The following is a 72,089-nucleotide window of genomic DNA, read 5'->3' as shown; positions in this document are numbered from 1 at the left end:
TGCTTCTGAACTCAAATTTGTAGATACAACGTTTGAATTATCAGAGTCAAAACAGCTTGGTAGATACTCTTTATATATTTCCTGAAATGGAAAATGCGAAGGATTACAGTACCACATTATCTGATACAAAATTCATATATAATGTTATCATCAAAACATAGAATATTGATCAGAACAAATCTTGTTCTAACAATCTCCCCCTTTTTCATGATGACAAAAACATATATATTTGATATGAATTTGCAATCAGAATATCAGATGACTAAAGACAATTACACAGATATAGCATAAGCATATAATCAGAGTGTGTGAATATGTCTCCCCCTAAGATTAACAATCTCCCCCCATGAATTTAATACTAGAAGAAATTTTTAAATAAAAGACTTCCATGAGTATTTTTCATTTCAGTCCAGACTTTCACTTAGCATAGAACTTCAGAATATTCAGAGCTTCTGCTTCTTGCTTCCATAGGACAACTTCAGAGCTTTGAATTTCTCTTTGTGATAAGATGTATAAGAGCATGTTGAATGTATCAGAACATCTTTGAAAGAATCAGAGCATTGTTGAAAGTAACAGAACTTTATTTGAAAAAAATCCTAGCTTTCTTCTTGCTTCTGATCTTGAAGCTTTACAGCACTAAGCTTGCTTCAAAACTTTCAGAACATGCTTCTTTATAGAATTTCTTTTCCTCATGTATTTACTTCTCATGTAGAGCTTTTTCAGAATATCTTCAATCCTGCAAAAACTATCAAAAACATAGAACTTGCAAATAATGTTAGAAATGTTGAGACTTAATCCCAGCAACTGATATAATAAACCAAATAAATTATCATGTTTCTCCCCCTTTTTGTCATAACATCAAAAAGCATAAAGATTCAGATGAAAAAAGACATAGAATGAAGAAGATAATATTTCATTGATTAACAAAATATCAGAAGTACAAAAGATGAAACAGATGCAAGACAAAACAGATGCAAGAACAAAGAAAATAACTAAGACCAAAAACAGACTACAACGGGCCAAGCCTATTAGCTAACATGGCCAGAAGGGTTTTAATCTCAGTAGTGTCCTGATTCTGAGTCTTCATGAAGGATCTGAATTCTTCATGCGTATCCTCATGCTTGTCTAGACGAGTAGCCAAGTCAGCTTGATTATGTTGAAGAGCCTTCTTAGTGTTCATCAACACGGATGTAGAGGTCCAGCAGAAGAAGCATCAAAGCTATTATCCATGACACGAGGAATCTCAGCACTTGCTTCAACCATGAGAACATCATCTTGATTTTCCTTAGAATGAGATTTCTCAGCAGGATGATTCTCAGCATCTTGATTCTCAACATCAGCTTCTGATTCAGAAGCAACTTCAGCATACACAGGAGCAGGGATTTCAGAATCTGGATTTTTAAGAGCCAGAAGGATGTCAGCCAAATTCGGTGGAGGTGTTGGAGCAACCGGTTCTGATGGGTATTCAACAATTGGATATACCATATTTGGTGCATTAACAGAGGGATTCTCCATAAGCCAGTTGAATATAGAGTGAAAGTATCCAGTTAGAACGTTGTACTGAGGCTTCCACACAACCATAGCAAGAGGATGCACTTCTTCAAGCTCATCAGAATATTCCTTCTCTTCAAGAGATATCCAGTTTCCGATGGGAAAGAAGTAGATGTCTTCAAAATCCCTTAGAATTCAACAAGGACCAGGAGCTTCAGCTTCACAAGCCTTTTGAAGCTTCAGAAGATCAGAATTAAGCTCTCTTCTAAAAGCTCTGAAGAGACTCCAAGTAGCAACATAATCCGTCCTGGCATTATGTGAAACCTTCAATGCTTCTAATCCTGTCTGTACCTTAAGCTTCAAAAATTCAAAACTTACACCAACAAAAAGTTCAGGGTTGGGGGTTTTGAATTTGGTGGTTGAGGAATCTGGGTTCAAAATGAAGTAGGGTTCAGGTTCTCTATCAAGAGAAAGAAATGATTATGCTTCATCCTCAGAATCCAAGACAACAAAAGCGGGGTCAGAACGAGGTTTAGGAGTAAAGTTGCAGGCACGAAAGAGTCCTTGTAAAGAATCAGAATTTGGAGATTCTGATGCGGTGGTATTGTTGGGAACAGGGGAGGCAACAGGGGAATAGTTTGAGTGAGGAGGAGGTTGAGAAGTGGATATAGTGGTGTGAGGAGGAAAGAGGGTTTGAAGGGGTAAGATTTCTAGGATAGGTTCAGAAACAAGATTAGGCATAGTGCCTTGAGTCTTGGGTGAAGGAGGAGGGTAAGAACTTTGGTGGTTGGAGGTGATTTGGCTGGGGCTTTTTGTGGTTGTATTTCTGGTTGAGAGAGTGGGGGAACTTCTGTTGGTACAAATTTTGAACTTAAAATAGGTACAAAACCAGGTTCAGAAATAAACACACCTGAAGATTTCTTCTTGTGAGGCCTCTCAGATTCAGCTCCAACAGACTTTCGCTTCTTCTCATACACCATCTTCTTCTTTCCTTTTAACTCTTACTTCTTCCTTTCTTCTCAACTCATCCAAAGATGGAAGAGTTCGTCCACAAATCCAAGCAGGATCAACAGTTGTTTGTGTTCTAACACATGATTTCAGAATGTATGGAAATACTTTTGGAGAAGTGGTTACCTTCTCAATCAACTGCATTCATTTTAGAGAATTATTATTCAATATACTTCCATGAGTAGCAGACAGATTGTGAGAAGATCCCGCTGCTCTCAGGGTCTCTAACAAACCACTTTCTGTCAGAATATTTGAAATCATTCTTCCAAAAGGAATATCATTCTTCTTAAACGGATACTTCTTGCGTTCTTCTTCCCTTGATTCTTCAACATTTGTCTTCAGATGCTGAAACAGAATGTGAGAAAGATCTACTCTCATGCCTTTTCCAATGCTGAACAAAACATACTTCTGATCTTGATTGACGTAGGTAGCAGAGCTTGAAGGTCTTCTGTGATAGAGAGATCCCATAATGATCTTAGCCCATACTTTGTAGGAAGGCTTCAAGTCAGTAGTGTATAGAGAGGAAACTCCAGAAGAAAACAATTCACGGTCAACCTTATCCCAATCAGTTCTTCCATGAAGAGCTCAAGTGATTCCTCCTATACCATCAAGACTGTATAGTTTCTTTAACAGTTTTTCAGTTACAACAACCTAATGCCCTAACACAAAGGAAACGATAGCAGTTGAAGTAATAGTGGCATGGGTCCAGAATTCCTTAATCAAGTTTGGATAAACTGGTCCAACCAAACGTTCAAAGTAGTTTGTCCATCCTTGTACTAACATTACAGTTTTGATTCTCAAATCATGAGCCATGAGATTTTCAAAATCCATCATAGTTCCACAGAGAACCTCCAGTTCATCGTACGGAATCAAACAAGACTTCAAAGGAGAGCTTGGATATTTCTTTTGTTGAACTTGTTTTGCAGACGAGATCTTGCGTTGAACATTTGATGAAGAAGCCATGGATTCTTACTGAGATTACTGGGTTTAGTAAATAGGTTTTATGAATGCAAGAGAGACAAGGAAGAAACAAATGTACGAGAGATAACAAAGGTGAGAGAAAAGAGATGAAATGTATATAAGACGCGTTTATATAGGCACGGATGTGAAATAATATGCAATATGACTCTGAATGAAGGAGATTACAGAGTTTGAATAAATTTGCATTAAATGTTGAGTGATGTTAGGGTAGATTGTGATATTTGAAATGATTTGCACAGTTACCTAGGGCGGCGTCTCATCAACTGCACGCATGCTTGTCCAAATAGAATGAACACATGTTCATCATCTGGAATAGCTGGTGACAGCTGTTTTGCTTTAAAAGAGATTATGAATCAACTTAGACATATGAAACGTTAGTAATAAAATAATCAGAATATCTAATTGATCAACATTTTCAGAACTTCTTATAAGAAAATAAATGATCATTTCAAATCTAATTCATATATCAGAACTTCTCATCTTTTCATTCTGGGCATAAATCCATACTGATATTCTTCAGAATGAACTTAAACCTATCTTCAGCAAGGGGTTTTGTGAAGATATCAGCCCATTGATGGTCTGTATCAACAAAGTTTAAAGATAGAACACCCTTCTGAACATAGTCCCTAATGAAATGATGTATAATCTCAATATGTTTAGCTTTGGAATGTAAGATTGGATTCTTAGATAAACAAATAGCAGAAGTATTATCACAGAAGATAGGAATCTTACTCTCATATATCTGATAATCTTCTAGCTGACTCTTCATCCAGAGCATCTGTGTACTACACCCAGCAGTAGCAACATATTCCGCTTCTGTTGTAGATAGAGCAATTGTAGCTTGCTTGTTGTACCAGGAGATCATATGACTTCCAAGAAACTGACAACTTCCATAAGTACTTTTTCTTTCAACTCTATCTCCAGCGTAATCAGCATCACAATATCCTACTAAGTTGTATTCTTCAAATCTTCTGTAGACTAAACAAACATTAGTAGTACCTTTCAGATACCTCAGAATTATCTTAACAGCAGTTAAGTGAGATTCTCTAGGATCTGATTGGAATCTTGCACACAGACAAACACTGAATAAAATATCAGGTCTAGAAGCAGTAAGATATAAAAGAGATCCAATCATACCTCTGTAGAGCTTCTGATCTACCTTCTTAGTTACCTCATCCTTACCTAATATACACGTTGGATGCATAGGAGTCTTTGCTTCTTTGCTTTTTGAAAGATTAAACTTCTTCAGAAGTTCTTTCACATACTTGGTCTAATGAACATAAGTTCCTTCAGAAGTTTGATAGATTTGAATCCCAAGGAAATACTTGAGTTCTCCCATGAGGCTCATTTCAAATTCTACCTGCATAGAGTTAGCAAACTCCTTTCCAAGTGTAGCATTAGATGTTCCAAAGATAATATCATCAACATATATTTGAAAAATTAAAATATCCTTTTTAAAGGTTTTACAGAAGATAGTTTTGTCCACTTTTCCTCTAGTGAAACCATTATCCAGAAGGAAAGAACTTAATCTTTCGTACCAAGCTCTAGGAGTTTGCTTCAATCCGTATAATGACTTCTTTAGTTTAAAAACATGTTCTAGAGACTTAGAGTCTTTAAAACCAGGAGGTTGATGGACATATACTTTTTCATCTATATAACTATTTAAAAAGGCACTCTTAACATCCATCTGATATAGAATGATGTTGTTCTGAGTGGAAAAAGAAATTAATAAGCGAATAGATTCTAACCTGGCCACTGGTACAAAGGTTTCAGTATAGTCAATACCTTTTTGCTGACTATAGCCCTGAGCAACCAGTCTGGCTTTGTTTCTTACAACATCTCCTTTTTCGATTAGCTTGTTTCTGAAGACCCACTTAGTTCTAATGATGTTAAATCCTTTTGGTTTTGGAACCAGATCCCAGACATCATTCTTTTTAAACAGATTTAGTTCTTCTTGCATGGCAATTATCCAGTCAACATCCTCCAGAGCTTGATCAATAGAAGTTGGCTCGATCAGAGATACTAGACCAAATTGACATTCTGCATTGCTATTCAGGAATGATCTTGTTCTGATGGGATCATCTTTCTTCCCAATGATAACATCTTCTGAGTGAGCAGAGTTGAGTCTAGAAGATCTTCTGATAGTTGGCTCTGAAGGATAGAAAAACACTTAGAAAGGGGGGGTTTGAATAAGTGTAGTCTAAAAACTTGAACGATAAAAACAATTTGCATAGTTATTTTTATCCTGGTTCGTTGTTAACTAAACTAAACTACCCTAATCGCAACAGATTACAATGGTTTTCCACTTAGCCCACGACTAAGTCTTCTAGAGTATCCTGATCATAACCTGATCACTCTAGGAACAAATGCTTAGACACAAGCTAAGACTTTCTTAGAGTATCCTGACCACCACGTGATCACTCTAATTACAACTGCTTAGACACAAGCTAAGACTTCCTAGAGTATCCTGATCAACACTTGATCACTCTAGTTACTTACAAATTAATGTAATCAATTCTAAGAGTATTACAAATGCTTCTGAAAAGCTATAATCACAACAGTGATATTTCTCTTAACGTTTAAGCTTAATCTCACTAATATATTACAACAGCAATGTAGTGAGCTTTGATGAAGATGAAGTTTCTGAGCTTTGAGTTGAACAGCGTTTCAGCAAGTTTTTCAGAATAAGTTCGTTCAGGATTTGTTAACCTTGCTTCTCATCAGAACTTCATATTTATAGGCACTTGAGAAGATGACTGTTGGGAGCATTTAATGCTTTGCGTATTCCGTACAACATTGCATTTAATGTTTCACGCTTTTGTCAACTACCTCAAGCCTTGTTCACGCTGTGTCTACTGACGTTGCCTTTAATAGCTTCCAACGTTCCTTTTGTCAGTCAGCGTAGCCTGCCACCTGTACTTTCTTCTGATCTGATGTTTGTGTATACAACTTTTGAATATCATCAGAGTCAAACAGCTTGGTGCATAGCATCTTCTTGTCTTCTGACCTTGAAGTGCTTCTGAGCGTGATACCATGAGAACTTCAGTGCTTCTGCTTCTGATCTCAAGTTCTTCTGATGCTTTCATAGACCCATGTTCTGATTCTGCCTTGACCATCTTCTGATGTCTTGCCAGACCATGTTCTGATGTTGCATGCTGAACCTTCTGAGACAAAGCTTCTGAGCGCTGATTTGTGCATACTCTTTATATATTTCCTGAAAGGGAAATTGCAATGTATTAGAGTACCACATTATCTCACACAAAATTCATATCCTTGTTATCATCAAAACTAAGAATATTGATCAGAACAAATCTTGTTCTAACAGGCTCTTCAGAAATTCTGAGATTCTCTAATGAAGCAGCAACTTGATCTTCTGAAACTTTGCTTATGGGTTCTTCATGATCTGAGTTAAAGATTTCTATATCTGCAAAATTCTCAAACTGCTTTGGCATTTCAAGACCAAGCTTATCATTAAATCTGATATTGATTGATTCTTCAAAAACCAATGTTTCAGTATTGTATACTCTATAGCCTTTTGAGCGTTCAGAATATAACATACGCATCCAAATAGATGGAAATATGAAATGTTGGGCTTTCTGTTCTTTCACAATTCATAAGAAGTCTTATTGAGAATAGGACTGATAGAGATTCTATTCTGAATATAACATACAATGTTAATTGCTTCTGCCCATAAATGCTTAGCCATATTTGTTTCATTGATCATGGTTCTGGCCATTTCTTGTAGAGTCCTATTCTTTCGTTCTACAACTCCATTTTGCTATGCAGTTCTAGGACAAGAGAAATCATGGGAAATACCATTTTCTTTGAAATAAATTTCAAAGAATCTGTTCTCAAATTCACCACCATGATCACTTTTGAGCTTTATGATTTTACACTCTTTCTCAGATTGGATCTGAGTGCAGAAATCAAAGAACACTGTATGATACTCATCCTTGTGTTTCAAGAACTTTACCCACGTCCATCGGCTATAGTCGTCTACAATGACTAATCCATATTTCTTCCCTCTGATTGATGCAGTTTTGACTGGTCCAAAAAGATCAATGTGCAGAAGTTCTAGCGGCCTAGAGGAAGAGACAACATTCTTAGACTTGAATGTAGGTTTTGAGAACTTCCCTTTCTGACATGCTTCACAAAGAGCTTCTAATTTATATTTCTGATTAGGGAGACCTCTGACCAAATTAAGTTTGTTAATCTGAGAAATCTTTCTCAAACTAGCATGACCTAATCTTCTGTGCCAAACCCACTGCTCTTCGCTAACATACATAAGGCAAGTAACCTTCTGATTCTTAAAATCTTGAAGACCAATCTTATAAATGTTATTCTTTCTCTTGCCTGTAAATAGGATTGATCCATCCTTCTAAGTAATAGATTTACAAGACTTTTGATTAAAGATTATGTCATAACCATTGTCACTTAATTGACTTATGGACAATAAGTTATGAGCTAATCTATCTACTAGCAGAACATTAGTTATAGAGGGAGAGTTACCGGTACTTATGGTTCCAGAGCCAATGATTTTGCCCTTTTGATTCCCTCCAAACTTAACTTCTCCAGCAGATTTAAGCACCAGGTTTTGGAACATAGACCTTTTTCCCGTCATGTGCCGCGAGCACCCAGAGTCCAGGTACCATGACATGTTTTCCTTTTTCTTCTTTGCTGCCAAGGATACATGCAACAGGAATTATCTTTTCCTTAGGTACCCACATTTTCTTGGGTCCTTTTGGGTTAGTTCTCCTCAAGTTCTGATTGAACTTGGGTTTAGCATTATAATTAATAGGAGGAACAACATGATATTCCCTATTCTGAGTCACATGATATTTTATATTATGTGTCACATGCTTCTTGGTGTGTGTTATGTGGAAACTCTTAGCATGTGATGTGAGCCTAATATCATGGGAGTGGACATACTTGAATTGATCATACAAAGGTTTGTATGTGATTTTCATCTCATCAACATATTCAAGTTTGTACGGGGTTTCACCCTCATATCCTATACCAACTCTTTTGTTTCCACTGACTGCATATATCATAGAGGCTAACTGACTTCTGCCAATACCTCTAGATAAAAACTTTCTAAAACTCAAGTCATATTCCTTGAGAATATTGTTCAAGCTTGGAATAGACTTTTCTGAACTAGAAGATGATTCAACATCTTTGGATATTTTAAAAACTTTTTCCTTAAGTTCAGAATTTTCTGCTTCAAGCTTGTTAGTTTCATATTCAAATAGCATCTTCAGCTTTTTGTATTTGATACTAAGTTGAGCCTTGAGTTCCAGAAGTTCAGTTAGACTAGAAACTAACTCTTCTCTAGATAGTTCAGAAAACACCTCTTCAGAATCTGAGTCTGATGTAGATTCTGATTCATCAACGGTGGCCATCAATGCAATGTTAGCCTGCTCATCTTCAGAGTCTGATTCTTGGTTAGAAGAATCTGATTCATCCCAAGTAGCCATCAAGCTTTTCTTCTTTTCGAACTTCTTCTTGGGCTTTTCCCTCTGAAGCTTTGGCACTCGTTCTTATAATGTCATGGCTCTTTACATTCAAAGCAGGTCACCTTCTTCTTGTCAGATCTTCTGTGTCCAGAAGATTCTCCTCTTTCAGGCCTTTTAGAACTTCTAAAGTTCTTGACCTTCCTTTGTTTACTCTTCCAGAGTTGATTTACTCTTCTAGAGATCATGGACAGTTCATCATCATCTTCTTCTTCTTCTTCTTCTTCTTCTTCTGATTCTGACTCTTCATAATCTTCTTCTCCAGCCTGAAAAGCATTAGTGCATTTTTTTTATTTGATTTTAAAGCAATTGACTTACCTTTCTTCTGAGGTTCATTAGCATCCAGATCTATTTCATGACTCCTCAGAGCACTGATCAACTCTTCAAGAGAGACTTCATTTAGATTCTTAGCAATCTTGAATGCAGTCACCATTGGGCCCCATCTTCTGGGCAAGCTTCCGATGATTTTCTTGACATGATCAGCTTTTGTATATCCCTTGTCAAGCACTCTTAATCCATCAGTCAGAGTCTGGAATCTTGAGAACATTGCTTCAATGTTTTCATCTTCCTCCATCTTGAAAGCTTCATACTTCTGGATTAAAGCAAGATCTTTTGTCTCCTTGACTTGGGCATTCCCTTCATGAGTCATCTTCAATGATTCATAGATTTCATGGGCAGTTTCCCTGTTTGACAGCTTCTCATATTAAGCATGAGAAATAGCATCCAGCAGATCAGTCCTTGACTTGTGATGATTTTTTAATTATTTCTTTTGATCATCACTCATTTTTTGCCTAGACATCTTTGCTCCACTAGCATTTACAGGATGTTTGTAACCATCCACAAGTAGATCTCATAAGTCACCATCTAGACCAAGAAAGTAACTTTCGAGTCTATCTTTTCAGTATTCAAAGTTTCAACTATCAAACACTGGTGGTCTAGTGTAGCCATTGTTTCCATTTCCATTGTATTGTTCAGTAGGAACAGGTGTAGCTGTTGATGGATCAACCATATTGACTTAGTGTTTTTCTCCCTGAATATTTTTCTAACATGGTTAAGTGCTTGCACCTAGAACATCCGCTCTGATGCCAATTGAAGGATAGAAAAACACTTAGAAAGGGGGGGTTTGAATAAGTGTGAATTGAAAAACTCTTAAGATAAAAACAATGAACACGATTATTTTTATCCTGGTTCGTTGTTAACGAAACTACTCCAGTCCACCCCCTTAGAGTGATTTACCTCAACTGAGGATTTAATCCACTAATCAATCTGATTACAATGGTTATCCACTTAGAACACCTTTAAGTCTTCTAGAGTATACTGATCACAAGTTGATCACTTTAGGAATACACCTCTTAAATAACCTCTAAGTCTTCTAGAGTCTACTGATCAACCGATCACTCTAGGAACTTTAACAAATGTAAAATAAATGTTTACAAGAGTATTAAAATGCTTCTTAACAAGCTATAATCACAATAGTGATATTTCTCTTAAGTTCTAAGCTAAACACTCACTAAATATTACAAGAGTTGTGAGGTTAAAGATGAAGTTCGTGAACTTTCAATTTGACAGCGTTTTGGTATTTTGCATAAGTGTTATTTTTTTTAGCTTCACATCAGAACTTCTATATATAGGCGTTTGAGAAGATGACTGTTTAGAGCATTTAATGCTTTGCGTGAATAGTACAACACTGCATTAAATGTTTCACACTTTTGTCAACTACCTCGAGTCATGCTTTTGCTGCTTTTATTGACTTTGCCTTTTGTAGCTTCTAACGTTCCTTTTGTCAGCCAGAGATTAGACTTAATAGCCTGTCATCTTGTACTTGCTTCTGAACTCAGATTTGTAGATACAATGTTTGAATTATCAGAGTCAAAACAGCTTGGTGCAGAGCATCTTCTTATCTTCTGACTTTGAAGAGCATGAGCGTGATACCATTTAGAACTTCAGTGCTTCTGCTTTTGACTTCATGTTCTTCTGATGCTTCATAGTCCATGTTCTGATTCTGCTTGACCATTTTATGATGTCTTGCCAGAGCATGTTCTGATGTAGTCATCCAGAATCTTTGAGTCATAGCTTCTGAGCGCTGATTTGTGCATACTCTTTATATATTTCCTGAAATGGAAAATGCAAAGGATTAGAGTACCACGTTGTCTTATACAAAATTCATATATAATGTTATCATCAAAACATAAAATATTGATCAGAACAAATCTTGTTCTAACAGAAAGTAGCATGGCTTATTGGTTCATAAAGTGTGTATGGACGGACATATAAAGTTTGGTTTGGGTCTCCCCCTAAGCATAAATTTCAATTATTACCCTGAGATAATTTTCAAAGATGGCCGGAAAACTCTATCGAAACGGTCGATAACGGTATCATAACTATGAATATTATGGATAACATTTGGTGGACTCCAAAACAACACCCAAAGTTTCAGTCAGGATAAAAAACATAGAATCTAGAATAGCTGTAACAATAACCAGAATGATCAAAACAATAAAGCGCCACAGAAAATAAGCAATAATGGATTTGAGACGAAAATGAACAACACGAATAACAAAAAATTGGAGTTGGTCAATATACTGGCAAATGTGAAGGAAACTTGCTTACATAAAAAAAGGAGATCAACCAAAACAAAGTATCAGTTAGGTTAGGCTACCAAACAATCAAAGCAACAATTGTAATAGAAATCAACCACAATAAAATATCGGTTAGATTAGGAAACAAAGCAATCAAATCAACAATTGTGATAGAGAGCAACCACAACAAAGTAACGATTAGAATTCAAAACAATGAAAGCAACGATTGCAACAGAGATCAGAGCTTGACAAATAACAACACAAACCCTAGAAATAGTGAGAATAAATTATCACTCTACCTGGTAATATGAAGAGGAGTAAGATGCTATGAAGAAAAATATAACCAGCAACACACACGTCAAAAGCAACCAAAAGAACCTGAATTTAAAAGAAAGTATCCAAGATGAACATCAATCAGAGCAATTAAAGATGCGAAGAATGATTAAAGATTAAAGATGCAAAGAAGGATTGGAGATTAAAATGCGAAGAATGATTCAGAATGATTTGAAATACCATGGTAGAAATTATTTACCTGAGAACGACGATGGCTATGGAATCGAAAAAACCAGATAGCATGAAACGTTGGGAAGCAAGAAACAATGGTGCTGAATATAAGAGTATAGCTATGGATTCTTTATTCTATGAAGTTTGTTACAAATGGATTGCAAGTTTTTGCAACGACTAAGTGAGGGACCCCGATTCCCTGTAATGCATTCACGCATTCACTCTTAGGTAGCCGTCTGATCAAGATCTGGCGGTTCTAATTTAAAACAGATACTAGTGTTTTTACCCGTGCGATGCACAAGATACAATTTTTTATACTAAAAAACATATTTTATAACTGTTTACAGTTTCCTAACAAAAATCATGTCAAATAAAATTCTACTTTTCATAAAACATATTTCTTTTACACTATATATTAAGTATTAAATATTTTTTCTTAACAATACTCTTACATATTGGTGATCTCCCAGTACAGTTTACAAATAAAAATCATGTTGAAGAAAATCTCACTTTTCATAAAATATATTTCTCTTACACTATGGTGTGTTAGAATATCAAGAAAGTATTAAATATTTTTTCCCATTACAATTTTTTTTGAAAAAGCCAAAAAGAAGACATTAAATTAAGAGCACAAAATATGCTAAAATAAGTACACATGAATCTAAATACACCAAAACACTACATACAGAACTAAAAAACTAATTCAATACACCCAAATCATCAAGAAAAGCTGCTGCAGAAAATTGCTCAACCAGAACAGAACAACACATTACACAGATTAGTAACAGGCATCCAAATATTACGACTAAGACACATCTGAGATGATTTCCCAGTACAATTGAATACAATAATATATAAAAAGGAGATATTAAATCAAAATGAGAATTACATGACACATGCATTGTTGTTAAATTTGTTTCTAAAATGAAATATGTCTCTTGTACATAAAAAGTGAACATATGCATTGTCTTATGTACAACTTGAATTTTTAGAAAAGTGAATGTATGAATTCAAATCTGTCAACAATAAATAGTGTTGTAAAAACATTCAAACTATGAAAAGTTGAGAACAAAAGCAAGAATTAACTTTTACTCTTAAGTTCTAACCTTTCACTGTGAACAAAAGCAACTATTTGATGATTTTCATTCACCATATTATTAGGGTGTTCACCACTTTTGCTTCCTATATAAACTAGGGGTGTGCAAAATATCCAGTTTTGATGTCCAAATCCATAACCAAACCCAGACCACTTTTAAATATCCGGATATAATTGAATGGTTATTAACCGGTTTAGTTATTAATGGTTTGTTTATTCATTCATATAATCCGAATATAATTAAATGGTTATTAACCGGTTAAATTATTTTGGATTCGGTTATAATCCGGTTATTATCCAAATCCAAATATTTTAATTCTCAAAATATTAATTTTTTTTGAAACAAAATATTTTCGGAAAAAATAATTTTCAAAACTGGATTTTTTAAAAAACCGGTTATATAATCATAACCAATTTTATAACCAGTTTTGATTAAAATATGGATATGGTTATAAATCCAAATCGTTTAAATGGTTTTAAAATGGTTATGGTTTAGTTTTTGAAAATAACCAACCATGCACACCCCTAATATAAACTACATAAACCTGAAATTCATTCAATATTCCAAAATGTGATTCACATACTCAACCAAGAAATAACCATAACATAATTAAAATAAATAAGTTAACCTTGACTCCACTTCAAAATGCAGTCATGACTTAAATTCATATTCCATAAGTCATTTCCAGTATGTGTGATTATGTATATTACATAGAAAAAACATATTGAAATGACACCACTTGTCAAATCTCTCATCTAGCGATGCGTGTGAAGTGAAGACAAATTGATATACTTGAAAAAACATTGGAAATAGCTTACTAATGATGCATGTGAAGTGAAGCCAAAATGACTAAAAACGCATAGCCACATACCTTGTAGTATGATGATAAAAGAGAGGTGGTGTAAGAGTTCCTGGATCTACCATTGGATTAACAAAATAATCCCTGAAATTTATATCAAAACATGCCTTATAGCGATATAATGCATCGGAACTTAAATAAAGCAATATAGCTTCACAATATGTTATTTAGTAGAAAATGATCAAAAGCAGCACTATAGTACTGTTGTTGAGTCGCAAAAATTAAACAAACCGCTATTACAACAATCAAGATTATATAATTAATCGAATATGGAAATAACATAATCGAAATCTAGAAGAGCATTAACAACCCTTTGGACAACCTCATTTGTCACCCTTGGGGAGGACTTCTTTAAAGCCAAAGCGAAAGCATTAGAAGAAAAGTAAGCCTGCAAAATAACATGCGTTAAGAAGCTGGAAAATATAAAGTATGAAATTACAAATTGACTCTGCCAAAGAAATTACAACGCCGCAGTTGGAGGAAAATGGACACAGACGAACAACTGAAGAAGAAACAGAACACCTTTACACAATTAAATATGGCCACCAGAAACAGACTAATAGTAGTTCCTCTCACAAGAAGAAACCATAAGCAAGAGAAGACTGAAAAATGAACCTCCTGAATATCAATGCCAAGTCCTGAAGAAGCATGTCAACCATATGAGTTGCTATTGTCCTTCATAAATGCCTATGAAAAACAATCTGAGCATTAAAAATACATTAATTTATTCATGTTTCAACAGTGAAAATAAATTTTCAAATTTCAATTAACTTGACTTAAAGAAGTTGATTGATCATCTTCAAACAATTCTTAGGATTTTTCACATAATTGCATGTTTAAGAAGGACTGCCAAAAATATATTCTGAGAGACTATTAAGATTATCCTCTTTCATTTTAAGTAATTATTTCCTAGAACCTTGCTTTGAATCTCATGTTTGGTTAAAATAAAAAATCACCACATATATATGGAAGATATAAATAAAAAATCCTTGAAAAGGAAAAAGATGACACATTTAAAAAAGAAACCATTATATAATACCTTATTCCATATATATAAGAAAAATATGGAAACTTCATATGTGGTATTTGGCACAAGATTTTTTTATAATCTTATCAAAGTTATCTGATCAAGATTCAAGAAATGCATAAATTGAGTTATACACATCAAACAAAGCCGGTATGAAAAAGTCCAAGAAATAGAAAAATACTTGAAGTTCCTGTCACAGAAAGGTTAACTTGAAAATTGAAAAAGATAAATATAAATACTAAAACAAACCCACATCAAATATTAGCAGCTCCACCAGACATATAAAATTTCTTATTTTAAACTTGAAATTAAAATAAATCAAAACCGATTTAACTTACCTTATACCATAGTTGTGGATCTGGATTTTTCACCGCTTGCAAAGCTTCCATTCTTGTCATACAATCTTTAAGTGACTCCGCTCTAAAGTGGGGTCTATTCATTCCCGTGAACACTAAAAACCGCTTATCATCTGATTTACTCTCACAAATCGTTGAATCCTAATGCATAAAAAATCACAAATTATAAAAATCAAATTCAAGATTTAGATAATTGTGAATACTAATTCAAACAAAATTGAATTCTCTGGAACACTAAATAAATAATTTGGAAACAATAAAGAATAAAGAAGGTGGAAAAGGGAGAAAAGGAAAGAATTTTACCGAAATGAAGATGGGTCTATGAAAAGAATTTAATCGGTTCTATTGTATTGAGAAATCGATATTGGAAGTGAAACGGCTAGAAACTTAGGTCTCGTTTCTGTAGTCTTCTTCAAATGTTCGCTTATGCATGTACTAATCTCAAAAATTGAATATGAATCGATATTGCATTTATTTGTTTCCAAGGCCCAAATGTATAATATACAAAATAACTTTATGTTCGGTTATTAGAAAAAAAATTTAAACTGAATAATCATTGCTTTGGTTGTTTCCAAGACCCAAAAGTTTAATAAACACAATTAAATGATAATAAATATAAACAATACAAAATAGTAGTTAGATATTAATGAAGTAATTAGTTAAATACTAAAAAAATACATTAAAATAATTATAGAAATATTTTTATTCTATTAATAGTCTTTTTTAAAAAACCTTCTAAATGATTGACAAATGGCAAATTTGTCAAAGAACTTCTTTTGCTTTATTATATTCTATGATCATTTTTGAAAAATATTTTTATGGACTTGTTTTACCCAATATTAGGAGATTGGTGAATTAAATAACGACTTAAACAATCTGAAAATAATAGTATAAATATTATTTTTAATATTTGTTAACTATAGAATAGTTAAATAAACACTTGAATGATTATTTCAAAATGACATTGAAAGTTGGAAAGTTTTTGTTTTCCCACGAAGTTTGAGAAGTTAAATAGACACTTGAATGATTATTCAGTTTTTTGAATTAATTTAAAACAAATAGATATAACAATTAAATAAAATAAATAGAATAATATTAATTAAAACTTTCTTTTTATAGCATAAATAAAAACAGCATCATACATGAGACGTTGATAAGTGGCAAATTTGCCAAAGTTCTCATTTTCTTTATTATTATGTATAATTTTTGAAAATATCCTATATATTTTTTATGAACCGTGTGATCAAGATCGAGTAGTTAAAAACACCCTGACAGCATGATTACGGAAAAATCATGACTACAGGGGATTGAATTTCCTGAGTGGCTGCACCCTTCCCTCCCTGTGTGAGTTTTTTAACAAAACTATACTTTCTCTCTCTTTTTCTTGTTTTTTCTATTATTTTCTTTCAGAGTAGTTTTAAAATTACTATATAGTTATACTTCTGCGAAAAAAATTAAAAATAAATTATCAGATTAATTTAATTTTATTATATTTTTAAAATGCTTTTTAACAAGTGATTTATCTATAAAAAAATTTAAAAATAAATTAAATAAACTCTAAATATTTTTTTATCAGTTTTAAATTTGAATAAGGGTGTTCCCATGTAAAAGATTTAGACTTTATAATTAGTTTTTACACTTATTATTTTTCATATTGCTTGTTGTTAAATTTTATAAGATAATAACCCATGCACTCTTTTAAAAATTCTCATCAGACTATAGTTGTTTATACTATTATTTTCAGTATAGTTAACATTGTGTAACATTATTTTTTTATAAATTAAAACACATTTTTATTAAAATTGATCAAAAACACATTTTTAGCTAATTGATACTAACTTTTACTTTTTACTATTTTAACACGTCGAGTCAAATCAATTCATGTGTGACCCAAAATAAATCGATTCAGCAGCCTTTTTATTATTCATAATTTGTAAAGTATTAAATCATTATAACTTTTTTTGCTTGATATTTTAGGGTGAAATAATTTAATTTTTTAGAAAAAAGTTCTTCAGAGACCCATTTGACCTGTCTAGTCCAGTCTCAAGTTTTTTAAACTTTTTGATTAATTAACTCGTTACGTGGTTTGGTTTTTTTTAATTCTTATTTCTATTTTATTTCTTTATGTTCTATAGTACCTTTTTAGGTTTTTTTTATTTTTTATTTTCTTTCATTTTGTTGAATTAAGTCTAGGTATCATTTTTTAATCTTATAATATGGTTTTGAAAATCTTTAGAAAAATGAAAAATTTGGATTTCAGAACAAAATTTTGTAAAAACTAAATCAAATTATAAATTCAATTTTTTAAAGCCAATTAATACGTTTATTAACCAAAAACATTATACAAACCAAGCGATCCAACAGTCTAAGACAAAAGAAATAAAAAATTATATTCAAACTAAGGTATCAACAATTTACCAACATGTTGTCTAAACTTGGGGTAATCCATGTCCTGTAAACTATGGTGTTCTGGACTAACCCTACAGTTAAGAACGGCTCAATCCACATTCGCTCCAGAACGGTCCAATGTTACTGGCTCAATCACCTAAGGGCCGAAAGAACATCACCTCTTCTGCCCGTCGTCAAGCTTTCTCCTCCTTCCATATTGAGGACGACTCACCACGGTCTCGAGCAAACCTGCCAGCCTCTATACCTGTGGTCGGATATCCCGCTCCCCGACCACTACCAGCTGGACGTTCCTATTGACTAGGAAAGCACTTCTGCTCGACTCGACTACCAGCCAGTTCCGAGCAACCTCCCAGGATTTTTAGGTTTACTCCTAGAATCCAGGAAGTCACGCGTTTTGGGCCTAGATCCACGATCCAGCCCAAAACGTGGACCAATGGCAAAGCGTTGGGGGCAATATAAAAACCCTCTTGTTTGCGACTTTAACGTCTATCTGATTCACTGACTGCAATTGCACATCCTATCGCGTAGTTTTCAAAGATAACAAATGCACAAGGACTAACAGTCAAACTAATGCTATCAGATTATTGCTATGTTTAGCTAAGGCGAATGCTTTTTACCAAAGCGGGAAAAATAAAGCTTTTTAAAGAAAGAATAGTTTTAGCAATTAAGATATTAAGAAGAGGCTGGAACATGGATTCCGTACATCTAAGGGACTCTGTAACTCGTTGACTCGTTTGGACTTAAGGGGTATTTCGTAGGAAACAACAGTTTAAAGACTAAATCTCGCACTCTCGTGGTCTTGAATAAAGCCATATATGTTCCCTAACCATGAGATTTTGCTCTCACTCGCCCATTCAGATTAAGGGTCATGTTTTGAAACTAATTAAGTCCTAATCGATACCTAAAGCGCTCTTGCTCTCTTTGGGTGGTCGATGCCTAGTTTTTACTATCTGGTTCAACACCCACGCTCTCGTAGTGCCGGTTCGAATCTTAATAGATTTCTCACTCTCGTGGCAAAATCGTGGTAAGTAAAATATCACTCTTGTGACAACGTTACCTAAATTTAAATTAGAAACTAAAGCCAAAACAGAACTTAATAACAATTAATGAGCCAACAAAATTACCGAGTCTCGTCGAAACAACAATCTTCACATACCGGACTCTAAACTAATTAGTCGGACATGGTTTTAGTTAAATTAATTTTAAACACGATTGAAGTTAAGAAAGAATACATGGGAATTGAGATGAAAAGCATACAATAATAATTAAAGAACATTCAATTAAAGAAACCTGAATTAAAACTGAATTGATGTAAAGGTTTGATCTCGATGTACAAATTTGCCTATGGAATTCGTCAGGGCTTCGCTTATACATTCCAATATAGGTTCTAACTAAAATCCTAGTCTTATATATAGTGTTACAGTGTAAAGCTAGTACAAAATCGTGTGCTATGCAATTGAGAAAAATCAGGAAAGTGGGAAAGAATGGGTCAACTTCTAAAATAGAAGAGTTTTCTTAAATTTATGCTCCTGAAGCTCGCCCATTCTATTTAAGGATTGCGTTTTGAAACTAATTAAGTCGTAATTGATACCTAAAGCGCTCTTGCTCTCTTTAAGAGATCGATGCCTAGTTTTTACTATCTGGTTCGACACCACGCTCTCGTAGTGCCGGTTCGAACCTTAATAGATTTCTCACTCTCGTGGAGAAATTGTGGTAAGTAAACTTTCACTCTAGTTACAAGGTTACCTAAATTAAAATTAGAAACTAAAGTCAAAACATAATTTAATAACAATTAATGAGCCAACAAAATTATCGAGTCCTATCGAAACGACAGTCTTCACATACCGGACTCTAAACTAATTAGTCGGACATTGTTTTAGTTAAATTAATTTTAAACATGATTGAAGTTAAGAAAGAATACATGGGAATTGAGATGAAAAGCATACAATAATAATTAAAGAATATGCAATTAAAGAAACCTGAATTAAAACTGAATTGATGTAAAGGTTTGATCTCGGTGTACAAATTTGCCTCTGGAATTCGTCAAGGCTTCGCTAATATGTTCTAAGATATGTTCTAACTAAAATCCCAGTATTATATATAATGTTACAGTGTAAAGCTAGTACAAAATCGTGTGCTATGCAGTTGATAAAAATCAGGAAAGTGAGGAAGAATGGGTCAAATTCTAAAAAAGAAGAGTTTTCTTCAATTTCTGCTCTGGAAGCAAATGGCAACCGGCATTCCCTAGACGGCGACCGCCGTCTCAGCAAGACTTCTGTTTTTCTGCATTTTCTGTATTATTTCTGCTCCTTTCCATTTTCGATGCACATTTCTTCTTGAACAAGCAAAGTATTTGAAACCCAATAGAAACATTAATAAAATATGATAAATATGAGAAATAAAACAGTGATAGCATGTGAATCGAGTCGTAAAATGTGATAAGTTTTAAAGTTATCAAACTCCCCATACTTAGACCATTGCTTGTCCTCAAGCAATCAACCAACTCATTAGCATTTAAAACTTGGATTTGAAACATACTCACTATAACACCCCTTTTCTAACCTCAAATAGTTCAATACAATAACAGAGTAATATAGCATGCATATAATGAAAGGGTGCCACATGTCGTTTCCATGACAATGAAAACCAACAACAAACATACCATCACATACATCTGATCACAATTATAACACATTTAAAACCTCATGTTTCATCAATATGCATATCACAACGGAATAATTGTTTTCTCAAAATAATTTCAATGATCATATCCCATACTATAATCATCTACCAACATGATGACAATATCATATCATAAGCATGACATATAGATCCAAATACCGGCACCAATGCCTCTTAACATATTATATCCAAAATATAATACAAAAAGGAGAAAACATAACAATACCTTGTAGCTATAAAACATGAGTTCAAATACCCCATTGTGTTACATGACCAGAGAATTGTCTCACTGCCTAAATAAAACAAAATAACCAAACAAGCTACTCGGCTAGTCCTCGTGCAAGCACAACTACTCTTTTGTACCTGTGCGATGTCGCGTAGAACATCATTCAAACAGAAGGGTGAAATTCACATCATTACAAATATGTATACTATGAAAAATTAATATAGCATATAATTATCCCACAATTCATCACACTTCATATTCATAAATGAATTCTACAAATATCATACATAGCACATTCACCATTGATATTCCGCCACATATACAATTGCCAACTCTCACATAAGAACACATCAAATTCAACCATCACATATCACATAATTTGAAGTCAATACTCACCATCCAATGTGTTTTAATGAAGACAAAGTGAAAGTCAAATAATCATGTCAAAAAGTATGGAAAAAGCTTTAAGAATAGTGTATCAATTCAAGTGTGAAAGTCTTATCATGATTAATTCAATTAACATCATTATATTCATTAATTTTCAAAATCACGTGTTTTCATACTTCAACTTTTATTGAGAATTTTTCAAAATCAAGTGTTTTGATACTTCAACTTTTATTGAGAATTTTTCTACATGTATTCTTCATATTATTTCAGAAAAATTTCTCTCATTCATAAACACTTGAAGCACTAATATATCTTTATACATTCCTTGTTTGGAAGGGAAGATCAATCTTAGTGATTTATACATATTCATCAATTTTATTACTCAAATAATTTCCAGATTTTGTTTGTAATTTCTTATTGTCCATGATTGTTGGAAACAAGAGAGTAAAAAGGAGAGGATTGTTTTCTTGTTCTACTTGTTTGGTTGTACCTTGTTGTCCATGATTGTTGGAAGAAAAAAATTCATTAAGCGAGGATTGTTCTCTTAGTGTATTTAGTGAAAAACCAAAAGGATTGTTCTTGGTGGTTTTGTTCTTAGAAGATTGTAGGATGAGTCTTGGTATAGGCTTGTACAAAGATCTAACAATAGTGAAATCTCTTTCATGTTGAAAGAGAACTGGAGTACTCTCGGACTGTGAGGGGAATTAGGATACTAAGATCTAACAATAGTGTAAAATTCATTCGGATATTGCGGATTGCGGACGCGTCGTAAGCTTTTGTCCACCCCTAAGATGTATGTTTTCCAGTCACATTACCACTAGCTGTCTGTGCTTGTTTAGCTTGCATTGTTAGTCTTTACCTCCTTTTCTTCATGCCTTGTGATGAGGTAAAATCTCACAAATAATATAACTTTTATTCAGGAATGCAATGGCATGGAGAGGACATATTTCAAAGAACATAAAAGAGCTTTGGTTTTTTATGTGTCAGACATCACCTGCAAGCTCTTCTACAATGTTTCAGATCAAAATATATCTTTTGTTTTCTTTTTGACTAAATCTCATACATATTTGAATAAAAGCTCTTATAATCTTTTTTTTCTTAGGGAATTTGTTGAAAAGAATTACAGCGAGCTAAAGACGTTGAACCCAAAATTGCCAATATTGATCCGTGAGTGCAGTGGAGTTGAACCCCAATTATGGGCAAGGTATGATATCACACTATCATCTCTCTTAATACCGCTTCAAAGACTTTATTTTCATTATCAAAGAAACCCTCAAATCTTTCAAATGACTCTCAATAGGTTGATGTTTTTAGAAGTCAAGTCCATGCTTTAAATGCATCGTTGCAAAGACAAGAACAATAGAAGCTGGTGATGAGACAACAATTGCATCGGCAAGAAAAAGAGATGGTCGAAATGAATAATTAAATTTCATTTTTAATGAATCATTTTAGGATTTGTTGGGTCTTCTTCTCATTCACCACAATCCACTAATGAAAGTGATCACACAAATAAAGATGACGTAGATGAATCAGATGAAAAAGACCTTAATAATGAATTTTGATTTGTATTTTTTTCTTTTTGACTTGGTTGTAATTTGAATTGTTTTATCTTTTTAACTTGATTGACGATTAGTAATAGCTTGGGTTTTTGAGTTATTTTTAGTAATGTGACTATGTAAGTACTTGTCATCAATTTTGTAGTAGATTTTATGGTAACTTGTTGTTCTATGAATTTGAATGTCTTATTTAAATTGAAAATATTTCAAATTATAATTTTATTTTGTAAATTGAAAATATTTTATTTTATATTATAGTTATTTTATATATAATTTATAATATTTCAAAAGTTTATTAAAATAAAAAGTTATTTAATTTGAGATAGAAAGTACTTGCGGATTTACCTGCGAAATTACCTGTGGAACTTCCTGCCAAAAATATTATCCACAAAAGTTTTAGCTGAAGACAAAAAACCGCAAAAAAAATCTGCAGGAAACGTGTTTCCTGCGGATATTTAGCTAAAATCTGTAGGAAAATAGTATATTTCTAACAGTGATACTGCAATTTTTTATGATCTTACGATGATGAAAGATCTACAAACTCGGAGATGGGATCGTAAATTTATCAATTTACATGTTTAAAAATTTAATAGAATTGAGAAAATATATAGATGGTGAAAAGTTAATGGTGGGCAAATAGTTATGGAGTTTTTAATACTATATATGTAACTGAAGGTTTTGCACAAATTAACAAAGGAAGTCGGAGAGAGAAATGCCTAATGGATAAAAAAAAAATTTGCTTCATCTTATGTAAATAAATTTATTAATTTTAACATAGACATTTAAGAGAAAAATAACGTGATTTTATTTTATGAGAGTATCTTAAAAAGAGTATTAAAAAAATAATAATAATTATATAGGTAAGAGTTCATAAATTTAATAGAGATGAAATGTTACGAGATGTGTTTTGAGAATTGACACAAGAATATTAATGATATGACAAAAATAAAATAGTTGAAGTCTTGTGGATGAAAGTTGAGAGGTGAGAGATACCACATCAACAAATTGGTGACATGGCAAACCCTATTTTATGTGGCAAACTTTTAATGATGTGGAAAAAATATAGTGGGGAGTCTGTTTTAATATATATATATATATATATATATATATATATATATATATATATATATATATATATATATATATATATATATATATATATATATATATATGATTTAAGTTAGTTCATTTGTGGTTATCATTGATCATGATACAATATTGATGTAGGATTATGAAAATTATAGAATTTATAATATTAGAAAAGAAGAGAAAAACTTGATATTGAAACTAAAAAGGAATTATGCCAGCACTTTTATCGGAAAGTGCTGCCGAAAGAGGACTTATGCCAGCGTTTTTAAACAAAAAACATAGTCTAGAATATACTTAAGCAAATACTTTTAATAGAAAATGCTGCCTAAAGTGCACCTAAACTAGCGCTTCTAACATAAAGTGCTGCATAAAGTGCACTTAAGCCAACACTTTTAACATAAAGCGCTGCCTAAAGTGCGCTTAAGCCAGCGTTTTTAACAACAAATGATGCCTGAAGTGGGCTTAAGCCATCGCTTGTAATAGGAAGCGCTGCCTAAAGTACACTTAAGCCAGCACTTTTAAGAGGAAGCGCTGACTAAAATGCAATTAAGCCAACACTTCTAACAAACAACCACCCGTAAAGTGCACTTAACTCAGCGCTTTGACATTAAAAAAGTGATGTTTATACCTATAACAACGCTAAAATAGACAACGCTTAAAAACGTTGCATAAAGTAAAAAAAAAAGTGTTGCCTAAGGTCTTATTTGGCATAGTGGTGAATAGATTGGGGAAGACTCTACATGGCTTGGTAAAAGAGAATAAATAAATTTCTAATCGAAGTAGGTTTCACGCGTAAAGTGTAGCGGTCCAATCTCTTTCGCGACTTTAATGGATACACCACGCCTTGTATTTGGAGTGTCTTTTAATAACTCTAGTTTTGTTTTCATTGTCTACAAATTTATGTAATTTAAGTTTTTGTGTGAATCATGTCAATGGTGGTTTTTGGTTTCTATTTTGAAATTTAAAATTAAATTTTGTTTTTATTTAAATTCAAACACTCTTTTTATTTAGTTTCAATATAAACTACTCGGTAAAAAATAGTGCATAATAATGATTTAAAAGACATAAATGGTAGAGTCACAGATCTTAACCTTCATCGTTCCACTGATGACAATGTCATTTTTGAAAAACAAAATAACAAAGCACATTGCTTGTTAGGTGAATTCCATGTTTCTTTATATGAATTTGAACTTTTGAACTACTTGGATTTGAGCAATAATGACTTAAAAACTACACATTTACCCTAGGATTGTCAAAACTTGTCATTAGTCAACACTCCTCGTAGAAGTGGAAACTTTTCCAATGTTGTTCATCTTGACTTGTCTCAAAATGAGAATCTTGTAATTGATGATTTGAGATGGCTTCTTCGTCTATCATCATCCTTAGAATATCTCAACTTGGATTTCCTTAATCTCCACAAACAAACTCAATGGCTTCAGTTGTTGAATAATTTTTCTTTGCTTTCTGAATTACATTTGAGCAATTGCTTACTTGAAAGCGTGAACGCGTATCTTCAATATGCCAGTTTCACTTCACTTAAATATATTGACCTCTCTGACAATGATTTCTTCTCTGATTTTCCTATCGGGTAGTTCTATGTAGTTGGACTTTCTTATTTGAATCTTGAATCAAATCATTTCCGCGGCCAAATGCGTGAAACTTTTTTGAATCTTTGAAGCTTGACATCATTGCTTTTGAACTACAACATATTGAGTGGAGCAATTCCCAATTGGTTAGGCCAGCTTGGAGATCTAAATTATCTAGATCTTTCTCGTAATTCATTTACTAGTACTGTTATTCCAACTACTTTGGGAAATCTTTCATCATTAATACTCCTAGAGGTTTCTTCAAATAACTTAATTGGCGGCTTTCCTGAATTTTTTGGGAAACTATCAATTTTGAGGCCTTGGGTTTAAAATAAAATTCTCTTGAGATATTGGATCGAACTCTAATATGATCGAAGGGTAGCTTCTTGGTTTGACAGGATTAAGCAAGTCAGAGGTTGTTCACACGCTGGTGTCAAAGATGCTAGGGTTGTTAGCATGTTAAATTATGTTTTAGTGTTTAAACTCTAATTTATTAAGTTAGCTTGTGTAATGGGCCTTGTAAAAAAAACCCATTAATTTGTATGTTAAATTTTATTATAAATAACATACTAGTCTCTCATCATTGCACACTGCAAATCTTAGTTTAGGGTGAGAGGGTTATTTGTTATTATTGTAAGTTGTAATCTTATTTCAAAGAGAAAGGAAAGAATAGCAGTTATAACCAATCTTTGTTGTTCTTCTTGTCTTCCCTAATTCTCTATTATACTTTGTTCTCCACATCGTTTTCACAACATTCTCTATCTGGAATTATATCTATAAGAGAAATTTTTCCAAGCTCTCAAAGTTACGAGCATTATGGTTTGACTCACCGTCCTTTGTCTTTGATTTTGAACCCTATTTGATTCCTCCTTTTAAACTTACATACCTACTTTTGGAATGTGTCCATCTTAAATTTCTTCCATGGTTGTACACAAAAAAATCTCTAACTTCTCTAATGATTAGAGATTCCATGTTTAGAAAAGATTCTCAAAAATTGGTTTGGAGTTTTGCAACAGACTGCAACTTTCTTTCTTTATTCAACAATAACATGTCTTGGGACTTGTCAAATTTGTTGAACTCTAAAATTGTATGGATAGTTAGAAATGGTATGAGAGGTGGTCTTCCTCGATTAACTTCAAATGTGAGTGTTTTTCAGATGAAAATTAATAATTTGTATGGATCTCTTTCTTCTCTCCTATGCCAAAATATGGTAGAAAAAAGCAATTTGAAGTATTTGGATGTCTCTAATAACCTTCTATTAGGAGGACTCACTGAATGTTGTGAAAACTAGAAATCACTTATGCATGTTAATCTAGGTGGAAATAAGATAACATGTATGGTTTCTCACTCATTAGGTTCCTTATCCAATCTTATGTCGCTGCATATTGATAATAATAAGTTGCACAGGAAGATACCCACGTAGTTAAAAAATTGTCACAAACTTGTTATTATTAATATTATTTGTTGAAATAATTTTTCATTTGACTATAATCAAGTGGATGATGAGATATCTCAAAGATCCGATTTAGATTATGGTGGAGATCTTGATGATAGAAAGAGAACCTCTAAATATATGTCATTTTCAAACCGTAATTGAAATATATGTCATTTTAAAACCGTAATTGAAAATTATGTGTCATGTTATAGTATAGGTGTATTCTAACTGAAAAAGTGGGCATTTTGGCCCTTATTTGATCCTAGATCTTTCTTAACTTTAAAAACTCATTTACAAACAAAGACTTTTTCCCTTTTTTTCTTCAAATAATATGCAGTTTCTCCATTTCTTCCTAAAACTAATGTAGTAATTTTTTACGTTTTTGTTAGAGACTTGATTGGAGCTTTTTAGTTTTTTTTTAATGAGAAGTTAATTTGTTATTTTTTTTTATTTTTAAATTAGGACTTTTACTTTCATTAATACTAACAAATTCAAATTTAAAATACAACAAAACTTAGGTACAATTATTTATTATTTTTCAACAAATATACGACAAGTGTTTAATTTCCTCTTATACGTATATAATTTTTTCTATTTTCATTTATTAAATAATATTTAAATATATTTAACATATTTTCATTAATTAAAATATTTTCATTTATTAAACAACACTTATTTTGTCCATTAAAATATTAAGATACCATCATATTTATCAATAAAAATTAGTAAAAACTATGAAAAGTACTGAATCAAGACATAGGGGAGCATTATCAGGTTGACCTAGCGTTATGGTCAATCTCATCTCAAATATTATGAGTTTAAAATAAAATTTAAAGTAAATATTTTTGGTCATCTTTAATGATGACAAAAACACACTTGTTTTAATTATAAATATAAAGAAATAGTTTTTTTAATATCTGAATTTAAGTCCATCATAATTTTTTATGGAAAATCTTTCATATTTGTTTTTGCGATTATTTGTTTTAGTGGTTGGACTCTTTAAACATCGGAATATTTAACTTATATTTTCATATTATATTTTATTTTATATAATTTGGTAATGACATGAATTAACTTTTTGTGAAATAACCACTTTAAAAGCTTTGTGAAATAACCACTTGAAAATGAAAATGTCATTTCAAATCGAAATACAAAATTCATGTTGAGTATAAATAGTATGCAAATAATTTTTTTACTTTTTTTTGTAACACTTGCACAAAATGTGATCACATGCACTTGTTATGAGATTGTGTAAAAAATGTATAAATTATGAATTGCTCCATATATACTAGTAGAATTTGAATGTGCAATTTATACTATTTAAATACTTTGTTATATTAAAAGTTTTGTACTAGACTCTTTTTCTTAACTTTTATTTTATAAAATAACTATAAACATGTAGTTTTGTGCAATTTATTTATGTAGGTTTGAAATAGAAAATGTATATAGATATTAAGAATTTTACAAACAAAATTTGACATTCTCATTTTCTATTTTTTCTTTAGTTTTAGTTGTTTTTCTGGAGAAGTGAATACAATATTAATAATTTTAATTTATGGTTATTCATCCACACAAGTAAGAAAATATTAATCGATTCTTCAATAAAGAAAATTTAAATATTCTATGTTTTTATTATTTATCTATGTCAAGTGTTTCAATCATATATTTATTTATTTTTTGAAGCGATTATCACACCGTTTAAACTTCTTCGTATTTAACTTATATTTTAATGAGTAATATTATATTTTACTTTACATAAATTGATCATGACAAGAATTAACTTCAAAACTTTGTGATATAACCACTTGAAAATGAAAATGTCATTTTAAATAAAAATACAAAATTCGTGTTGATTATAAGTATGCAAACAATTTTTTAACTTTATTTATAACACTAACACATATATTTGTTACGAGGTTGTGTAAAAAATATATAAAATTATGAAATGTTTCATACTAGTAGAATATGAATGTGCAGTTTGTACTATTTAAACATTTATTATATTTAATATTTTATAAAAACCTTTTTTTATTAGGTTTTATTTTACAAAATAACTCTATAAACATGTTACTCTCTATTTAGATTCTCTTTTCATCATCATCATCATTATTATTATTATTATTATTATTATTATTATTATTATTATTATTATTATTATTATTATTATTATTATTATTATTATTATTATTATTTTTATTTTTTTTATTATTATTATAATAGTCGTCTGTAGGTTTGAAATAGAAAATCCAGGTAGATATTAAGTATTTTACAAGAAAAATTGATATACTAGTTTATTATTATTATTAAATGTATGGTTATTATTAAAAGTTCTCAGTTCTCACATATTAAGCATACTATAATTAAAAATAGTTAAATATAATTAAATATAATAAAGTCATATTTAAAGTTTCAAGTTTCGGTTAACGAAACGAATTTTCTTCCGTTCTTCTTTTCAAGGGCCTTTAGAATGCAAATCTGCAGTATCAAAATTTAAATATATTTTTATTTACTTAAAGTGATCAAACAATTTATAAGAAAATCTTAAAACTTGAAATTATAACAATTAGATTTATATCTATTTTAAATTAATTCAAAAAAGGGCTATTGCTGGGTCTATTAAACTCAAATATCTATAAGTAGTTGTAAAAATATTTTATAAATATCGATTTGATATAATGTGATTGAATGCATATGTTAAAAAATTTACAACGATAATGTAGAGTTAAAATGAATAGAAAATAACTTATACTAAAACAACAAACTTTATGTAATAAAAACAACAACGATAATAATGGTATTTATATTATGTCAATACTCTTGTACCATAAAGTTTAGTTGGGTAAATACACATTATCTAATTATGGAACAATAGGTTACTTTTCTATAATAATTGAATTTCAAAAAAAAATTCAAAAAAATTTTGCTTAAAAATATGAGTACCCAATCAAAACTTACTAAATCTTACTAGTACTTAAGAATTTACCTTTATTTTTTTTATTAAAACCTTTATATTAGTATATGATAAATTTTACATTAATGCATTTATGCTCTCTAAAAAAAATTGAAGCGATCATTATGGATAGTCCCATGTAACCAAAAGTAATAAGATAGAGACTCTCGAGAACCTTACCTGCTTCTACCCCTGCTTCTTCTATCTCAGCCCTTGCTTCTTATATCTCGTGGTTTCCATTTTCTTCAAAGGTTTTGCATAGGAAACCCGTCAAGGAGAATTCGACCACAATGCTGGAAAAGACACCGAACATAACTCTAGGAGGTATTAAGAAACACAAATAAAGACAACTACATAATGAAAATGAAAAAGCATGAGTTATATACGTATTTTGAGGTGTGCTATAGACTCTTCAAAATTGAGCACTAGCCCTCATGCTTACTGGTCAATAAAATATTATCTAAATAGTAGTTTGTACTATTTAAATATTTATTATATTTAATATTTTATAAAAACCTCTTTTTATAAAGTTTTATTTTACAAAATAACTCTATAAACATGTTACTCTCTATTTAAATTCTCTTTTCATCATTATTATTATTATTATTATTATTATTATTATTATAATAGTTGTTTGTAGGTTTGAAATTGAAAATCCAGGTAGATATTAAGTATTTTACAAGAAAAATTGATATACTAGTTTATTATTATTATTAAATCGTATGGTTATTATTAAAAGTTCTCAGTTCTCACATATTAAGCATACTATAATTAAAAAAAAGTTAAATATAATTAAATATAATAAAGTCATATTTAAAGTTTCAAATTTCTGTTAAATAAACGAATTTTCTTCCGTTCTTCTTTTCAAGGGCCTTTAGAATGCAAATCCGCAGTATCAAAATTTAAATATATTTTTATTTATTTAAACTGATCAAACAATTTATAAGAAAATCTTAAAACTTGAAATTATAACAATTAGATTTATATCTATTTTAAATCAATTCAAAAAAGGGCTATTGCTGGGTCTATTAAGCTCAAATATCTATAAGTAGTTATAAAAATATTTTATAAATATCGATTTGATATAATGTGATTGAATGCATATGTTAAAAATTAACAACGCTAATGTAGAGTTAAAATGAATAGAAAAAAACTTATAGTAAAACAACAAACTTTATGTAATAAAAACAACAACGATAATAATGGTATTTATATTATGTTAATCCTCTTGTACCATAAAAATTAGTTGGGTAAATTCAAATTATCTAATTATGGAACAATAGGTAACTATTCTGTAATAATTGAATTTCAAAAAAAAAATTCAAAATAATTTTGCTTCAAAATATGATTACCCAAGGAAAAGACACCGAACATAACTCAAGGAGGTATTAAGAAACACAAATAAATACAACTACATGATGAAAATGAAAAAGCCGGAGTCATATACGTATTTTGAGGTGTGCTATAGGCTCTTCAAAATTGAGCACTAGCCCTCATGCTTACTGGTCAATAAAATGTTCTCTAAATAGTAGCCTAAGAATAAGAAGCCTAGCAGGAGATTTAGCAAGTCAATCTAACCTATGTGATTTGACTTTTTTTGTGGTTGTCAATTCTATATATAATATTGAAAAAATACAATTAACATTCCTTCAAAAAAAAAACCAGAGTGCTATTAGATAAGGAACATCTGGTAATATATATACCTTACATGTACACACTTTGATATATTCTTTATTACATCAAAATATTCATTAGATAAGATTAAGAACATCTAATAATAATATATATATATATACCTTGCATATACACTTCAAAGTATTCTCTATTACATCAAAATGTCCAGGATTGAAGACTGACTGACTTAGTATTATGCATCCATAGTGCACTCCTCCACATTGTTGAAAGTTTCCATGATAAGTTAGACAGGTAAATGTCCTATTAGCCGGGCCCTAAATTGAATGTAAAAATTGCTTATGATAGAGAAATTACAAATAACAATTTCCAAATATATCATTTTAGTTCCAAATTGTAAAAAACTCTCATTGCAAGTAAATTTTACTAGTAATAAAAGTGACAAAAAGATCATTTCATAATTTCAAATAAAAATACAAAATTCGTGTTGATTATAAGTATGCAAACAATTTTTTAACTTTATTTGTAACACTAACACATATATTTGTTACGAGGTTCTGTAAAAAATATATAAAATTATGACATGTTTATTACTAGTAGAATATGAATGTGCAGTTTGTATTATTTAAATATTTATTATATTTAATATTTTATAAAAACCTTTTTTTATTAAGTTTTATTTTACAAAATAACTCTATAAACATGTTACTCTCTATTTCAATTCTCTTTTCATCATCATCATTATCATTATTATTATTATTATTATTATTATTATTATTATTATAATAGTTGTCTGTAGGTTTGAAATAAAAACTCCAGGTAAATATTAAGTATTTTACAAGGAAAATTGATATACTTGTTTATTATTATTATTATTAAATCATATGGTTATTATTAAATGTTCTCAGTTCTCAAATATTAAGTATACTATAATTAAAAAAAGTTAAATATAATTAAATATAATAAAGTCATATTTAAAGTTTCAAGTTTCAGTTAAAGAAACGAATTTTCTTCCGTTCTTCTTTTCAAGGGCCTTTAGAATGCAAATCTGCAGTATCAAAATTTAAATATATTTTTATTTATTTAAAGTGATCAAACAATTTATAAGAAAAGCTTAAAACTTGAAATTATAACAATTAGATTTATATCTATTTTAAATTAATTCAAAAAAGGGCTATTGCTGGGTCTATTAAACTCAAATATCTATAAGTAGTTGTAAAAATATTTTATAAATATCGATTTGATATAATGTGATCGAATGCATATGTTAAAAATTTTACAACGATAATGTAGAGTTAAAATGAATAGAAAAAAACTTATACTAAAACAACAAACTTTATGTAATAAAAACAACAACGATAATAATGGTATTTATATTATGTCAATACTCTTGTACCATAAAGTTTAGTTAGGTAAATACACATTATCTAATTATGGAACAATAGGTTACTTTTCTATAATAATTGAATTTCAAAAAAATTTTCAAAAAAAGTTTGCTTAAAAATATGAGTACCCAATCAAAACTTACTAAATCTTACTAGTACTTAAGAATTTACCTTTATTTTTTTTATTAAAACCTTTATATTAGTATATGATAAATTTTACATTAATGCATTTATGCTCTCTAAAAAAAATTGAAGCGATTATTATCGATAGTCCCATGTAACCAAAAGTAATAAGATAGAGACTCTCGAGAACCTTACCTGCTTCTACCCCTGCTTCTTCTATCTCGTGGTTTCCATTTTCTTCAAAGCTTTTGCATAGGAAACCCGTCAAGGAGAATTCGACCACAATGCTGGAAAAGACACAAAACATAACTCAAGGAGGTATTAAGAAACACAAATAAAGACAACTACATAATGAAAATGAAAAAGCCGGAGTCATATACGTATTTTGAGGTGTGCTATAGGCTCTTCAAAATTGAGCACTAGCCCTCATGCTTACTGGTCAATAAAATATTCTCTAAATAGTAGTTTGTACTATTTAAATATTTATTATATTTTATATTTTATAAAAACCTTTTTTTATTAAGTTTTATTTTACAAAATAACTCTATAAACATGTTACTCTCTATTTAAATTCTCTTTTCATTATTATTATTATTATTATTATTTTTATTATAATTGTTGTCTGTAGGTTTGAAATTGAAAATCCAGGTAGATATTAAGTATTTTACAAGAAAAATTGATATACTAGTTTATTATTATTATTATTAAATCGTATGGTTATTATTAAAAGTTCTCAGTTCACGAAACGAATTTTCTTCCGTTCTTCTTTTCAAGGGCCTTTAAAATGCAAATCCGCAGTATCAAAATTTAAATATATTTTTATTTATTTAAACTGATCAAACAATTTATAAGAAAATCTTAAAACTTGAAATTGTAACAATTAGATTTATATCTATTTTAAATCAATTCAAAAAAGGGCTATTGCTGGGTCTATTAAACTCAAATATCTATAAGTAGTTATAAAAATATTTTATAAATATCGATTTGATATAATGTGATTGAATGCATAATTTAAAAAATTTACAACGCTAATGTAGAGTTAAAATGAATAGAAAAAAACTTATACTAAAACAACAAACTTTATGTAATAAAAACAACAACGATAATAATGGTATTTATATTATGTCAATCCTCTTGTACCATAAAGTTTAGTTGGGTAAATACACATTATCTAATTATGGAACAATAGGTAACTATTCTATAATAATTGAATTTCAAAAAAAAATTCAAAAAAATTTTGCTTCAAAATATGAGTACCCAAGAAAAAGACACCGAACATAACTCAAGGAGGTATTAAGAAACACAAATAAAGACAACTACATGATGAAAATGAAAAAGCCGGAGTCATATACGTATTTTGAGGTGTGCTATAGACTCTTCAAAATTGAGCACTATCCCTCATGCTTACTGGTCAATAAAATGTTCTCTAAATAGTATCCTAAGAATAAGAAGCCTAGCAGGAGATTTAGCAAGTCAATCTAACCTATGTGATTTGACTTTTTTTGTGGTTGTCAATTCTATATATAATATTGAAAAAATACAATTAACATTCCTTCAAAAAAAATCCAGAGTGCTATTAGATAAGGAACATCTGGTAATATATATACCTTACATGTACACACTTTGATATTATTATTATTAAATCGTATGGTTATTATTAAAAGTTCTCAGTTCTCAAATATTAAGCATATTATAATTAAAAAAAGTTAAATATAATTAAATATAATAAAGTCATATTTAAAGTTTCAAGTTTCAGTTAACGAAACGAATTTTCTTCGGTTCTTCTTTTCAAGGGCCTTTAGAATGCAAATCTGCAGTATCAAAATTTAAATATATTTTTATTTATTTAAACTGATCAAACAATTTATAAGAAAATCTTAAAACTTGAAATTATAACAATTAGATTTATATCTATTTTAAATCAATTCAAAAAGGGCTATTGATGGGTCTATTAAACTCAAATATGTTGTAAAAATATTTTATAAATATCGATTTGATATAATGTGATTGAATGCAATTAGATTTTACTAGTAATAAAAGTGACAAAGAGATCATTTCATAGTTTCAAATAAAAATATAAAATTTGTGTTGATTATAAGTATGCAAACAATTTTTTAACTTTATTTGTAACACTAACACATATATTTGTTAGGAGGTTGTGTAAAAAATATATAAAATTATGAAATTTTTCATCTTAGTTGAATATGAATGTGCAGTTTGTACTATTTAAATATTTATTATATTTGTAATATCCTATTGTGGCAACCTGCCTAAATATTAGAGCCGCCACCCTTTATTTAAAGAAAAAAGGGTAAAACTTTTAAATTAAAGAAAAACTAAGATTTTGGGTAAGTAGGTTAATTAGGCAAAGGGAAGGTGTTAGGCACCCTTTGCCTCCCTTGTACTCAAGGGGACCCATTTAATCTTTACGTTTAGGTTTTTATTATATATTATAAAAAAAATTATTAAATATTAGCCAAAAGGCAAAACCTCAAAGGTTTTGATAAGGTCATTGTCAGATCGAGACAACAATGACCATAGCTAAGCCAAATACAACAAAGTCAAATACAGCTAAAATAAAACAAAAGTATAACAAACCTTAAAGGTTTTGCTAGGGCCATTGTCAGATCAAGACAACAATAGCCCAAATGCCAAAGGCATGTAAACAAAATTGTAATAAAAAAAATAAAGGCCTCAAAGCATCATCATTGGCCAAAAAAACCATTAAAAGGTAAAAACATTATAAAGAATTAAAATTCAATAGAAAATGCCTCAAATATTCATCATAGGCCAAAATCTTTAAAAAAGGTTTTATTTTTTAAAAGAGGGCCTCATAGATAATCATCGGCCAAAAGCTTTAAAAAAAGTTTTTTAGAAAAGGGAAGCCTCATAGATTAATCATCGGCCAAAAAGGTTTGAATTTGAGATTGAGTTTGAAAAGGGGAAAGGGTTTGTCGGCCGTTGTCAGTTAATCGACGACGGCGGATTAGGGTTATTCAAGACAACCCTAAGACAAACCCTCAGTGGGAGGAGTAGAAAAAAAAGCGTAGAGAAAAAAGTTATAAAAAGTGGTTTTTTTTAGAAAAATTGTACGTAGAATGGAAAAAAGTCCCTTTTAGGGTTGCTAAGACCCCTTTTTATAGAGTTAGAAATTAGGTTAAAATCCATAAAAGGAAATAACTCATATCCAAAAGCCCAATAAGTGGTTTTTTTAGAAAAATTGTACGTAGAATGGAAAAAGGTCCCTTTTAGGGTTGCTAAGACCCCTTTTTATAGAGTTAGAAATTAGGTTAAAATCCATAAAAGGAAATAACCCATATCCAAAAGCCCAACAACCCATTTTGAAAATTAGTAAAAAAATAGGAGAAAAAGTGTGAAAATGTCACTTGTGGGGTTCAACACGTGACTTCTTACTTGCAAACCTTATTTCTTGCCAATTGTGCTATGTTATTCATTTGAAATAAAAACCCAATTGAAAGCATATAAAAGACGAGCTAATATTTATTATTTAAAAATATGTTATTAATTTAAAAATAAATTATTATATTTTTAAACAAATAAGTACAAAAATACAAAACATTGTAAATAAACCAATGAAGTTTATAAAACTCAAGTTTAAAAACAATTTTGAATTTTGAGATTAGGCCTCATATTTTATGAATAATAAGCCCAACTAAATACACACTTTTACTTAATGTATACTCCTATTTTTATAATAACACCTAATGACCTCACATCTTATGGATGTTAAGTCTAAGAGATTAAATTGAAGTACACACCTATTTTATAAACTTGACCACACTTATATACGTATATATTTCAATACATACATATTTTAAATGATGTGCCAATGAAAACAAATAAGAAGGGACAAGTCTTAGTGGGTCAAATTTGGGGTATGACAGTTGCCCCTATTTAATTATTCTTTGATTGAAGGGTGCGAGAGTGCGCAGTTCTCGTACGTTTAGATCGGAGGGTAATTAAATAATGGAAGACCCAAATTTTGACCAGTAAATAGGCATAGATGACGCAGTTAACTTATCCATACCAAGGTTTGTGAATTGACATATTCGTTTCGTTATAAGATTGACACTCATAACCACGAGATACATTTGTCATATGTTTCGCTCCTTCGTTCTGACTTATGAGGTAAGGAATACGAATGTCGGACCTATATTTATAATAGAGCCGAGAATGTTCAATGATGATTATGCATTCTTACCGTGACCTAGGGGGTAAGTGATGCGGGTCCAAACTCTAACTTAGGATTAGTTCATTAGAGTTGGGGGAAACATGAAGAATTAACTTGCTAAAGTCTAGGGACTGATGAAGCAAGCATTCACAGATTCTTATACCATGTTTTAAGGATTAATTTGCTAAAGCCTAGGAGTAGACATAGCAAACATTTGTAGATCCTTATATTCACTTTCTTATCCTAAGAAGTGTGAGTTCAAATTCTATCTGGGATCCGTCCAGGATAGTCGTAGATATATAAAGAATTAACTTACTAAAGCCTAGTAAGCATTCACAGATTCTTATATATTAAGGATTAACTTCATATAACCTAGAGTTTTACATAGCAAGCATTCGTAGATCTTGAATTACGCGTGCAGGATTAACTTGCTAAAAAGGTAGCAAGCATTCTCAGACCCTGATTTATGCGTGCAGGATTAACTTGCTAAATAGGTAACAAGCATTCTCAGAACCTGATTTATGCGTGTAGGATTAACTTACTAAAAAGGTAGCAAGCATTCTCAGATCCTGACTTACGCGTTCAGGATTAACTTGCTAAAAAGGTAGCAAGCATTTTCAGACCCTGATTTTTACATGTAGGATTAACTTACTAAAAAGGTAGCAAGCATTTTCAGACCCTGATTTTTACATGTAGGATTAACTTACTAAAAAGGTAGCAAGCATTCTCAGATCCTGACTTACGCGTTCAGGATTAACTTGCTAAAAAGGTAGCAAGCATTCTCAGGCCCTGATTTATACGTGCAGGATTAACTTGCTAAAAAGGTAGCAAGCATTCTCAGACCCTGATTCATACGTGCAGGATTAACTTGCTGAAAAGGTAGCAAGCATTCTCAGATCCTGATTTATACTTTCTTAACGCAACCTTTAGGGTAAGAAGTATATAAATAGATAACTTGGTGCTGCACATACTATATGTGCAAAGTTATATTGCGGATTCTTAAGTGAATTGTGTTATAAGTATGTATCTGAGTATGTATAATGATTATGCTTGGATATGTATGATAGCGTTCATGTATAATGCTTATGCGTAGTTTGTTTATGAGCGGAGCGAAATAACGTCTTATATAAGACTACCTGAAAAGGTTTTTGGATTGGATATGAAAATTTGTCTTAAAGAAGACTACCTGAAAAGATTCTTTAGAAAGGATAAAATTTGTCTTAAAGAAGACCACCTGGAAAGGCTGAAAGATGTCTTAAAAAAGACTACCTAAAAAGGTTCTTGGAAAGGACGATGAATGTCTTGGAAAAGACTACCTAGAAAGGTTCTTAGAAAAAGGATGTCTTAAAGAAGACTACCTGAAGAGGTTCCTGGAAAGGATGACAATTCGTCTTAAAGAAGACTACTTGAAAAGGTTCCTAGGAAGGATCGTAAGATTTGTCTTAAAGAAGACTACCTAAAAAAGGTGTGATGCAATGTATCAACCAATGTATGTAATGCATGACTTATGTATATTTGTATGATGCTCCAATAATAGGTTGTTGATAACAAAGGCGTAGAGAGGTTACTAATGTAACAAGGTTGTTTGTCATACGATGGTAGGTTGTTATGCTAGCATGATTTCCTGATACTCGTTTTGAAGTCGAAGATCGCAGGCGTAGGAGAGAGATTCAATGGGGATTGTGAAGATATGAGGATAATTTTCCCCTTTGTGGCATGTCTTGCCTAAATTTACTGGGTATTTTCATAGATTTGTTTTGATATGAGCTTGGACGTAGTTTTATTGTTGTATGCACTTAAGATGTCTAGCCCGTTATTTTGATTTTTGAGATACTCCACGCTTTTGACTTAGAATCACTTATCATACGAATTTCATATGCATTGCCCCAATATTTGATAGTTGAAAGGTCTGCCCTCGATCTCCAGGATATGGAGGGCTAACCATGGTGCGTTATTAATTCGGTATGGATTGCCCCAAGTCTTCGAGTCTTTGTACTTGAAGTCGCTTTGAAAAAGACTTGGATCCTACATTAAGATATGAACTTCCTCAATATTTTAATTTTGAAGGATATGCCCCTGGTTGTTATTGCTTCGAGATGTGACCCAAGTTGATTGAATCTTAAAATGAATGCCCCTAGTCAATAGGATCTTTTGATTATGTGCCCCTATAATCATTGGGATTTTGCCCATGATTAGGAGAAATTCTTAGATGTTTTCCCCTAGTTAGAAGCTTCTTGAAATGACTCACCAATGTCAAAATCTCCTTGATGCTAAGTATTGATTTGATAGTAAAGTTGTACGCTTTGAAAAGTAATTCTTAGTTATGTACATGCCATTTTTGAAATTGAAGTTCGTTGTGAAATAGAAATGGATGATTAGAGATGGAAGATGCGAAGAGTCATTAACAAACAATAGGAGTTAGTTTAACCAATTTTATGCCAAGTATGCTTTCAAAGTTAACCTTGCTTCAATTAGGGCGTTTGAATGTTATATCGTGGCCGTGGTTCGTGGTTTAAGAAACAAAGATATAAGGCTCAATTTTTATATAAACCCACCCCATTCTCCTTGATGTTCTCCAATCCTAAAATCCGCTTAATCCAATGAATGCATTCAGTTTGCAAGAGAAGTTTTCGTAGTCGCAGTGATGATAATAAGCATTGATAAAGATTCAAGCGCCAATGAAGAGCATTAATAAGATCCAAGCGTTGACAAGAAGCTTTTGATGATTTTTGAGATGGCAGTCACGAGATTATTCTCCGATTTCCTTTTTTTTAATCCCTTATTTTTCCATGAACCAATTCTTTTGAATTTGCGGTCCATCGGGATGCCCTGATTTTTTGCCTAAGTTTTATTTTTTGACTTAGCGGGCTTTCTTTTCTCGGAATTGTTCTTTTGAAATTTTTCTTTTTTGATTTTGAACGTTGTGACTGCCGTGTTTACTTTGATTATTGTAAGCTTCATCTTCGTTGTTTCCTTGACTTTAGATGATGATTGCGAGAGAATGGGCGTGTTTGAACCTTTGCTTAGATAGACTGATTCTCTTGAGATATGAATGCATCATTGAATTAATCGAAGTCTACCCTGCCCCTGGTTAAGATTAAGGTTTATTTTGAAAAATAGAAACAACTCCAACTTCTGGCTCGAGGGGGTTGACTACGGATTATCTCCTTATTTCTCCACTGTTTAGGATTGAAATAATGCCTTACATCGTCAGCTCGGTCTTACATTGAAAGCATATGTTTAGCAAGATTCAGTTAGTTATTCTCCCTTAAGTTTGTTAATAATTGAAAGTTGCAAGTTGAAATGAAATCAAAGAGTGAAGATGGAAAGTCGTAGTAATGAAGAAGCGAATGAATTATTTCCAAAACGTGCATGAATTTTTATTGAATTACTAATCGAAAGGTACAAAGTTTTACACCAAATACAACTTAGCAACTAGGAATTTACAATTCGAAATGATAAAACCTATTGATCCTAGGGACAATCTCCTTTGTTAATTCAATGCCTTTGTTTTACTTCTTAGTTCTCTGACTTGTAGAAGTAAATGGTGATTTTTTTTACTCTCTTTGGGCATACCAATCTTGTTGATAAGGCAATTGATCTCGATGTAGGGGATCTCCAATGATAATTGAATATGAGGCGTAGGCATGGGCGTGAGCATAGGCGTAGGCATGTAGCTTGCATAGTGAAGGGCAACCTTTTCTCCTTGTAGGACCAATCTCATTTGAATATCCAATGATAAATCTCCTCTCTCCATAGCTTAAGAATCTACTTGAGTTTATTCACGAATTTCGAGAAATCAGCAAGCATATCAAAGATTGGATAAGGGCGAAGGTGGAAATGCAAATGCAAATGTATGAATGTATGAAAATGCGTGGGTACGAGGAAAGAAACCCCTACAGGATAAGTATTATGATATATATATATATATATATATATATATGGAAATCCCTACAAAATAGGGACTATGACACAACGAAGGAAATCCCTATAGGCTAGGGAATGCGTAGAAAAGAATACATGGTGACTATTCAAGATGGTCACCCGATCCCATGAGTTGTTCGCTTCAAATATAATGGCCCTCAAACAAGATATCCGAGGGCGTAGGTTCAAAGTCTCATGAACGGATGACTAGGATTGAATATTGATTGAGGATGTATGGTATGCGAGCATTCAGGGATTCATCAAGAGTCTCCTCATCATGTGGCCATCAAGAGGCCATATGTTGCACATTCGGGGACAGAGGGATGTCCACTTAAACCAAAATCTGAGAGGTCTTATAGACAATGTCAGATTAAAAGGGAATCACTACAGGCTAGGGATTCGGGTTAAGCGAAATAATACCTTACGAGTCTATGGGATGATACTTGTAAGAGATAACCCTACGTGGACTTAGATTTACCACGTAATGCCCCTCTCGGGATGGCTTCCCATGAAGGGTGGGATGATAAAATTACCTTAGTACGTAGGTTCATAAGTTCGTCCTACGTATCTTTTACCCTTCCCAAAGGTGGTTTGAATTCTAAAGGTCTCATGGTGCTCTTTCATACCCTCCGAAACTTTCTGTTTCGTCGGATTTTTTTTGAAAGGACCTTTTTGTCCATGAGGTTCGAATTTTAGGGGTAGGTTCCCAGAGAGATCAGCCAAATTCCGCATCCTACCCTCGACAAGGTCTAGCCTCGTCTAAGATATTTCTCGGAATTCAGCCTACTCTGAGTGGAATTGTCACTAAAGCTCGTAGGCGATTCAAGTCTCCTCTTACTTAATGACAATTCCCACACTTAGATTTATAACATATATATAATCCCACCGACAATTACAATAGAATGATAATTATATATACAAAATGGAAATGACAAAATAATTATATAAATATTAGCAACAAAAAAAATAACAATAAAAACACCAAATAAAATTGAAAACCCTAAGACTAAAGGGTAGGTGAATTAATCGATTTAATTGAGTCTTGATAAAGAATCGTAATCTTTACCAGAATTAATTCGCTCGAGGCGAAGAAATTTTAAAAAAAGGGGACTCACTTTGGTTTTCCAAATGCCTACGTACCTCCTTATTGGAGGATCCGAGTCAACGTAGTTCGGGGTCGATTGAAAAGAGTTATGTTTATTGGAATTAATTCGCTCGATGCGAAGAAATTCGACTTAATTTAATTACCGCATTTTTAGCGGTAGCGTTTGATTATTGCTCTAGGCATAAACCAATTCGCATGCATTTAAATTATCTTGTTTTGAGTAATTGATTGATACGACATCAGGAGTCGACCAATTCGAAGATGCAGAGGATTTGAAATTCACCCATCGTATTATTCGAAAAAAATTGAAATTTATTTGATTTTAAAAAAAAGTGTTTGATTTTATGGTACAAAAATATGCCAATTTAAAGTTAGCGTACGAGTGAATATAAGAGTTGTTGCTAAAAAAATGGATCATGGGCATTAGACCTATATGAATTACTAAGACCATGTGCAATGGGTGTGTTTAGTTGAACTCAACATGCAAAATCTCTTCCAATGGGTGTTTAGAGTAGTGTTGAGTGTGAGGTGGAAGAGAGAGGTGTTGAGAAAACTCAACACAATTGAGTCTGACGCAGGGGGGCACGTGGCTGTTTGTGATTAGCTGGCCAGATTTTTATCCATTTAATACTTTGAACTCAATTATTTCGTTGCAATTTTATTTTTTTTTTACCAAAATTCATGATTTTTTTTCTTTATAAATAGAGACTTGGTTCATTTGATTTGGACACAGAAAAAAAACCAAGTTTTTCACTATTTTAATCTTATTATTATCTTTCTATTAGTGTTTATTTTGAAGTTAAGTGTCTTTTTTTAAAATGAATTTTGTTTTTAAATTTTGTTATTTTAATCTTAAATAAATTTTGTTTTTATTACAAAAAATTTAAAAATAAATTGTTAAGTATTTATTATTTTAATTTAATTTTAATCGACAATTGTAATTTTATGTAATCATAAAAATAAAAATAAATTTTAAATAAGAATATGAAAATAAAAAGTGGTGGGGTAGGGTGTTGAGTGAAAAACTATTGGAGAATGTAAAAGTTGAATGAGTGTTGAATTATTAGATGGAAGAGAGAGAAAATGATGTGGAGTGTTGGGAGTTGAAAAAGTGGGTGTTGAGTGTTGAAACCATTGTAAATGGTCTAATAGAAACGTTAACGGCTAACATAAAGAATTAATTAATAAAAAAATGATGAATAAAAGTACCATGGCATAGTCAAACGTTCCAGCTTCTTCTCACAACCCATTCTCTTCTTTCTTTTTTTTCAATCTTCCTTCTTCTTTCATTCAGTTTCAAACGAAACAAAAATATCCCATGCCGACAAGTTACGCGTCACAAAGATCTGAAAACCACAACATAATAAATCCAGATCAAAGATTAAAAGGTCAGAGAAGGGTACCGTCGAATTCGGAAAAGAGGAAGGATGCATCGTGGAAGAAGAATGATCTGCGACTGCTTGTGAATGGATGGAGTGGATGGCGCGGTTGTACAGATCTGTTAAGGGGTCGTCGGACATGGGTTTGTTCAGCGGTTGAACGGCCGGAGGGGATACACGCGCGAGATTGACGGTGGCGTGTGGGTTGCGGACTTATCGGATTTCGTGGTATTGGTTTCCTTTTTCCAATTTTGTGCTCTGTTCATGAGGTTTCATCAATACCTGTCCATGTAAAGAAAGAGAAAACAGAAGGTTTGTTATTTTAATTAGGAATTCATGAAAAATTGTTGGTTTTGATGTTGTTGCGATTTACAGATGTATAGGTGCGCTGTGGTTGCTGTTCGCGAGCGGTTGGAGATCGGTTGAGGTGGAGAATGCCGGTTTGAGCGGGCGACGGATCTGGTTCGATTCGTGTCGGAGAGTCATCGATACATGGTCCAGCGGCTTTGATTTCACCATCTGTGTTATCTTGTTTTCCTTTCTTTAATTTATGACCGGATCTGCAGCGGCGGTGTTGTTCGTGACTGAGTTGGCACCGATTCAGCTTTCTCTACTTCTTTCTTTTTTTACCTACAACTGAAATTTACATTGTATGGATGCAGTGTGTCTACATATTATAGATTATTGAACATTGTTATTATTGTGTGAATGATGCTGCAATTGTTGTGTTAAGGTTAATGTGTTGTTAGTGAGATTTACATGGTGGTTTATGTAAAAACAATGGTTTAGTTTATGTGATGCTAAGCATGGAATTATTGAGTTTTTTTGAAGAGTTGTCTTTGTGAACGTTATAAAAAGAAGTTTATACAGGTTATGAATGATAACAAGTTGCGATCGTTTAAAAGAAATAGTGTCGTTAACGCGCGAATGTTTTGTATACGCAGTGAATGGAAATTGTGTCAGTTGATTATAAGGATTAGTAAAATAATAATTATAATTATCTATAATCTATAACAATATATATCTATAACAATATATAAAGAGGATACACTTTTTGGGCTGGCTCTTTTTATGTTCCAAATTTATCCTTACTCAATTACAATATTTTCAAAAAACCTTAAAATATGTAAGTTAAGAAAACTGCTCCCACATCATAACACGGTTGTAGTTCTGAAAATAGGGATTGAATAAAACTGTCACAAAACTTAATATTCGTAAATAAATAAATAAAAATAAATAGTTCAACCTAATTGGTAACTGTTCAAAATAAAACTGCTTCTACAATTTTAAGTGAAAATAATTTCTCATATTGTATATTCTATAACAATATATAAAGAGGATACACCTTTTTGGGCTGGCTCTTTTTATGTTCCAAATTTATCCTTACTCAATTACAATATTTTCAAAAAGCTGTAAAATATGTAAGTTAAGAAAACTGCTCCCACATCATAACACGGTTGTAGTTCTAAAAATAGGGATTAAATAAAACTGTCACAAAACTTAATATTCGTAAATAAATAAATAAAAATAAATAGTTCAACCTAATTGGTAACCGTTCAAAATAAAACTACTTCTACAATTTTAAGTGAAAATAATTTCTCATATTGTATATGATAGAGATGGAATTTGGTTACTAAAATTTTAGAACAGAAAAAAGAAAGTACTGGGCAACGATGATAAAGAGAGAACATAAAAGGTTGGTACCTTATTCTTCTACTATGTAGACAATCATCATCACTCTCTTTTATGATACGTAGACAACAATATTTTCACATTCTATTCTAACCATCATCAATCTCTTTCCCTTGAAATTCTCTTGATATTTTAAAACTCACTATTCTCTATTTAAAAACTCACCATTCTCTATTCTAATCATCCTTTATTTCTTTTTTTATTCTGTTTACTTTTTATTTTTTTTCTTTGATTTGTGATATAGTTTGATTCTTTTTTCTTTATTTGTATTTTTAAGAGGAATGTCTAGGGAAGGAGTTGCATACATTTTTTTGCCACTCCTTATTATTATTTTTTTTAAAAATTTTCTATTATTATAAATGTTTCCATTTTTTTTAATTAATTTTGTATTTTTATATTTTTAAAGTTTGAAGGATGATGAAGAGAAACACAAATTTAAGGGAGAAGCTACTATCGTAGATGACTATGGAAGACACTGATGGTCATCAATAAAGAAAAAAGGCCGGTCAACAAACTAAGAACCAATGTGAGATGGAAGTTAGTCCTATAAATTTTAAGTGAGAGTTAAGTTTTCTTTTAGGTGACTTATCTCCCATTGTTTTGAGTTTTATTATATCACAAAAAAAGAGTTGTTAATTTGGATCTTCCTTTCATTTATGACGTTTAAAATAGTTTAAAGTTATATTATATATAACTATGTATAAAAGGAATAAATGATTTTGGTCTACACCCTTTTTTTTTCTATTTTATCTTTCACATGTATTATTATTTTAAAAAAACAATTGTCTAACTGCATTTACACGTATTAAAACAGTTTTAAGAAAAAATAGTCGAACATGAGTGTGTAATTTAAAATTTATTACACAAATAATTTAAATTAAAATTATATAATAATTATTATATACTAAAGTTAAAGTTAAATAAAGATTAATTATTATACATTGTCATTGTCACTGTAAAATATTGTACACGCATCACAACTATTCATAAATAATACTTATATGATTAGTGAAAAATTCAAACATCTAAATTTCAATTTAACGATTATAATTTATTGACGGTGTAATTTTTCCATATTTCAATTAAATCCAATAAAATATAAGTGAAGTACATGATTTCTCCTTTTTTTTCTTCACTTTATCAATTTGCATGAATCAAAACTGTTATTATATAACTTTCTCATGTACAATTACTTTTATGTGTGTGAGAGTAAAATCAAAATAGGAGCCAAAATAAATATGTACATACTAATTACAAATAATTTTTTGCTTGCACCTAAAAAAAATAAAAAAGATAAATATGAGAGTGCATATCTTATAAAATAAGAAATTTAAATTATAATCAAATTAAAATAAAATAATATGTTTGATTTACTATATTATTTTATGTAAATAGTTTTAACGCATAAATGTATTAAAAAAATGGACAAACGGGCACGAAAGTAAAATTTGAGAGAGGGCAAAATAACTAACTCTCAATGAGAAAGAGAGTGAGAGAGATATAGGAAGGATTAGAACTTAAGATTAAAAATAATGAGAAATTAGAAGTGAAGCTAAAATATATGAAACACTTTGTTTAACAATCAAGTTCTTAGAAGTACAAAATATTTGGTAAAGTTTAATTATTTCAATTTATCATTTGTTATGTTAAATTGGTCTCGAGAGCATTTTTTTATAGTGTTAATTACTCGGACTTTGTTATTAAATTACTTAAATATGTTGAGAGTGAATGTTATCAATATTTTATTTTTATTTTTAATAACTATGTTCAAATAATATTCTTTTTTGAAGGAGACATATGTGAAAAACATAATAAAATACATTCAACACATTTGTGAAATAAAAAAACCGGATAGACAAGCACATGAGTTAAAAATAAACGTGTATAATTAACTCTTATTTAATATATACCTATTTATTTAATATATTATTTTTAATTATATTACAAATTTTATTTAATCAATATTTTAAATTAAGATCAAAATAAAATAAAAGAATATATTTATGTTTTGACGCTGTGCACATTTTTAAAAGCGGACAAACGGGCACGAGAGTGCCCGTTTAAACGCTAGTAATTATAATAATATTCCTGAGTAATAATCACAATAATAATAAAAATTATTAGAATTAATTTATGATAATAATAAATGTTAGTAATAATTAATAATTAACAATAATATAAAATATTAGTGAAAATAATAATTAATAACAATAATAATAAATGTTAGTAGCAATAATAATAATAACAAAAACAAGTTAGTAGCACTAATAGAAAAAGAAAATTTGTTAATAGCAGTAATTATTAAAAAAAATATATAAATGGCGATATTTAAAATATGAACAAAATAATATAATAAAAAAACATTAAAAAAATCTCAAATAAAAACCTAAAGAATAAACTAGGGTGGACCTAATTTTTTTTTTAAAAAAGTCCCCAGCAGAGTCGCCAGCTGTGGCAACCTGCCTAAATATTAGAGCCGCCACCCTTTTTATTTAAAGAAAAAAGGGTAAAACTTTTAAATTAAAGAAAAACTAAGATTTTGGGTAAGTAGGTTAATTAGGCAAAGGGAAGGTGTTAGACACCCTTTGTCTTCCTTGTACTCAAGGGACCCATTTAATCTTTACGTTTAGGTTTTTATTATATATTATATAAAAAAAATTATTAAATATTAGCCAAAAGGGCAAAACCTCAAAGGTTTTGATAAGGTCATTGTCAGATCGAGACAACAATGACCATGGCTAAGCCAAATACAACAAAGTCAAATACAGCTAAAATAAAACAAAAGTATAACAAACCTTAAAGGTTTTGCTAGGGCCATTGTCAGATCAAGACAACAATAGCCCAAATGCCAAAGGCATGTAAACGAAATTGTAATAAAAAAATAAAGGCCTCAAAGCATCATCATTGGCCAAAAAACCATTAAAAGGTAAAAACATTATAAAGAATTAAAATTCAATAGATAATCATCGGCTAAAAGCTTTAAAAAAGGTTTTATTTTTTAAAAGGGAGCCTCATAGATAATCATCGGCCAAAAGGTTTGAATTTGAGATTGAGTTTGAAAAGGGGAAAGGGTTTGTCGGCGGTTGTCAGTTAATTGTACGTAGAACTTGCAAGCCTTATTTCTTGCCAATTGTGCTATGTTATTTATTTGAAATAAAAACCCAATTGAAAGCATATAAAAGACGAGCTAATATTTATTATTTAAAAATATATAATTAATTTAAAAATAAATTATTATATTTTTAAACAAATAAGTACAAAAATACAAAACATTGTAAATAAACCAATGAAGTTTATAAAACTCAAGTTTAAAAACAATTTTGAATTTTGAGATTAGGCCTCATATTTTATGAATAATAAGCCCAATTAAATACACACTTTTACTTAATGTATACTCCTATTTTTATAATAACACCTAATGACCTCACATCTTATGGATGTTAAGTCTAAGAGATTAAATTGAAGTACACACCTATTTTATAAACTTGATCACACTTATATACGTATATATTTCAATACATACATATTTTAAATGATGTGCCAATGAAAACAAATAAGAAGGGACAAGTCTTAGTGGGTCAAATTTGGGGTATGACACCTATGGGCTGGCTCTTTTTATGTTCCAAATTTATCCTTACTCAATTACAATATTTTCAAAAAACCTTAAAATATGTAAGTTAAGAAAACTGCTCCCACATCATAACACGGTTGTAGTTCTGAAAATAGGGATTGAATAAAACTGTCACAAAACTTAATATTCGTAAATAAATAAATAAAAATAAATAGTTCAACCTAATTGGTAACTGTTCAAAATAAAACTGCTTCTACAATTTTAAGTGAAAATAATTTCTCATATTGTATATTCTATAACAATATATAAAGAGGATACACCTTTTTGGGCTGGCTCTTTTTATGTTCCAAATTTATCCTTACTCAATTACAATATTTTCAAAAAGCTGTAAAATATGTAAGTTAAGAAAACTGCTCCCACATCATAACACGGTTGTAGTTCTAAAAATAGGGATTAAATAAAACTGTCACAAAACTTAATATTCGTAAATAAATAAATAAAAATAAATAGTTCAACCTAATTGGTAACCGTTCAAAATAAAACTACTTCTACAATTTTAAGTGAAAATAATTTCTCATATTGTATATGATAGAGATGGAATTTGGTTACTAAAATTTTAGAACAGAAAAAAGAAAGTACTGGGCAACGATGATAAAGAGAGAACATAAAAGGTTGGTACCTTATTCTTCTACTATGTAGACAATCATCATCACTCTCTTTTATGATACGTAGACAACAATATTTTCACATTCTATTCTAACCATCATCAATCTCTTTCCCTTGAAATTCTCTTGATATTTTAAAACTCACTATTCTCTATTTAAAAACTCACCATTCTCTATTCTAATCATCCTTTATTTCTTTTTTTATTCTGTTTACTTTTTATTTTTTTTCTTTGATTTGTGATATAGTTTGATTCTTTTTTCTTTATTTGTATTTTTAAGAGGAATGTCTAGGGAAGGAGTTGCATACATTTTTTTGCCACTCCTTATTATTATTTTTTTTAAAAATTTTCTATTATTATAAATGTTTCCATTTTTTTTAATTAATTTTGTATTTTTATATTTTTAAAGTTTGAAGGATGATGAAGAGAAACACAAATTTAAGGGAGAAGCTACTATCGTAGATGACTATGGAAGACACTGATGGTCATCAATAAAGAAAAAAGGCCGGTCAACAAACTAAGAACCAATGTGAGATGGAAGTTAGTCCTATAAATTTTAAGTGAGAGTTAAGTTTTCTTTTAGGTGACTTATCTCCCATTGTTTTGAGTTTTATTATATCACAAAAAAAGAGTTGTTAATTTGGATCTTCCTTTCATTTATGACGTTTAAAATAGTTTAAAGTTATATTATATATAACTATGTATAAAAGGAATAAATGATTTTGGTCTACACCCTTTTTTTTTCTATTTTATCTTTCACATGTATTATTATTTTAAAAAAACAATTGTCTAACTGCATTTACACGTATTAAAACAGTTTTAAGAAAAAATAGTCGAACATGAGTGTGTAATTTAAAATTTATTACACAAATAATTTAAATTAAAATTATATAATAATTATTATATACTAAAGTTAAAGTTAAATAAAGATTAATTATTATACATTGTCATTGTCACTGTAAAATATTGTACACGCATCACAACTATTCATAAATAATACTTATATGATTAGTGAAAAATTCAAACATCTAAATTTCAATTTAACGATTATAATTTATTGACGGTGTAATTTTTCCATATTTCAATTAAATCCAATAAAATATAAGTGAAGTACATGATTTCTCCTTTTTTTTCTTCACTTTATCAATTTGCATGAATCAAAACTGTTATTATATAACTTTCTCATGTACAATTACTTTTATGTGTGTGAGAGTAAAATCAAAATAGGAGCCAAAATAAATATGTACATACTAATTACAAATAATTTTTTGCTTGCACCTAAAAAAAATAAAAAAGATAAATATGAGAGTGCATATCTTATAAAATAAGAAATTTAAATTATAATCAAATTAAAATAAAATAATATGTTTGATTTACTATATTATTTTATGTAAATAGTTTTAACGCATAAATGTATTAAAAAAATGGACAAACGGGCACGAAAGTAAAATTTGAGAGAGGGCAAAATAACTAACTCTCAATGAGAAAGAGAGTGAGAGAGATATAGGAAGGATTAGAACTTAAGATTAAAAATAATGAGAAATTAGAAGTGAAGCTAAAATATATGAAACACTTTGTTTAACAATCAAGTTCTTAGAAGTACAAAATATTTGGTAAAGTTTAATTATTTCAATTTATCATTTGTTATGTTAAATTGGTCTCGAGAGCATTTTTTTATAGTGTTAATTACTCGGACTTTGTTATTAAATTACTTAAATATGTTGAGAGTGAATGTTATCAATATTTTATTTTTATTTTTAATAACTATGTTCAAATAATATTCTTTTTTGAAGGAGACATATGTGAAAAACATAATAAAATACATTCAACACATTTGTGAAATAAAAAAACCGGATAGACAAGCACATGAGTTAAAAATAAACGTGTATAATTAACTCTTATTTAATATATACCTATTTATTTAATATATTATTTTTAATTATATTACAAATTTTATTTAATCAATATTTTAAATTAAGATCAAAATAAAATAAAAGAATATATTTATGTTTTGACGCTGTGCACATTTTTAAAAGCGGACAAACGGGCACGAGAGTGCCCGTTTAAACGCTAGTAATTATAATAATATTCCTGAGTAATAATCACAATAATAATAAAAATTATTAGAATTAATTTATGATAATAATAAATGTTAGTAATAATTAATAATTAACAATAATATAAAATATTAGTGAAAATAATAATTAATAACAATAATAATAAATGTTAGTAGCAATAATAATAATAACAAAAACAAGTTAGTAGCACTAATAGAAAAAGAAAATTTGTTAATAGCAGTAATTATTAAAAAAAATATATAAATGGCGATATTTAAAATATGAACAAAATAATATAATAAAAAAACATTAAAAAAATCTCAAATAAAAACCTAAAGAATAAACTAGGGTGGACCTAATTTTTTTTTTTAAAAAAGTCCCCAGCAGAGTCGCCAGCTGTGGCAACCTGCCTAAATATTAGAGCCGCCACCCTTTATTTAAAGAAAAAAGGGTAAAACTTTTAAATTAAAGAAAAACTAAGATTTTGGGTAAGTAGGTTAATTAGGCAAAGGGAAGGTGTTAGACACCCTTTGTCTTCCTTGTACTCAAGGGACCCATTTAATCTTTACGTTTAGGTTTTTATTATATATTATATAAAAAAAATTATTAAATATTAGCCAAAAGGGCAAAACCTCAAAGGTTTTGATAAGGTCATTGTCAGATCGAGACAACAATGACCATGGCTAAGCCAAATACAACAAAGTCAAATACAGTTAAAATAAAACAAAAGTATAACAAACCTTAAAGGTTTTGCTAGGGCCATTGTCAGATCAAGACAACAATAGCCCAAATGCCAAAGGCATGTAAACGAAATTGTAATAAAAAAATAAAGGCCTCAAAGCATCATCATTGGCCAAAAAACCATTAAAAGGTAAAAACATTATAAAGAATTAAAATTCAATAGATAATCATCGGCTAAAAGCTTTAAAAAAGGTTTTATTTTTTAAAAGGGAGCCTCATAGATAATCATCGGCCAAAAGGTTTGAATTTGAGATTGAGTTTGAAAAGGGGAAAGGGTTTGTCGGCGGTTGTCAGTTAATTGTACGTAGAACTTGCAAGCCTTATTTCTTGCCAATTGTGCTATGTTATTTATTTGAAATAAAAACCCAATTGAAAGCATATAAAAGACGAGCTAATATTTATTATTTAAAAATATATAATTAATTTAAAAATAAATTATTATATTTTTAAACAAATAAGTACAAAAATACAAAACATTGTAAATAAACCAATGAAGTTTATAAAACTCAAGTTTAAAAACAATTTTGAATTTTGAGATTAGGCCTCATATTTTATGAATAATAAGCCCAATTAAATACACACTTTTACTTAATGTATATCCTATTTTTATAATAACACCTAATGACCTCACATCTTATGGATGTTAAGTCTAAGAGATTAAATTGAAGTACACACCTATTTTATAAACTTGATCACACTTATATACGTATATATTTCAATACATACATATTTTAAATGATGTGCCAATGAAAACAAATAAGAAGGGACAAGTCTTAGTGGGTCAAATTTGGGGTATGACACCTATGGGCTGGCTCTTTTTATGTTCCAAATTTATCCTTACTCAATTACAATATTTTCAAAAAACCTTAAAATATGTAAGTTAAGAAAACTGCTCCCACATCATAACACGGTTGTAGTTCTGAAAATAGGGATTGAATAAAACTGTCACAAAACTTAATATTCGTAAATAAATAAATAAAAATAAATAGTTCAACCTAATTGGTAACTGTTCAAAATAAAACTGCTTCTACAATTTTAAGTGAAAATAATTTCTCATATTGTATATTCTATAACAATATATAAAGAGGATACACCTTTTTGGGCTGGCTCTTTTTATGTTCCAAATTTATCCTTACTCAATTACAATATTTTCAAAAAGCTGTAAAATATGTAAGTTAAGAAAACTGCTCCCACATCATAACACGGTTGTAGTTCTAAAAATAGGGATTAAATAAAACTGTCACAAAACTTAATATTCGTAAATAAATAAATAAAAATAAATAGTTCAACCTAATTGGTAACCGTTCAAAATAAAACTACTTCTACAATTTTAAGTGAAAATAATTTCTCATATTGTATATGATAGAGATGGAATTTGGTTACTAAAATTTTAGAACAGAAAAAAGAAAGTACTGGGCAACGATGATAAAGAGAGAACATAAAAGGTTGGTACCTTATTCTTCTACTATGTAGACAATCATCATCACTCTCTTTTATGATACGTAGACAACAATATTTTCACATTCTATTCTAACCATCATCAATCTCTTTCCCTTGAAATTCTCTTGATATTTTAAAACTCACTATTCTCTATTTAAAAACTCACCATTCTCTATTCTAATCATCCTTTATTTCTTTTTTTATTCTGTTTACTTTTTATTTTTTTTCTTTGATTTGTGATATAGTTTGATTCTTTTTTCTTTATTTGTATTTTTAAGAGGAATGTCTAGGGAAGGAGTTGCATACATTTTTTTGCCACTCCTTATTATTATTTTTTTTAAAAATTTTCTATTATTATAAATGTTTCCATTTTTTTTAATTAATTTTGTATTTTTATATTTTTAAAGTTTGAAGGATGATGAAGAGAAACACAAATTTAAGGGAGAAGCTACTATCGTAGATGACTATGGAAGACACTGATGGTCATCAATAAAGAAAAAAGGCCGGTCAACAAACTAAGAACCAATGTGAGATGGAAGTTAGTCCTATAAATTTTAAGTGAGAGTTAAGTTTTCTTTTAGGTGACTTATCTCCCATTGTTTTGAGTTTTATTATATCACAAAAAAAGAGTTGTTAATTTGGATCTTCCTTTCATTTATGACGTTTAAAATAGTTTAAAGTTATATTATATATAACTATGTATAAAAGGAATAAATGATTTTGGTCTACACCCTTTTTTTTTCTATTTTATCTTTCACATGTATTATTATTTTAAAAAAACAATTGTCTAACTGCATTTACACGTATTAAAACAGTTTTAAGAAAAAATAGTCGAACATGAGTGTGTAATTTAAAATTTATTACACAAATAATTTAAATTAAAATTATATAATAATTATTATATACTAAAGTTAAAGTTAAATAAAGATTAATTATTATACATTGTCATTGTCACTGTAAAATATTGTACACGCATCACAACTATTCATAAATAATACTTATATGATTAGTGAAAAATTCAAACATCTAAATTTCAATTTAACGATTATAATTTATTGACGGTGTAATTTTTCCATATTTCAATTAAATCCAATAAAATATAAGTGAAGTACATGATTTCTCCTTTTTTTTCTTCACTTTATCAATTTGCATGAATCAAAACTGTTATTATATAACTTTCTCATGTACAATTACTTTTATGTGTGTGAGAGTAAAATCAAAATAGGAGCCAAAATAAATATGTACATACTAATTACAAATAATTTTTTGCTTGCACCTAAAAAAAATAAAAAAGATAAATATGAGAGTGCATATCTTATAAAATAAGAAATTTAAATTATAATCAAATTAAAATAAAATAATATGTTTGATTTACTATATTATTTTATGTAAATAGTTTTAACGCATAAATGTATTAAAAAAATGGACAAACGGGCACGAAAGTAAAATTTGAGAGAGGGCAAAATAACTAACTCTCAATGAGAAAGAGAGTGAGAGAGATATAGGAAGGATTAGAACTTAAGATTAAAAATAATGAGAAATTAGAAGTGAAGCTAAAATATATGAAACACTTTGTTTAACAATCAAGTTCTTAGAAGTACAAAATATTTGGTAAAGTTTAATTATTTCAATTTATCATTTGTTATGTTAAATTGGTCTCGAGAGCATTTTTTTATAGTGTTAATTACTCGGACTTTGTTATTAAATTACTTAAATATGTTGAGAGTGAATGTTATCAATATTTTATTTTTATTTTTAATAACTATGTTCAAATAATATTCTTTTTTGAAGGAGACATATGTGAAAAACATAATAAAATACATTCAACACATTTGTGAAATAAAAAAACCGGATAGACAAGCACATGAGTTAAAAATAAACGTGTATAATTAACTCTTATTTAATATATACCTATTTATTTAATATATTATTTTTAATTATATTACAAATTTTATTTAATCAATATTTTAAATTAAGATCAAAATAAAATAAAAGAATATATTTATGTTTTGACGCTGTGCACATTTTTAAAAGCGGACAAACGGGCACGAGAGTGCCCGTTTAAACGCTAGTAATTATAATAATATTCCTGAGTAATAATCACAATAATAATAAAAATTATTAGAATTAATTTATGATAATAATAAATGTTAGTAATAATTAATAATTAACAATAATATAAAATATTAGTGAAAATAATAATTAATAACAATAATAATAAATGTTAGTAGCAATAATAATAATAACAAAAACAAGTTAGTAGCACTAATAGAAAAAGAAAATTTGTTAATAGCAGTAATTATTAAAAAAAATATATAAATGGCGATATTTAAAATATGAACAAAATAATATAATAAAAAAACATTAAAAAAATCTCAAATAAAAACCTAAAGAATAAACTAGGGTGGACCTAATTTTTTTTTTAAAAAAGTCCCCAGCAGAGTCGCCAGCTGTGGCAACCTGCCTAAATATTAGAGCCGCCACCCTTTATTTAAAGAAAAAAGGGTAAAACTTTTAAATTAAAGAAAAACTAAGATTTTGGGTAAGTAGGTTAATTAGGCAAAGGGAAGGTGTTAGACACCATTTGTCTTCCTTGTACTCAAGGGACCCATTTAATCTTTACGTTTAGGTTTTTATTATATATTATATAAAAAAAATTATTAAATATTAGCCAAAAGGGCAAAACCTCAAAGGTTTTGATAAGGTCATTGTCAGATCGAGACAACAATGACCATGGCTAAGCCAAATACAACAAAGTCAAATACAGCTAAAATAAAACAAAAGTATAACAAACCTTAAAGGTTTTGCTAGGGCCATTGTCAGATCAAGACAACAATAGCCCAAATGCCAAAGGCATGTAAACGAAATTGTAATAAAAAAATAAAGGCCTCAAAGCATCATCATTGGCCAAAAAACCATTAAAAGGTAAAAACATTATAAAGAATTAAAATTCAATAGATAATCATCGGCTAAAAGCTTTAAAAAAGGTTTTATTTTTTAAAAGGGAGCCTCATAGATAATCATCGGCCAAAAGGTTTGAATTTGAGATTGAGTTTGAAAAGGGGAAAGGGTTTGTCGGCGGTTGTCAGTTAATTGTACGTAGAACTTGCAAGCCTTATTTCTTGCCAATTGTGCTATGTTATTTATTTGAAATAAAAACCCAATTGAAAGCATATAAAAGACGAGCTAATATTTATTATTTAAAAATATATAATTAATTTAAAAATAAATTATTATATTTTTAAACAAATAAGTACAAAAATACAAAACATTGTAAATAAACCAATGAAGTTTATAAAACTCAAGTTTAAAAACAATTTTGAATTTTGAGATTAGGCCTCATATTTTATGAATAATAAGCCCAATTAAATACACACTTTTACTTAATGTATACTCCTATTTTTATAATAACACCTAATGACCTCACATCTTATGGATGTTAAGTCTAAGAGATTAAATTGAAGTACACACCTATTTTATAAACTTGATCACACTTATATACGTATATATTTCAATACATACATATTTTAAATGATGTGCCAATGAAAACAAATAAGAAGGGACAAGTCTTAGTGGGTCAAATTTGGGGTATGACACCTATTTTTCTATCATAAGAATAAATAGAGAAAATACTATTTAGTTGTAATGGAACTAAATGGCAAAATGGATATTAAGACTTAGTTGAAGGGCAATTGTGACATTTCACTCACCATAAGTTCTAAGACCTCGTTTGTTTTCCCTTTGGTTCCAAAAACCATATTTTTGTCAGTAGAAGAAGGATAGAAACGTGGAAGGAAGTGGAAGAGAAAGAAAACCACTCCAAGAACTCCAATCCTTGCATGTCCAAGAATCTGTCCCGAAGTTCTGATTCTCGTCCAAATCTCCCTTGCTCCAGCTCTACTTCGTTCATATAAGGTGAGTCCCTAGATAGAAAATGGGGTTTTGATCCATTTGGGATTTTTGGGGTTTAGGGATTTGAGAAAGAATGCATGAAATCTTTGTTAATAACATGTTGTGGTGTTAAATTGTGCTTACCTATGTTGTATTCTGGTCGTATACACCCTTATTTCGTGCATGCAGGTGGTTTCAGGGGGTTAAGGTACCCCAGGGCAGAACTGGTGAGCTCTGGGTTTTTCTGCATCTGCTATGGTCCGCTAAGCGGGCTAAGGCCGCTAAGCGGATGCTGAGTGTTTTCCAGAAATTCGCGATCCCGCTAAGCGGACCTAGTTCGCTAAGCGGAGGATGCTGTTTGTGAAAATAAATTATCGCGAGTCCGCTAAGCGGTCAGGAGCCGCTAAGCGGAAGATGCTCTTTGCATAATTCTGTTTTCTCCCCTAGAGTGCAGTCTGGTCCCATAGTCGGAACCGAACTCATCCCTATTCAATTATGCGTACCTGTTGATGATATGCGACACTGTTAAGGATTAAATTTCAATACTTCCTTTTGAATATTCAAAAATTGTGAATTATGCATAATTTGAATGTAATGGTGTAACTACTATTACTTGTTCCATAATGCCTCATGAATGCAATGTGATGGAACATGGAAATATGTTGATATCCAAATGTTTTGGTAAAACATTCGGATTGGTTTGTCTTATGACCTCACGCTTGTTGTGTGTACGTATGCTAGAATCGAAGTGGCCGGGGGCTAGGTTGGAATGTATCTCTGGCCATGGAGTCAAGGTATCTTCCTGGACCATGGGGTCCGTAGAATAGTCCGATGATGTGATCAAAGGTCGCGCACCTGAGCTACCGTTGAAGTGTGCTCGTGAGTGCCGTACGGGGCTTTTTATTCACTTGGCGTTAACACACTTGCATGCTCGGTATGGTGGGGTTATGTGGCCATGTAAGCTAATACATAATGATGAAACTCACCTCTAGTGCAGTCATGTAGACTAATACCAGGCTTTCACCCGATGGGATCATGCGTCTAGGCGGCGGTTTGTACTCGGCGTAACCCACTTGCGTGAAGAAGGTTAATGGGACGATGACGCCACCTATGCTAAAGTCATCTCGCGGCCATTTCGGCTCGTGCGAACCCAATTAACCATCTTACAGTGAGCTTGTACAAGTCCCTTGACAATAGGCATGAGTGTACTCATCGAGGGTGCGTTCGTTCTATAATCTAGCCGAGGTATTTTTATTACACTTCTTGATTCCCCGTATATGGATACGGGTTTTGCATACTTGTTTGTGATATACTTGTGTATTTGAACAAGACGAGTCCATTGGTGGATGAATCATTTAATTGCTCCGTATTTGTACTGGATGTGAGGATAACCCGAATCCATAGTGGATTCATTTTATTAAGCATGTACCCTTTAGATCCGAGTGGACTAATAGGATAGGCGGACTCACTGAGATTTAGTAATCTCATTCCATTCCAATTATTTTCTTTTCAGGTGGTTCGTGGCAAGATCGTAGTAAGGGCAAGATGGATTAGTTCTTTTGACGATGCTTGTTGGATCTTTCTTTTAGTTCTTTTATCGTGCATTTTAGTTCTTGTATTATGGGCATGTACTCTTGTGACGTACTAATATTTTGGCCATGACACTTTCTGCTTCTGTATTTTGTACTTCTATTTCCGCTGTGAATATTATGTAATTGTTGTCTTATGAACCATATTTAATACTTTATGCATATTATTCTAGACAAATATGCGTGGGGTTTTACAATATTTAATATTTCATAAAAAACTTTTTTTATTAAGTTTTATTTTACAAAATAACTCTATAAACATGTTACTCTCTATTTAAATTCTCTTTTCATCATCATCATTATTATTATTATTATTATTATTATTATTATTATTATTGTTATTATTATTATAATAGTTGTCTGTAGTTTGAAATAGAAAATCCAGGTATATATTAAGTATTTTACAAGAAAGATTGATATACTAGTTTATTTTTATTATTAAATCGTATGGTTATTATTAAAAGTTCTCAGTTCTCACTTATTAAGAATACTATAATTAGAAAAAGTTAAATATAATTAAAGATAATAAAGTCATATTTAAAGTTTCAAGTTTCAGTTAACGAAACGAATTTTCTTCCGTTCTTCTTTTCAAGGGCCTTTAGAATGCAAATCTGCAGTATCAAAATTTAAATATATTTTTATTTATTTAAACTGATCAAACAATTTATAAGAAAATCTTAAAACTTGAAATTATAACAATTAGATTTATATCCATTTTAAATCAATTCAAAAAAGGGCTATTGCTGAGTCAATTAAACTCAAATATCTATAAGTAGTTGTAAAAATATTTTATAAATACCAATTTGATATAATGTGATTGAATGCATATGTTAAAAAATTTACAACGTTAATGTAGAGTTAAAATGAATAGAAAAAAACTTATACTAAAACAACAAACTTTATGTAATAAAAACAACAACGATAATAATGGTATTTATATTATGTCAATACTCTTGTACCATAAAGTTTAGTTGGGTAAATACACATTATCTAATTATGGAACAATAGGTTACTTTTCTATAATAATTTAATTTCAAAAATAATTTCATAAAAATTTGGCTTCAAAATATGAGTACCCATTCAAAACTTACTAAAACTTACTAGTACTTAAGAATTTACCTTTATTTATTTTTTATTAAAACCTTTATATTAATGTATGATAAATTTTACATTAATGCATTTATGCTCTCAAAAAAGATTAAAGCGATCATTATCGATAGTCCCATGTAACCAAAAGTAATAAGATAGAGACTCTCAAAAACCTTACCTGCTTCTACCCCTGCTTCTTCTATCTCAGCCCCTGCTTCTTCTAGCTCGGGGTTTCCATTTTCTTCAAAGCTTTTGCATAGGAAAACCGTCAAGGAGAATACGACCACAGTGCTGGAAAAGACTCCTGTGAGGGCAAGGTGTTGTTTTCATGACGTCAAAACATTGTGAATCAACTGCAACTAAAATAGAATCTCAAAAACCAAGCTAATGCAATCAACACAGGTATCTTTGGCCACAAGACATTAATAGGTCGACTAATGGAAGCAATAGGTCGACCTATTACAAGGTGATTCTGAAAGATTCTAAGTAAAGAGTGAATGCGTCGACGCATTACATGCATAGGTCGACGCATGGAACTTGGAGCTTATCTCGGGTATGCGCACGCTGACCCTTCAGGTCGACGCATCAGCTTTTGAACCTCAAATTGCGTCGACGCATGGATGGAGCTGGTCGACACACAGGACTTTGGGGAACTCACGGGAATGCGCACGCCGACCCTTCAGGTCGACGCAAGTGTCACACATCCCTCTTTCTCAGGTGCAACAGATTGAATAGGTCGACCTATACTGAGAGCAGGTCGACCTGTCGCTAATAAATCCTGTTTTCTGCTGTTTTCAAGTTGGCTTATACATTGTAGGTGTTATAAATACTCAAGTGATCATTCTCAGGAAAACCAACAAGAAACATGAAATATAGACTCAACATCTTCTCATCTTCAACCTTTCGCTTATTGATCGAGAATCACACATAATCATCTTTCTCGATCGAAGTAAGGAACGTGTGTTGATAAGGTTCGACGGTTGAGTTTGTCTTGTTTCGGATTCGACGGTAGACATTCATCTTGTTCGAGTGAAGAGTGTTGAGGGTGTTTCTTGTATAAAACCTTAGGGTTTTTCCTTCCTCAATAAAGATTTTGTTCGAAGGTTTTTGACGATCGATTCGCTTTGGTAATCAATTCAGCCGTGCATAAGGGTTTGAGAGATTGAAGTTCTACTCAACAAATTTGCTACAACCGGAGGATTGAGAAAGGAACGATCGGGGTCTTGATCTTGAGGATCTAAGACATTGACTTGATTCGACTTGGATCAAGGGGAGGATCGAATTGTATTTCAATTTTACTGCAAGATTGTAGTTGGTGATTGGTACTTTCTATCCTTGTTAAACATTTTGCGATCAAATAAAACTTTCCTAATTTCATTTGAAATTAGGGGCAGACGTACTCGTGCGAGGACGATAGGGGAACTGCCTAAACAAATATCGTGTTCTTTATCGCTTTTACTTTATCACACTTTCATTTGTTTTTGTTTATTTCCATTATTGAACAAAAACTAAGGTTAGGTAAAATATCGATCACCAAGTGTTCGATAAAATTACTCAATCAATTTTTGTTCATATTTTTAGTGAAAACGTTCATTGTGTGTAATATACCATATAGTGTGTAATTGAAACAATCGAGATATTCGTTAAAACGTAATTCATCACTTGACATTCTCATCCGTTTGGTTTAGTGCACATATCCGGTCCCCGATAACATAATCATCTTAGACGATTAAGTGATTCAGGGAAGTCACGCTTCAAATAGCTAAAATTTTCTTAAGTCGAAAAAGGTGGTCTATTCACCCCCCCTCTAGACCAGTCCTATCGTCTAACAAGTGGTATCACGAGCTCCGGTTCATTCTAGTGCTTGATATAACTTTTTAGAAAATGGAGAACCGTCAAAAAGGGGCGTATACTAAAGCGCCTGTTTTCACTGGAGAATACTATAGTTATTGGAAAGACTGTATGTGCATTCATATCAACTCCGTTGATAGAAAAATATGGGATGTCATCATCAATGGTCCTATGGCTATCACCATAACCAACGATGCAGGCGTCACATTACCTAAACCTCAAGCACAATGGGATGAAAAAGATGAAAAGAATTACGGGTATGATTGGAAAGCTAGAAACATGATTATAGCTTCCTTAGGGGTCGATGAGTACTTTTGTGTGTCACATTGCCAATCGGCTAAGGCAATGTGGGATGCATTACAAGTCGCCCATGAAGGAACTAATGATGTTAAACTAGCTAGAATCAATACTTTAACACAAGAGTTTGATCTCTTTCATATGAAGCAAGGGGAAACCATTGCGAATATGCAAAAGAGATTTTCTCATATTATCAATCGATTACACACTTTGGGACATATTACTCCCAATGCCGTAGCTACTAACAAAGTTTTGAGATGTCTTAGTAGGGAATGGCAACCAAAGGTCACGGCGATCAAAGAAGCCAATGATCTCACTACATTGGATCTCACAGCTCTATTCGAAAAACTTGAAGAACATGAGCAAGACCTCATGAACCTAAACAAGCACGAAAAGAAAGAAAAGAAAGAAAAGTCAAAGGACACGGAAAAGAAGTCTATCGCTCTAAAGGCTCCAAGTTCTAAGTCATCCACCAAAGATACATGTGATAGTGAGTCTAGTGATGAAGATGAAAGTCCAGATGAAGATATGGGATTATTCGTAAGAAGATACAACAAATATCTTCGAAAGAATGAAATTAAGCATTCGGACAACAATCTAGTTGATTATAGACGTCAATCAAAACCTTACAACCAAGATGAGTACAAGAAGACTAAACCTAGAGGTTCTTGTTACAACTGTGGAAAACCCGGTCACTATAAACCGGATCGCCCTTCGCTAAAGAGAGATAAGACAAAGAGTAAACCTCAAAAGAAGCAATCAAAAGGAAGAAGAGCTTATATCGCTTGGGAAAGTGATAGTGACTCATCTAGCAAAGAAAGCTCAAGCGATGAAGAGGAAACCGTCAACCTATGTCTCATGGCACATCAAAAGAAGAAAAAGATTGTAAGTCATGATAAATACAATAATGTTGATGCTATGTCTTATTTCAAATTAAAGCATGCCTTTGATACTTTGCATCATGAAGCTAAGGAAGCATTTCAACGCTTAGCTTCAAATAAAAGAATTTTCAAATACCTTGAGAAGAAAGTTTCCGATTCCGAAAAGGAATTAGAAACTCTCAAGGAATCCATGATCAAAAGTATCAAAGACACAAGCGTTGTTGACAAGGGTTCTTGGTTTAGATGGGGAGGATGTGAAACTTGTCACATTTGGCAAAAAGAAGTTAAAACTATCAAAGCCAAATTAGACAGGGCTTCACAACCCAAAATCACATATGCTATTGATCGATCACATTTTAAAAATAGTATGATAAATCCATATCAACGATATTCCTATGTGATAAAAGATCAATCTAGCAAATATGATAACCATTCAAACTCAAGATGTCTATATTGTTGCAAAAGTGGGCATACCATTAAAAAATGCCGCTTTAGGAGATTCTTGGTTCCTAAAGGCATTTTCAAATGGACTCCCAAGAGCAGCCTTTGTTTCGCTCACACACAAGGACCCAATGAAAATTGGGTACCTATTTCCCATGTTTAAATTTGTAGGTGGAATGTCTTGAGCCATCCACTGGCTCAAGACATATGATGGGTAACTTATCCTTATTATTTGACTGTGTGGCTAAGAAGAAAGGATTTGTAACCTACGGTGATTACAACAAGGTAGCAATACTCAGTTAGGATGGTGTGCCTTAAATGGGTGCGTACTCAAAAGATCCAAATTGCCAGGCTTGAGAAAGATAAAGAATTCCTCTCACTCGAGAAAAATGAAGAGGATGTGAATCAAGGATCTAAAGAGAAAGTGGAAGACAAAATCAAGTAAGGAGAGTAATACTCATCTTGCTTGAAAATCCACTAAGGACAACCCTATGGAAATCATTCTAGAAGATATATCAAAAGGAGTGACAACACGGTAAAGAATAATAGCTCCTTAATTTTATGCAAGAAAAAGTTGAAATGAACATGGTAAGCCGGTTGATGTAAAAAGGTACAGAGACATGTGATGGCATGTCTCTCCACCTCCCAAATGTGAAGGTAATATCGTTTCAACCTTAAAACTCACTTCATGCAAATATGTCACTATGGTAAAATTGAATTTTGTTCATAAATATGATTATTCTATGAAATGTTTGGTCATAACATGCATGCATACATTGCATAACAGCCTAAGTTTGAAATTTGCAAGCCTTAGGTCGACCTACTCCTTATGTGAGTCGACCTACTCAAAAATATTTTTAAAAAATTAAAGGCTAATGCATCGACGCATCTACTGCATAGGTCGACGCATCGTTCGCAGATTTTAAAATTAGGTTACATTTAAAAAGGGAGCACAAATCAAATTCATTCTTTCTCCTTCTTTGCGCCGACCCCTCTCACACAAACCCTAAACTTCTGTCATCTCTTCCCTCTCACTCACCCATGGCTTCCCACAAATCATTGAGAAAGAGAGCAAGTAGAGAAGATTCCTCTTCTCAACAACAACAACCTGAAGTGGAAGATTCTCTATCTCTCATTCCCGAGGACCTTGCTGAATCTTACTCAACCCACTTCAAAAACAGAAAAGTCATCAAACAATTCACGGTATTCACAGGAACTCTGCGAAGACTTCATCTTCAACAGGTAATGGAACTACTTGAAGCTCAAAATTTGGGCACTTTTATTGAATTAAACCATGCCTACAATGAGGACTTGGTAAGGGTGTTCTACAATGGTATGCAAGGAAACTTCCATGGAAGTTCTTTCAATTTTCAGATGGGTACAACCACATACGCCATCACGACAACACTTGGAGGCAATTAGGTCTATTTCCACTCCTCGAGAATGCTGTCACGGTAACTGATACCAATGTGTTGACCCAATTTGACTATAATGTCGCTTTGAACAACATGCTGAGGCGCCCCCATGCTGACCATATTGTTCAAAGTCACCTGTTTCCAAGGTCGGCTACTACAGGTCTCCTAAATATTGTTGATAGAATTCTACAGTGGATTGTTGCACGAATCATCCGACCTAAGCAAGGTGGGTACTCACGTGTTGACCAACAAGAAGTGTACTTGGTTTGGTTGATCAAGAACAGAATTCCGGTAAACTGGCCACATTTTATTGTGAAGTGTATGTTTGAATTGAAGGAATCAGGTAGAGGCACTGCTATTGGATATGCCTCCTTTATCCAATGGATGCTTAATAAGGTCAATATTCCATCTCAACGGCTTCCCAAGAAGTCCATCTCAATTGACCAAGATTTCACCAAGAAGACACTAAACATGATGGGGTTCTTCTACAATCAAGCTACAGGTGCCTATGGAGCTGTTCTACGAGGCAACAACCTAGACCTCAACCGAGAAGACGAGGATGAAATGAATGTTGATGAAGGGGAAGACAATCAAGGTGAGGATGAAGATGAGGACGTGGGTACTGAAAATGCCAGCTCAAATATGGCAAATTTGATGGAGGCTATGCGTCTTCAACAAATTGAGAACCAGAATCTGATGAATGAGCGCCTTACTACTTTGACCACTCGTGTCACGGAGCAAGGTGCTCAATTTACCGCTTACTCCACACTTCAAGAGCAGCGGTACAACACACTCTATGGTATGATGGATGCTCAGAGCAACTAACTCTCCTCCTTCACAAACGCCTTCATGCAACACTACCCTTTTCCTCAGGTCCATACAGCTCAACCACCACCACCGGCTCAAGAAGGAGATGATGATGCTGAAGCCTAGTGCTTTCTTTTGCATTGTGTCTTTTTTTATTCACCATTTACATTTTGTCATGAACATTTTAATGTATTCTGTGTCTTTATTTTGTCTTCTGCTAGACATAATTCTACCATACTTTGTGTTGTGTAAGAATTTGAATTGAGCTATGTGCTCATTATCGTTTAGCTATTTATGATATTTTTTCGTTTATTTTATCATTAAGCATTGCTTTATATGAATGATTGCTTTATGATTATGATTGCAAAAGGGCTTAAAAATGATCAAAATATAATTAGGGTATTTATCCATATATGTATAATATTGCCTTTCTCTTTTTGATGTTGTCAAAGGGGGAGAAAACTGAGTGAATCAGCAAGCCATGCACCAAGATAGGGGGAGCATACAGAAAGGGGGAGCAAGCACCTCAGTTAAGCAATGCCTCGATACAAAGATTCACAATTTTTGCCATCATAAAAAAGGGGGAGTATGTGAGGGCAAGGTGTTGTTTTCATGACGTCAAAACATTGTGAATCAACTGCAACTAAAATAGAATCTCAAAAACCAAGCTAATGCAATCAACACAGGTATTTTTGGCCACAAGACATTAATAGGTCGACTCATGGAAGCAATAGGTCGACCTATTACAAGGTGATTCTGAAAGATTCTAAGTAAAGAGTGAATGCGTCGACGCATTACATGCATAGGTCGACGCATGGAACTTGGAGCTTATCTCGGGTATGCGCACGCTGACCCTTCAGGTCGACGCATCAGCTTTTGAACCTCAAACTGCGTCGACGCATGGATGGAGCTGGTCGACGCACAGGACTTTGGGGAACTCACGGGAATGCGCATGCCGACCCTTCAGGTCGACGCAAGTGTCACACATCCCTCTTTCTCATGTGCAACAGATTGAATAGGTCGACCTATGCTGAGAGCAGGTCGACCTGTCGCTAATAAATCCTGTTTTCTGCTGTTTTCAAGTTGGCTTATACATTGTAGGTGTTATAAATACTCAAGTGATCATTCTCAAGAAAACCAACAAGAAACGTGAAATATAGACTCAACATCTTCTCATCTTCAACCTTTCTCTTATTGATCGAGAATCACACATAATCATCTTTCTCGATCGAAGTAAGGAACGTGTGTTGATAAGGTTCGACGGTAGAGTTTGTCTTGTTCGGGATTCGACGGTAGACATTCATCTTGTTCGAGTGAAGAGTGTTGAGGGTGTTTCTTGTATAAAACCTTAGGGTTTTTCCTTCCTCAATAAAGATTTTGTTCGAAGGTTTTTGACGATCGATTCGCTTTGGTAATCAATTCATCCGTGCATAAGGGTTTGAGAGATTGAAGTTCTACTCAACAAATTTGCTACAACCGGAGGATTGAGAAAGGAACGATCGGGGTCTTGATCTTGAGGATCTAAGACATTGACTTGATTCGACTTGGATCAAGGGGAGGATCGAATTGTATTTCAATTTTACTGCAAGATTGTAGTTGGTGATTGGTACTTTCTATCCTTGTTAAACATTTTGCAATCAAATAAAACTTTCCTAATTTCATTTGAAATTAGGGGCAGACGTACTCGTGCGAGGACGATAGGGGAACTGCCTAAACAAATATCGTGTTCTTTATCGCTTTTACTTTATCACACTTTCATTTGTTTTCGTTTATTTCCATTATTGAACAAAAACTAAGGTTAGGTAAAATATCGATCACCAAGTGTTCGATAAAATTACTCAATCAATTTTTATTCATATTTTTAGTGAAAACGTTCATTGTGTGTAATATACCATATAGTGTGTAATTGAAACAATCGAGATATTCGTTAAAACGTAATTCATCACTTGACATTCTCATCCGTTTGGTTTAGTGCACATATCCGGTCCCCGATAACATAATCATCTTAGACGATTAAGTGATTCAGGGAAGTCACGCTTCAAATAGCTAAAATTTTCTTAAGTCAAAAAAGGTGGTCTATTCACCACCCTCTAGACCAGTCCTATCGTCTAACAACTCCGAACATATATCAAGGAGGTATTAAGAAACACAAATAAAGACAACTACATAATGAAAATGAAAAAGCTGGAGTCATATACGTATTTTGAGGTGTGCTATAGGCTCTTCAAAATTGAGCACTAGCCCTCATGCTTACTGGTCAATAAAATATTCTCTAAATAGTAGCCTTAGAATAAGAAGCCTAGCAGGAGATTTAACAAGTCAATCTAACCTATGTGATTTGAATTTTTTTGTGGTTGTCAATTCTATATATAATATTGAAAAAATACAATTAACATTCCTTCAAAAAAAATCCAGAGAGCTATTAGATAAGGAACATCTGGTAATGTATATACCTTACATGTACACACTTTGATATATTCTTTATTACATCAAAATATTCATTAGATAAGATTAAGAACATCTAATAATATATATATATATATATATATATATATATATATATATATATATATATATATATATATATATATATATATATATATATATATATATATATATATATACCCTGCATATACACTTCAAAATATTCTCTATTACATCAAAATATCCAGGATTGAAGATTGGCTGACTTAGTATTATGCATCCATAGTGCACTCCTCCACATTGTTGAAAGTTTCCATGACATGTTAGACAGGTAAATGTCCTATTAGCCGGGCCCTAAATTGAATATAAAAATTGCTTATGATAGAGAAATTACAAATAACAATTCCCAAATATATCATTTTAGTTCAAAATTGTAAAAAAAACTCCCATTACAAGTAAATTTTACTAGTAATAAAAGTGACAAAAAGATCATTTCATAGTTTCAAATAAAAATACAAAATTCGTGTTGATTATAAGTATGCAAACAATATTTTAACTTTATTTGTAACACTAACACATATATTTGTTACGAGGTTGTGTAAAAAATATATAAAATTATGAAATGTTTCATACTAGTAGAATATGAATGTGCAGTTTTTACTATTTATATATTTATTATATTTAATATGTTATAAAAACTTTTTTTATTAAGTTTTATTTTACAAAATAACTATATAAACATGTCACTCTCTATTTAAATTCTCTTTTCATTATTATTATTATTATTATTATTATTATTATTATTATTATTATTATTATTATTATTATTATTATTATTATTATTATTATTATTATTATTATTATTATTATTATTATTATTATTATTATTATTATTATAATAGTTGTCTGTAGGTTTGAAATAGAAAATCCAGGTAGATATTAAGTATTTTACAAGAAAAATCACTAGTTTATTATTATTATTAAATCGTATGGTTATTATTAAAATTTCTCAGTTCTCACATATTAAGCATACTATAATTAGAAAAAGTTAAATATAATTAAAGATAATAAAGTCATAGTTAAAGTTTCAAATTTCAGTTAACGAAACGAATTTTCTTCTGTTCTTCTTTTCAAGGGCCTTTAGAATGCAAATCTGCAGTATCAAAATTTAAATATATTTTTATTTATTTAAACTGATCAAACAATTTATAAGAAAATCTTAAAACTTGAAATTATAACAATTAGATTTATATCTATTTTAAATCAATTCAAAAAGGGCTATTGCTGGGTCTATTAAACTCAAATATCTATAAGTAGTTGTAAAAATATTTTATAAATATCGATTTGAGATAATGTGATTGAATGCATATGTTAAAATATTTACAACGATAATGTAGAGTTAAAATGAATAGAAAAAAACTTATACTAAAACAACAAACTTTATGTAATAAAAACAACAACGATAATAATGGTATTTATATTATGTCAATACTCTTGTACCATAAAGTTTAGTTGGGTAAATACACATTATCTAATTATGGAACAATAGGTAACTTTTCTATAATAATTTAATTTCAAAAAAATTTTCAAAAAAATTTTGCTAAAAAATATGAGTACCAATCAAAACTTACTAAAACTTACTAGTACTTAAGAATTTACCTTTATTTTTTTTATTAAAACCTTTATATTAGTATATGATAAATTTTACATTAATGCATTTATGCTCTCTAAAAAAATTGAAGCGATCATTATCGATAGTCCCATGTAACCAAAAGTAATAAGATAGAGAGTCTCAAGAACCTTACCTGCTTTTTCAACTCGGGGTTTCCATTTTCTTCAAAGCATTTGCCTAGGAAACCCGTCAAGGAGAATACGACCACAGTACTAGAAAAGACCCCGAACATAACTCAATGAGGTATTAAGAAACACAGATAAAGACAACTACATAAGGAAAATGAAAAAGCTGGAGTCATATACGTATTTTGAGATGTGCTATAGGCTCTTCAAAATTGAGCACTAGCCCTCATGCTTACTGGTCAATAAAATATTCTCTAAATAGTAGCCTAAGAATAAGAAGACTAGCAGGAGATTTAGCAAGTCAATCTAACCTATGTGATTTGACTTTTTTTGTGGTTGTCAATTCTATATATATAATATTGAAAAAGTACAATTAACATTCCTTCAAAAAAATCCAGAGAGCTGTTAGATAAGGAACATCTGGTAATGTATATACCTTACATGTACACACTTTGATATATTCTTTATTACATCAAAATATTCATTAGATAAGATTTAGAACATCTAATAATATATATATATATATATATATATATATATATATATATTTATATATATATATACCTTGCATATACACTTCAAAATATTCTATATTACATCAAAATATCCAGGATTGAAGACTGGCTGACTTAGTATTATGCATCCATAGTGCCCTCCTCCACATTATTGAAAGTTTCCATGACATGTTAGACAGGTAAATGTCCTATTAGCCGGCTCTTAAATTGAATGTAAAAATTGCTTATGATAGAGAATTTACAAATAACAATTCCCAAATACATCAATTTAGTTCAAAATTGTAAAAAACTCCCATTGCAAGTAAATTTTACTAGTAATAAAAGTGACAAAAAGATCATTTCATAGTTTCAAAAAAAAAATACAAAATTCTTGTTGATTATATGTATGCTAACAATTTTTTAACTTTATTCGTAACACTAACACATATATTTGTTACGAGGTTGTGTAAAAAATATATAAACTTATGAAATGTTTCATACTAGTAGAATATGAATGTGCAGTTTGTACTATTTAAATATTTATTATATTTAATATTTTATAAAAACCTTTTTTTTATTAAGCATTATTTTACAAAATAACTCTATAAACATGTTACTCTTTATTTAAATTCTCTTTTCATTATTATTATTATTATTATTATTATTATTATTATTATTATTATTATTATTATTATTATTATTATTATTATTATTATTATTATTATTATTATTATTATTATAGTTGTCTGTAGGTTTGAAATAGAAAATCCAGGTAGATATTAAATATTTTACCAGAAAAATTGATATACTAGTTTATTATTATTATTAAATCGTATGGTTATTATTAAAAGTTCTCAGTTCTCACATATTAAGCATACTATAATTAGAAAAAGTTAAATATAATTAAAATAATAAAGTCATATTCAAAGTTTCAAGTTTCAGTTAACGAATAGAATTTTTTCCGTTCTTCTTTTCAAGGGCCTTTAGAATGCAAATCTGCAGTATCAAAATTTAAATATATTTTTATTTATTTAAACTGATCAAACAATTTATAAGTAAATCTTAAAACTTGAAATTATAACAATTAGATTTATATCTATTTTAAATCAATTCAAAAAGGGCTATTGCTGGGTCTATTAAACTCAAATATCTATAAGTAGTTGTAAAAATATTTTATAAATATCGATTTTGTAACAACCCACTATTGTTTGTTTATTTATTAAATGGAAAAATAAAATAAATAAACAAAAGAATGTAGTAACTAAGTTAGTTGGATTATGACTAAAGGGCACTATAGGAATAAGAGAATGGTTTGGGGGCAATATTGACATTCCACTCTTGTTATTTTGAAAACAAAATTCAGAATTGGGAAAAAGAAATAGAGAAAGAAAAGAGAGGAAGGGAACCGTGAGAGAGGGAAGAAGAGGAAGAAGGTCATTTTGAAGTTCATCAATTTCTTGCATGCCAGTGGAATTT

The 72,089-nt window shown here is 30.9% G+C and overlaps 3 long non-coding RNA genes across 4 annotated transcripts; 1 reads left to right on the top strand and 2 right to left on the bottom strand.

Annotated features, from left to right (window-relative positions):
* Positions 1-10,803: 10,803 nt before the first annotated feature.
* On the bottom strand, positions 10,804-12,541 carry LOC131618507 (uncharacterized). Its single transcript, XR_009288874.1, has 3 exons — positions 12,102-12,541; positions 11,869-11,947; positions 10,804-11,102 (listed from the first exon to the last, which is right to left on the bottom strand). It is a non-coding gene; the product is annotated as an uncharacterized LOC131618507 (long non-coding RNA).
* Positions 12,542-13,530: 989 nt separating this feature from the next.
* LOC131618506 (uncharacterized) lies at positions 13,531-15,853 on the bottom strand. 2 transcript variants are annotated; one of them, XR_009288872.1, is made up of 5 exons: positions 15,716-15,853; positions 15,395-15,553; positions 14,645-14,716; positions 14,340-14,417; positions 13,531-14,113 (listed from the first exon to the last, which is right to left on the bottom strand). It is a non-coding gene; the product is annotated as an uncharacterized LOC131618506 (long non-coding RNA). The 2 variants fall into 2 exon arrangements; XR_009288873.1 differs by having other exon boundaries at positions 14,340-14,667.
* A 27,398-nt stretch (positions 15,854-43,251) lies between these two features.
* On the top strand, positions 43,252-44,184 carry LOC131618505 (uncharacterized). Its single transcript, XR_009288871.1, has 2 exons — positions 43,252-43,784; positions 43,848-44,184. It is a non-coding gene; the product is annotated as an uncharacterized LOC131618505 (long non-coding RNA).
* Positions 44,185-72,089: the final 27,905 nt, after the last annotated feature.

The sequence above is a fragment of the Vicia villosa genome, linkage group LG7 (assembly GCF_029867415.1).
Source record: "Vicia villosa cultivar HV-30 ecotype Madison, WI linkage group LG7, Vvil1.0, whole genome shotgun sequence".
Lineage (NCBI taxonomy): Eukaryota > Viridiplantae > Streptophyta > Magnoliopsida > Fabales > Fabaceae > Vicia > Vicia villosa.
This window is presented reverse-complemented; position numbering and strand designations above follow the sequence as displayed.